Source organism: Typha angustifolia, chromosome 4, assembly GCF_048772165.1.
Source record: "Typha angustifolia cultivar Huaian chromosome 4, ASM4877216v1, whole genome shotgun sequence".
NCBI lineage: Eukaryota > Viridiplantae > Streptophyta > Magnoliopsida > Poales > Typhaceae > Typha > Typha angustifolia.
In genome coordinates this window covers 10,362,566-10,430,953 of record NC_133242.1, presented here as the reverse complement: position 1 = coordinate 10,430,953, position 68,388 = coordinate 10,362,566, and the positions used below count along the sequence as shown (strand labels likewise).

Sequence of the window (68,388 nt, the reverse complement as noted above, 5' to 3'; positions counted from 1 at the left end):
ATCGTAATTGCCAGTTCTTGAGCTCTTTCAAAAGAGAAAAAAATATCACTCCCTCGGATGAATCTAACTAATGGTAATCCCAATTTTTCCTTCGCATAAACTGTTTAAAATAGTTTAAAAGCTATATAATATTACTTCAGTAACCAATTTTCAGCTATCCTTTGAACCCATTCTTGCTTCCCTTACTCGTTCGTGTCATCTCTTAAGCTCAGAGTTACATAAAGTTGCAATTTTTTTTCAGACATTTCCATGAAAATGTGACGTTCTGTGCCAAACACCAAGAAATCCAATTTGATGGATTCTAGGGAAAAAAAACAATAGATTAGGTTCCCTTGACACTTGAAATGCTAAAGCAATTTGACGCTAAGATGATTCCAATTGTGAGTGTAGATCTGAACTATTGACCGTGTTGTTGGAATGGCCGCAGAAGGACATTGCAATTTGTCTTTCGCCTTCTTTCAAATGATTCAGGCGAATCCGATGCTATATTTTATTTCAGAGTGAGATTTATAGTTGATTTGGGATTAATTTTGAGCGATTATCTCTATCTATATTCTGTTATATTATTAGTGGATCCTTTCGTCATCTCTGCCTGTGCATATCAGCTATACGAGCGGAACCACATAAATTGTTCAAGGTTTAGGGTCGCTTGTGTTTGATTTGGTTGTAGTTATGTAATTCTTGTCGAGATCTCTATCTCACAATTGTCGATTTAAATTGCTCAACTTCCACATATTTGTAGTGCCCGTTATGTTAATTTAAATACTTTATTAGGATTAGAGACTTACATGTTGACATAGTAGATAAGATGTCGATCCATGCTGTCTCTATGTCTTGGATTTCTATGCGCTAAGAATTGCTGAGCTTCCTCTCTCACACCAATCTAGCCTTTCATGAATTATGAGCTCTCTTTATATATAAGTGAGTGAGGGAGGGGACAGATCACTTTATCATCATAACTCTATATCTTTATCATGAATATGTAGGAAATATTCCCAACAGATTAGAAAAATTATAACTAACTCAAATTGATCAAGTTCATCATCGAATTAGTTAACAATTATCTCGTATAATAAATGAGAATTATTCCCATGGCAAAAATTATATCCACTTCCAACACGTCACAAAACCAACGTTAGGTGTCAGACATGGCAATTTGTTAAGTAGTACATCATCAGCATATATTTAACTCAATATATTATAGGTGTTCATCACAATAACCCATTTATAACTCAATATTTAAGTTATAAATAAATTTTTCGTGTTATGAACAATTTTTTATATTACAATTGAAAGTAGTATCACAAGAACATGCAAATTAAGAAGTAGAATAGAAATAAAGTTATATTACAAGCCATTTCAAGAGTTCCCCTGTATGTTTCTGAAACAAATTATATATAGTTCCATAAAAATTATCTTCTACTTAACTAATGCTAAAAGAAAGATGAGGATTAAAGCAAACACTTCAGATAGTATAGCCTTAGAGATCAAAACTGCAAGGAGGCACGACATCCCACTGGGTTTAAACAATCCTTTCCATCCTCTTCTGTTCTTGGTTACGATCACAAGTCTATACAACTGCGACCTCGCAGGATCGTCAAACAATAAATAGGTAGACGCGGCCACGCAGACAACAATGCCAATGGAGTTGCTAACGGGAGCCAACACTAAATATAGACCCAATGCGAACGTTGCAACCATGCATCTGGCCGCGTATATGACTAAGCTGATAGAGGAAAGAATGTAGCGAACGCGAAAGGAAGGTTGCACCGCAAGTGTCCCACCAAAAGTGATCCAAAATGTGGCTATTATGGAGAAAATAAATGCTAAGGTGTCTGCGATAACAAACGCCCTGAAGGCGTATCTCCTTGCTAGAGTTGGTGTTCCATTATCTCTGTAACCCCCCGGCAAGGTGAAAGCTGCAGCAAATGTCACAGTAGCAATAAGTATTGTGGCGATAGCTAAGCTCTGGGACACGTTTACGTGTTTATCTGATTCCTCCTTTAACTTGTCCTTCTCGATCTTTTTTTGGGGGAGCTTGGGAAGAGGTCCTTGAGCACCAGTGCATATAAACAAGCACATTGAAATCCAGCTACTTGGAACCTTGAAAATAAAAGAGAGAGAGACCAATTTCAAGCTTAGTTATAGAAAGATCTAGAGGTGTTAGGCCGTCCTTGTTCATGATATTTAAATGCACTCTTTTGTTTCCGACCAGTAGACTAACGGTATTTTCATCTCCTTTCCTTATTGCTAGATGTAGAGGTGTATTCCGTTCATAATCCTCACCATTCATCAATTTCACAAGCTCTGGCTTTCTGCACACATACTTGACCAACTCTATCTTTTCGTGTTCGATAGCAATATGGAGCAAATTTCTTTCTTCGTTATCCAGTAACTCATCCAAATCAGGACACTTTTTGAGGAACACATCGATAACATCAACGTTGCCGCATCTAGTAGCAATTTGCACAGGAAATAAGCCATCTAAGTCTGAGATATATACCGAACGAGTGTCATAATTTAATAATAGTTTAACCATTTTATCATTTTCAGTTGACGCTGCATAGTGAAGAGGAGTGCTCCCTGATTTGTCAGCAATTTTTGCAAGTATTTGGTTCCACTTCAGAAGTTCCCTGGCGATTACTGCTAATTAAATTTACATAGTCAGTCAAAGAATTAATGAAGATCTACCTTTCATTAGTTTTTATTTTATAAGAACTAAAATAACAATATTTATGCACGGCGTAAATCCAGATTTGTGTTTGAAAAAATAAAACTAAATATTATTTAATATAAATAATAACAAAAAGTTATAAAACTTTGTCCTACGAGGTATTCCAAAGTGTAGCTGCCTTTAAAAAAAGTGGCACTCTTTGTACATTGTTATCTACCTATCTTTCATACAAGGTGTAATTTAAAAAGTTAAGGAACTTTGACCTTTGAGGCACTCCGAAACATAACTGCCCTAAAAAAAAGTGGCACTCTCTGTATAGGGTTCAAGGACTAGAATACAATATGTTACAGATTTTTCTTTTAAAACAGTAAAACTAATATAATGAGAATGAGGAAAGATTATTTTCTAATATATGATCACAAAATATTTTTTTAATGTCTTATTTATACCTCCCTTTTTATGTTCCTCAAAGCATAGAGTTTTTTATGTTAATAAAAATTCTGGTGATGTCAATATCAAACTTATGGTATTTTAAAAACTGTATAATAAGAAAGTTTTATGTTTGATATAACATTTGTATAGACTAATCATGAATAATTAAAATTCAGTGTTTGAATTGAAAGTTACTCAACAGTTTATTTGAAATATAATCTAAATATAGGATTCAAAACTGTATATATATATGATGTTTAGTTTTAAGAAATGACTTAAGGTAATTTTAATAAATACTGATTTTAAACTCAAAACATTTTAATTTCTGTGAGAATAATTTTTTTAGAATAGCAAGGTGTGAATAAAAATTCAGCATAATAAAATTACAATAAAACTACACAACTCTAAATTGAGTACATCAATTAGATTAACAAATCTCTTTATTGCAACAAGTTCACAAATATCTCTTTTAATTAAATTATTGGTTTATTCCATTTAGATTAGAATTTATTTAAATTCTAACAAGATTTAATAATCTTGCAATTATCAGATTAGATTTGAACTCAAATCTGATTTTGATCCATTAATTAAACACATAAAATAAACCACGAGAATTTATTTTAAGTATATGTGATCATTTATCCAAGCTGCATCAATAAAACATGTAACTGAAATTTTTATCAAATTATTTTATTTTAAAATGTTCCAAATAGAGATATGATAATAACAATAGAAGATTATAAATTTCTATCTAGCAGAATGACTATTTTATAATTTGCTGAATGTGTAAGAACTAAAATGCAAACTCCTCGAGTGCATTAAAAAGCAACTGAAAGCGGCATTTACGGTATTAAAACTGAAACAATTTAATTTCTTTTCTTTTCCGTTGCAAAAAGGAAAAGATCCTTCATGGATTAACATTCTATTTTGAATTTATATAATTAATTCTGAATTTTCATTGTACAAATTGAAGACTTTTAGACTTATTTTTTTATAAAATAATATCAGAAATATTTAAGAATACCTCACAAAATAGTTAGTGTTTACAAAGTGAGAGCTCGGTCATATTAAAGATAAAAAGTTGAATATCACTTTTCTTTAGATTATTAGTTTTTATTTTCTAAATACTAAAATAATAATATTTTTGCACAGAGTAAATCTAGATTTTTATATAAAAGAATAAAAACTAAATATAATTTAACATAAATAATAATAAAAAGTTAAATATCTCTAGCATGTGATCGAAGCATTATTATCGTAATCCACTTATCTTTTCTCTAAGGTACAACTCACTTTTTCTCCGATTAGATAAAAAATAATATATAAAAGAAAAATTGAGAAAAATTAGCTAAAGCTTTTGCATTTGGATTAAAATTTTTAAATATATTTTTCATAGACAAAAGGAGTATTTATAAGTGTCTTAGACTTTTGAATTTTTCCAAAACTTATAACCGCCAAATGAACTCAGCTCATTAATCATTTTAAAATAACCATTATGATCGTTATCAAACTTTTAAGGTTCTTGTAAACTTTAAATTTAATTTTTTAATTACTTATTTCAAATTTAAATAAAATTCTGAAATTAATAACACCTTTAAATATAGAGAAAATTAGCTACGGGACTAAGTAAAAGATAGGCTGCTAAAAGCCAATTAAATTTTTTTCAAAAAAAGGAAAAAGAAAAAAAAATGTTGATCACCTAAGTTTCCGAATAAGGCAGCTGCATGCATGGCAGTTCGTCCATCTGGTCCGGCATAAGATACAGTTGTTGGTGTTGTAGAAGATGATGATCCAAGTATGGCGCGGAGAAGAGCAACCGACCCTGCCATGACTGCCAAGTAGAGCGGAGATGTACCTTGTTCGTCCACCATACTCACCAGTTTGGGATCAGCTGACATTAACTCCTTTGCAACGTCTACATGGCCATTTTGGACTGCCAGATGTAACGCAGTCTCCTCATGACGATTCCTTGCTCTTATCGCCGTCCTATCTCCGACTCCGGCATCCTCACCCTCGCTAGTGAAAGAAGCGACAAAAAAGGAAACTATTTTGCCATGCCCAGCCCTTACAGCGCAGTGCAACGGCGTCTCGAGCATCACATTGCAAGCCACCAGAAGGGACATTTCTTTCTTGAAGATCAATTGGGCAAGCTCCAAGTGTCCATGGGTAGCAGCGATATGGAGGGCCGTGTTGCCCCCTATGGTTACTCCAAGGAGGCTGATGGCTCCTGTGTCTTGTGCTGAGAGAGCATCGTCCGGAGAAGCTGATATGGCTATTTCGGTTCTTGCTAGTAGGTTCTCTACGAGACTCTTATCCCCTCTCGTTGCTGCTATGAGCAACTCAGGATTAATGGTGATCCGGATAGGACCGATTGGATCTGCTCGAGTTTGAGGATTTTCCATATATGATAATTATATATTATGGGGAAGTATGCAGGACGTACGAGATGACAGGCGTTCGTTCGTCTTGGGACGAGCAGTTCTCCGCTCCATCTCTCATAAGCAGCGCGCGAATCGATGCTCCTCAGCAACCACGTGACGAATTTATTCGACGCTTAGCTGCTGAAGAAATTTGCCATCCACTTTGCTTCGCACTGGGATATAATTAATTGTTCAAGTACTATGCGTTTCCTTTTATCTCCTTCTCTCTCCTCGTCTTTAGTCCCATAAGAAACCTTTCTTGAATTCCTTCTGGCTACTTTCTCTTTTACCTTCTAAAGTAAAGATTTTCACATCGAATGTACAAGATTAACACTACGATGTAAATGTCTTGGTTAAAATAGTGCTGTCAAGCTTGACGAGCGGCTTAAAATTAGCTTGGGCTCAGCTTAACTGAAGCTTGAGTTCAACTTAGCTCTATCAAAACTAAATTGAGTCTAAGCTAGAGTCGACTTGCTCAAACTCGGCTCTATAGGCTCGATATAAAAGGGGTGAGTGAGAATTGAGAAAACCCTAATTCCCAAATTAGAAATACCCTTCTTGCCTAATCCTATTTCCAGCTTTTCACATCCTACCTCCTCCTCCGATCGGCACCTGTGCTCGTCTCCTCAAGCTGTCGGTGGTGTCGCCTCGTCCTCCTCCTCCTCCTTCAGCAACAGCAAGCTACCGCAGTGACGCCTCGTCCTCCTTCGCCAAGCTGCCACCGTGTCGTTCTCATTCACTAAGCCACCGCCGCGTCGTCCTCCTTCACTAAGCCATCGTCGTGTCGTCCTCCTTCACCAAGCTGCCTCCCCCTCCTCCTTTGGCAACGGCAAGCCGCCGTAGTGCCGCGTCGTTCTCCTTCACCAAGCCACCACCACGTCGCCCTCCTCCTTCCCTCTCCTACTGTAGCTCATATTCCAACCACCCAAATTTCTAGAATAAATGTTTTCTTCCTTGTCGACTAATTTCCATTAATTACAGAAATACAATATTATTTCTATCAAGCAATTCTATTACTCTTTGGTGAAATTTGATCTTATGAAAAGAAAACTTGCAACCTATGTGGGATTCATTCTGCTTGTGGTGACCTTGAACAAAATAAGCTTGACTGAAGGTTGAACTGTATTTCCCTTGCTTTTGCATAATTGAGACTTGCTTCTATTGCAACTTCCTTTGTAATTATGTTGTGCGATTATTTCTAAAACAAGAACCAATATCATTATTCTAACAAAATGATTTAGTTGGCTTTTATTTTATTTACAGATTAAATTTGTTATTCAATTTTAGCTTCTTTTTTTTTTCACTTTAAATAGGTTGTGGCTCGGCTTGAGCTCGAATTGGCTCAGTCTAGTTCGATCTAGCTCGGCTTAAATGAGACTTGATAATAGGCTCATTTTAGATTTGGGCTCGATCAGGCCTGACTTGGGCTTGCCTCAAGCTGAGCCAAGTCGAGCCTAAGCCTAATATTAAAGCTTAAAATTAATTTCGAGCTGAGCCTAAGTTAGAGCCGGCTCGCTCAGGCTTAGCTCGTTTACACCCCTAGGTCAAAGTATAAAATATAATTCTTTTTCGTTCTCTAAAAATCTTAGCTTTTAGTTGATGAATTAACATGCTACTAGAGTATGTTTATATATTATTTAAAATATAAAATTTTTACCTAATTAAATTCACTTTTAAATGCCCTGTAGAAAGATATTAAAATATAATTTAAATGCTCATGTAAGCAAATCAATCATAAGAGCATGGGATTTTATAAAACCAACTAGTCGGTAGATAATGAAAGAAATAACACAACACACACTGCAGAGGAATATATGATTTAATTCTGAATTATTTGTTTATGATTCAAATCTAATTAGAGTAAATTTGAATTTGTTTAAAAGTCGAGTTATCGGGTTAGATCAAATTTTGCTATCCGTACTTATCTTTCACCCAACTTCAATGTGTGTATTGCTACATGCGTCTCTAGGTGATGAACAATAACATATACTACAGATTGAAAGGAATGAGTAATATGAAGTAGGCATACCAGCTTATAGTTGAGACCAACTTCAACCCCAATTACGGAAAGGTCTAAAGGTGTTAAGCCCTCCTTGTTTATGATACTTGAATTTACTCTCTTGTTTTGCATTAATAGACTAACAATCCATTGATCTCCGATTCTTACTGCCGGATGTAGAGGTGTATTTCCTTGATAGTCTCTACATTCATCAATTTCACAAGCTCTGACCTTCTGCACACATATTGGACCATCTCTATCCTTTTGTGTTCGACAGCAATATGGAACAAAATTCTTCGTTGGTTATCGAGTAACTCATCCAAATTAGGACACTGGTTGATGAACACACCCATAACAGCAACTGCACTCCAGATGGGCTTGATTGCAGCAACCTGCACAGGAAATAAGTCAGATGAGTCTGCGATGTACGCTTGAGAAATGTCGTGTTTTAATAATGGCGCAACCATTTTAGCATTTCCATCTGAGGTTGCATAGTGTAGTGGAGTGCTTTCTAAATTATCAGCGCATTTTGCAAGCATTTGATTCCGCCTCAGAAGTTCTTCGACGATTTCTGCTGATTAAGTTTACATATACTATGAGAGAATTAATGAAGATCTACCATAAAATATAGAGGAAATTAGCCGCTGGGCTAAGTAAAAGATAGGCTGTTAAATACAAATTAATTTAAAGAAAAAATGAAGTGTTGATTACCTGAGTTTTGGAGGAAGGCAGCTGCATGCATGGCAGTTTGTCCATTTGGTCCGGCATAAGATACATTTGTTGGTGTTGTAGAAGATGATGATCCAAGTATGGCGTGGAGAAGAGCAACCGATCCTGCCATGACGGCCAAGTAGAGCGGAGATATACCTTGTTCGTCCACCATACTCGCTAGTCCAGGATCAGCCGACATCAACTCCTTTGCAATGTCTATATGGCCATTTTGGACTGCCAGATGTAACGCAGTCTCCTCATCACGATTCCTTGCTCTTATCGCCATCCTATTCCCGGCTCTGTCGTCCTCACCCTCGCTAGTGAAAGAAGTGACAATAAAGGAAACTATAGTGTCATGCCCAGCCCTTGCAGCACAGTGCAGCGGCGTCTCGAGCATCACATTGCGAGCCACCAGGAGGGACCTTTCTCTCTTGCAGATCAATTGGGCAAGCTCCAAGTGTCCATTGGTAGCAGCGATATGGAGGGCTGTGTTGCCCCCCATGGTTACTCCAAGGAGGACGCTGGCTCCTCGGTCTTGTGCTGAGAGAGCATCGTCCCGAGAAGCTGATATGGCTATTTCGGTTCTTGCTAGTAGGTCCTCTACGAGACTCTTATTCCCTCTCGTTGCTCCTTTGAGCAACTCAGGATCCATGGGGATCCGGTGAGGACCGATTGGATATGCTTGAGTTTGAGGACTTTCCATATATGATAATTATATATTATGGGGAAGTATGCAGGACGTACGAGATGACAGGCGTTCGTTCGTCCTGGAACGAGCACTTCTCCGCTCCATCTCTTATAAGCAGCACGCGAATCGATGCTCCTCAGCCGCCGCCAGACGAATTTATTCCACGCTTACCTGCTGAAGCAATTCGCCATCCACTTTGCTTCGCACTGGGATATAATTAATTCTCCAAGTACTATGCGTTTCCTTCTATCTCCTCCTCCCTCCTCCCTCCTCGTCTTTCGTCCCAATTAAGAAACCTTTCTTGAATTCCTTCTGGCTACTTCCTCTCTTACTTTCTAAAGTAAAGATTTTCATATCGAATGGACAAGATTAACACTGATAATGTAAGTGTCTTGGTCAAAGTATAAAATATAATTCTTTTTTGTTCTCTAAAAATCTAAGCTTTTAGTTGATGGATTAACATGTTACTAAAGTAGATTTATATGTTATTTAAAATATAAATCTTTTCCTAATTAAATAATCTTCTTTAGTCTCTAAAAATGCCCTGTGGAAAGATATTAAAATATAATTTAAATACTCGTTAGCAAATGAATCATAAGAGCATGAGATTTTGTAAAACTAATTGGTTGGTAGATAATAGGGAGAGAAATAACATAACACACACAATAGAGAAATATATGATAGTCTAAGATCGTTGATGGTGAATTAAAGGATCCCGGATATATCAGCACGTTTTAGAGAGAATATATTAGAAGTAGCACCTTATATATATTTTGATTATGTTATAAATAAAATATGCTCTTTTTGTTATTTTATTAATTAAGACCCCCACGTTATTATGAAGTGAGCACAGGATGGATGGATAGAGAAAGCAATCGACACGGAATTCAACTCCATTAGGTTTAGGTAATCATAATCATATTTATTATTTATTCTGTGTATTCTATTTTTAATGTCTCAAAATATATATGTTGAGGTAATCTTCTCCTTTTTTTCCCCTTTTGCCTTAACATTAGAAAACTTAATCAGGATTGTTACGGTCAATAAGACATTAAAAAGTTCGGTATTTAAAAAACTCATCTATATAATAGCTTGTAGTAGTAATACAAATTAAAAAAGAAATGTAATTAATAATATCATGCATCAAATAGAGTTAGAATATTTAAAAAGTTTTCTCAAAAAGAAAAATAAAAACTATGGGACACGGAAGAGAATTAGAACACCAAATTATTTACTAACCAAATATGAGTAACTATCATATGAGGCTAGCCAAAACTAATTTAATTAGAAACAACTTTCATAAAATATCTAAAGTAATGCTAATAGAAAGATGAAGATATAAATCGATGAATCACGTAGCGTCCTCTCCAACATAAAACTTGCGATGTTGAGATTTACTTTCCAGTTCAACCAATTCCTGGCATGCGGAATCAAACGGGATTTAAACAATCCTATCCATCCTACTCGACTCTTGATTGTGATTGCAAGCCTACATATCTGGATCTTATCAGGAGTGTCAAGCAAAATGGAGGCAGAAGTGGTCACACAAACAACAATGCCAATGGAATTACTGACCGGGGCCAGCACTAGATATATACATAGTGCAAATGCTGCAATCATGCATCTGGTTTCTAACACCAACAAAGTGTTAGAACAAACGACGTAGTAACTGCGTAACCGAGGCTGCACCAAAACTGACCCACCAAAAGTGATCCAAAATGTGGATAACATGGAGAAAATAAATGCTAAGGCGTCTGCAATAATAAACGCCTTGAAGGTGTATCTCCCTGCTAGAGTTGGTGTGCCATCAGCTTTGTAACCCCCAGGTAAGGTGAAAGCTGCAGCAAATGTCACAGTTGCAATTAGTACTGAAGAAATAGCTGAGCTTCGGTTGATGTACAAATGTTTCTTTGCTTCCTCATCTAAATCCGTCTGTTTGTAGTCGCGTCGAAAGTGATCCACCCGACGAGGACTTGCAAGAGCTCCAGTCTGTGCCAAGCACCAACAAATCCAATTCGATGGATTCTTGAAGGAAAAGAAAACAATAGATTAGGTTCTCGCGACACTTGCAATGCTAAGGAAATTTGGCATTATGACGATTCCTATTGAAGTAGGGATAAAATCAAGAAGACCATTCGAATGGGGTTGGATCCGTTCAAACAGCCTTGTTGTAGATCATCATTTAGGGCTTCATGTGCCGTGGCGTTTGAATGCCTAGGTATGACAAAATTTTGCACACTACAGGCATTCAAATGGGCTCTGAGAGCATTCAAATGCCTAGGCCCGAGAAAATTTTATACACTGTAGGTATTTGAACAAGTTCTGAGGGCATTCGAACGCTTAAGCCCGAGAAAAATTTGCACAGTAGGCGTTCAAACACCTCTACATTCCAGATTAATGTTTCATGGCATTCTCCATCAAGTCACCTCTATAAATAGATAAATTAGAGTTTTAGGGTCATTATCCAAAGAAAAAACCTGAGAGATATAACCAGTTAAGGAAAATTGAAGTGTGAAAACCCTTTGTATTTGGATTAGTGGATTGAAACTTTTGCATCGTTCATGAATATAGATACATCGTTGAACCACGTAAATTTTGTCTCTCTCTATTTTTTTCTTCTCTATGGATTACTCGCGCTACAAGTTTTGTCCGTGGTTAGATTGTTTGATTGTTATTACTCTACCATCAGCATCATATTTGTGATTTTCTCTATTTCACATTACTTTTATCCATTGCTATTATATTGGATTATTGTATGGGTGCTTGAGAATAGATTCCGTTGTCCTCACCCAATTTAGAATGCACAACAATTCTAATTATTACGAGATCTCTATCTCGTAATTGTTGATTTAGATCATTGTGCTTCCGCATATACATATTTTTTTGTCACGGAATCAACATTTTAGTGGCACCTAACTCAATATTAGATGATGTCAGACTTTGCAATTTCTTATATGATTGGCAAACCTAACTCAATATTAGGTGTCCATCACAATATCCCATTTATAACTAAATATTTAGGTTATAATTAAATTTTTTTGGGTTATAAACAAGTTTTTCATATTATAAATAAGAATTTTTTTGTATTATAAAAAAATTAGTTGGATCATAAATAGATTATCATGTCATAAATATATTAGCAAGTCAAGTCATAAAAGGGTTAAATAAACACGAACACGTCTTGTTTAATAATCATATTAAATAGGTTGACATGATTATGATCTTAAGTCCAATTAGACTAAACTCAAGTCGAGTCAAATTTTGCTACCTCTACTTCTAGTATGTTTCACCCAACTTCAATGTGTGCGTTTCTACATGTGATCTCTAGGCAATGAATTATATATTGAAAGGAATGAATAATACGAAGGCTTATCAGCTTATAGTTGAGACCATCTTCAGTCCCAATTACGGAAATGTCTAAAGGTGTTAAGCCCTCCTTGTTTATGATACTTGAGTTTACTGTCTTGTTTTGCATCAATAGACTAACAATCCCTTGATCTCCAATTTTGACTGCCAGATGTAGAGGTGTATTCCCTTGATAGTCCCTACCATTCATCAATTTCACAAGCTCTGGCCTTTTGCAGACATACCAAACTATCGGTTTGTTTTTGTGTTTGACAACAATATGAAGCAAATTCCTTTCTTCGTTATCAACTAACTCATCTGAATAAGGACAGTGTTTGATGAGTTCATCAACTATACTAACTTCACCCGTGATAGCAGCAACATGCACAGGAAATAAGCCACCTGAGTCTGCGATGTATGCCAGAGAAGTGTCGTGTTTTAATAGCAGCTTAACCATTCTACCATTTCCAGCTGACGCTGCATAGTGTAGAGGAGTGCTTCCGGAAATATCAGCATGCTTTGCAAGCTTTGGTTCCCACCTCAGAAGTTTTTCAGCTATCTCTGTAGATGAAGTTTACATAAATTACATACAGCCAGATGCTGTCAAAGAATGAAGACCATCAAATATAAATTATTTACTTTAGTCAAGATCTGCATACAGCCTCTTCTCATAACTACTATTTTCTTTTTATACAGTAGTTTCCTTTTTCTTCCAAGCTTCCAAGTATACAAAACTATAGTTTACACTCTATATTTTTACTATTTATAAATTAAACCTTATAATTTAGTGAATATATACGGATATTAAATCTATTAGTTAAATTTAATCAAACATTTTGATTAAATTAATTATACTAAGAAGATTACAAAAATATCCTCAACTAATTTATACTTACCTAACTTATACTACCTCAACCCAATCTAACTAAACCTAACCAACTAAACATAACCCAACTAAATCTAACCACTAAACCTAATTCAATCCAACTACACATAACTAACTAAATCCAACCCAACCTTCTTTCAAGGTCTGACCTAAACCCAACTCTCCTCCCTCCTCTCTCCTCCCTTCTCATCACCCAGCTAACACTCCTCCCTGCTCCCTCCTCCCTCCTCCCTCCTCATTCCCTCATCATCCCCATCTAACCCTCCTCCCTCCTCATAATCTCATCCTCTCCATCACAACGTCGGCAGCATCTCCGACCTCCACGCCAGATCAGCGAAATCGGACGGCCTGCAGGCCATGTCGGAGTAATCGAACAGCCCGTCGTCCAACTCCACCACTTCGTTGGCGGCAACAGCCGCCTCCGTCCAGATGTCGAACTCTAATCCCTCGTAACAACCAGCAATGGCGTCATCGAAACCCCATATCTGGCCGAACCCTCCTTGCTCCTCCTCCTCCTCCTCCTCTGCCTTTTCATTATTTCATGCGTTGGGTTATTTTTTCTGTTGGCATTTATCTGAATTTTGTTGTCCCATTTGGGATTTTTAGGATAATTAGAGAATTCAATACATTTTGGAGGATAAAAGAGTGCGTTTTGTCCCAATTTCTAATCCGCCGCCGGCTTGAGTATAGGGAGGGTGAAGTCCAAGGCCGGTGAAGTCGGTGAAGCCCGAGCTGATGAAGGAGAGAAAGAGAGAAAGAAAGGAGAGAAGAAGAGAGAGGGGCATTTTAGTTGTTTTAAAAATAAATATTATAATCAACAGAATATTTTTATCTTATGCCAGATGCTTAAATAAGATTAGTTTAAATTCAATTCAGATTATTTTCTGCACATAATTCTCGGATCCTCAGACTATTTATACATAACCGATGCATGTTTACAATATAAACAGCAGCAAACGTGAAGCCATAAGTGATGTCATAGATAATTAAGGAATTAATGCTGCAGAGTTTGACCCCTGAATTGAAAAATGAAATGTCCATTACCTAAATTTTGTTGGAAGACAGCAGCATGCAAAGCAGTTTGTCCATTTGGCCCGGCTAGATTTCCTCATGCAACGTTTGCTGCAGTGTTGCATCCAAAGAAATGTCACTTGGTTAGGCCAGATGACACACGGTTGTACGTGTGAAGAGGTACCTAGTGGAATCAAATGGTGAACTCTTGGTCGTCTCAAGAGACTATAGCGGTTTGGAGAAAGATATCTGCTTTCGTGTGTCCAAGCTCGTTAAAGATGCTTGGATCCCTGTGAAGAGCTTGGGTGATCGAGCTCTGTTTATCGGCGTAGTCCGGTCAGTGTCGGTTAAGGCTGTCGGTAAATCAAAGATTCAACAGAATTGCATCTATTTTACAAGGAAATTGATCGATTTAAGCGGCCCGCATGCGATAGCAGCATACTGTATGGAGGATAAGAGCATTGAGCCAATTCCTATTCGTGATCAACATTCTCTTAGGATTGAACCAGTGTGGATCTAATTCAGAAGAAGTGTCTGCTTCTGTATAAAATCTAGAGGAGACTCAGTTGAATATAGTGCATTTTGTACATCAGAAGAAATAACATCTGCGTAGAAGAAGAAAGAAATGATGTCTATGTCTACTTTGTTTCGTGGATATCACCTCACTGATGCAAGTAAAACTAATCATTCAAAAAACTCTCTTAATATTAGAGATTTAGAGATGATCTATTCTGGCAAATCAATGTGTAACAATTTTTTTTTCAGTCATATATATAACTAGAAGGTAGGGTGCTAGATATAATATTTTCAGCTATCTTTATTTCCTATTCACATTCTAGAGGATGGCTATCCACCTCTCTTCCTTGTTGGAGATATCAAGTAGGATAACAAAACACATACAAGGGTAGTATAAGTGGGCATGTGCATATCCATTTTGACTACACTTCATATTTGCCTTTGAAAATCTTCCAAAATATTATAATTTTCATTATATTCTTCAAAATATCGTAATTGCCAGTTCTTGAGCTCTTTCAAAAGAGAAAAAAATATCACTCCCTCGGATGAATCTAACTAATGGTAATCCCAATTTTTCCTTCGCATAAACTGTTTAAAATAGTTTAAAAGCTATATAATATTACTTCAGTAACCAATTTTCAGCTATCCTTTGAACCCATTCTTGCTTCCCTTACTCGTTCGTGTCATCTCTTAAGCTCAGAGTTACATAAAGTTGCAATTTTTTTTCAGACATTTCCATGAAAATGTGACGTTCTGTGCCAAACACCAAGAAATCCAATTTGATGGATTCTAGGGAAAAAAAACAATAGATTAGGTTCCCTTGACACTTGAAATGCTAAAGCAATTTGACGCTAAGATGATTCCAATTGTGAGTGTAGATCTGAACTATTGACCGTGTTGTTGGAATGGCCGCAGAAGGACATTGCAATTTGTCTTTCGCCTTCTTTCAAATGATTCAGGCGAATCCGATGCTATATTTTATTTCAGAGTGAGATTTATAGTTGATTTGGGATTAATTTTGAGCGATTATCTCTATCTATATTCTGTTATATTATTAGTGGATCCTTTCGTCATCTCTGCCTGTGCATATCAGCTATACGAGCGGAACCACATAAATTGTTCAAGGTTTAGGGTCGCTTGTGTTTGATTTGGTTGTAGTTATGTAATTCTTGTCGAGATCTCTATCTCACAATTGTCGATTTAAATTGCTCAACTTCCACATATTTGTAGTGCCCGTTATGTTAATTTAAATACTTTATTAGGATTAGAGACTTACATGTTGACATAGTAGATAAGATGTCGATCCATGCTGTCTCTATGTCTTGGATTTCTATGCGCTAAGAATTGCTGAGCTTCCTCTCTCACACCAATCTAGCCTTTCATGAATTATGAGCTCTCTTTATATATAAGTGAGTGAGGGAGGGGACAGATCACTTTATCATCATAACTCTATATCTTTATCATGAATATGTAGGAAATATTCCCAACAGATTAGAAAAATTATAACTAACTCAAATTGATCAAGTTCATCATCGAATTAGTTAACAATTATCTCGTATAATAAATGAGAATTATTCCCATGGCAAAAATTATATCCACTTCCAACACGTCACAAAACCAACGTTAGGTGTCAGACATGGCAATTTGTTAAGTAGTACATCATCAGCATATATTTAACTCAATATATTATAGGTGTTCATCACAATAACCCATTTATAACTCAATATTTAAGTTATAAATAAATTTTTCGTGTTATGAACAATTTTTTATATTACAATTGAAAGTAGTATCACAAGAACATGCAAATTAAGAAGTAGAATAGAAATAAAGTTATATTACAAGCCATTTCAAGAGTTCCCCTGTATGTTTCTGAAACAAATTATATATAGTTCCATAAAAATTATCTTCTACTTAACTAATGCTAAAAGAAAGATGAGGATTAAAGCAAACACTTCAGATAGTATAGCCTTAGAGATCAAAACTGCAAGGAGGCACGACATCCCACTGGGTTTAAACAATCCTTTCCATCCTCTTCTGTTCTTGGTTACGATCACAAGTCTATACAACTGCGACCTCGCAGGATCGTCAAACAATAAATAGGTAGACGCGGCCACGCAGACAACAATGCCAATGGAGTTGCTAACGGGAGCCAACACTAAATATAGACCCAATGCGAACGTTGCAACCATGCATCTGGCCGCGTATATGACTAAGCTGATAGAGGAAAGAATGTAGCGAACGCGAAAGGAAGGTTGCACCGCAAGTGTCCCACCAAAAGTGATCCAAAATGTGGCTATTATGGAGAAAATAAATGCTAAGGTGTCTGCGATAACAAACGCCCTGAAGGCGTATCTCCTTGCTAGAGTTGGTGTTCCATTATCTCTGTAACCCCCCGGCAAGGTGAAAGCTGCAGCAAATGTCACAGTAGCAATAAGTATTGTGGCGATAGCTAAGCTCTGGGACACGTTTACGTGTTTATCTGATTCCTCCTTTAACTTGTCCTTCTCGATCTTTTTTTGGGGGAGCTTGGGAAGAGGTCCTTGAGCACCAGTGCATATAAACAAGCACATTGAAATCCAGCTACTTGGAACCTTGAAAATAAAAGAGAGAGAGACCAATTTCAAGCTTAGTTATAGAAAGATCTAGAGGTGTTAGGCCGTCCTTGTTCATGATATTTAAATGCACTCTTTTGTTTCCGACCAGTAGACTAACGGTATTTTCATCTCCTTTCCTTATTGCTAGATGTAGAGGTGTATTCCGTTCATAATCCTCACCATTCATCAATTTCACAAGCTCTGGCTTTCTGCACACATACTTGACCAACTCTATCTTTTCGTGTTCGATAGCAATATGGAGCAAATTTCTTTCTTCGTTATCCAGTAACTCATCCAAATCAGGACACTTTTTGAGGAACACATCGATAACATCAACGTTGCCGCATCTAGTAGCAATTTGCACAGGAAATAAGCCATCTAAGTCTGAGATATATACCGAACGAGTGTCATAATTTAATAATAGTTTAACCATTTTATCATTTTCAGTTGACGCTGCATAGTGAAGAGGAGTGCTCCCTGATTTGTCAGCAATTTTTGCAAGTATTTGGTTCCACTTCAGAAGTTCCCTGGCGATTACTGCTAATTAAATTTACATAGTCAGTCAAAGAATTAATGAAGATCTACCTTTCATTAGTTTTTATTTTATAAGAACTAAAATAACAATATTTATGCACGGCGTAAATCCAGATTTGTGTTTGAAAAAATAAAACTAAATATTATTTAATATAAATAATAACAAAAAGTTATAAAACTTTGTCCTACGAGGTATTCCAAAGTGTAGCTGCCTTTAAAAAAAGTGGCACTCTTTGTACATTGTTATCTACCTATCTTTCATACAAGGTGTAATTTAAAAAGTTAAGGAACTTTGACCTTTGAGGCACTCCGAAACATAACTGCCCTAAAAAAAAGTGGCACTCTCTGTATAGGGTTCAAGGACTAGAATACAATATGTTACAGATTTTTCTTTTAAAACAGTAAAACTAATATAATGAGAATGAGGAAAGATTATTTTCTAATATATGATCACAAAATATTTTTTTAATGTCTTATTTATACCTCCCTTTTTATGTTCCTCAAAGCATAGAGTTTTTTATGTTAATAAAAATTCTGGTGATGTCAATATCAAACTTATGGTATTTTAAAAACTGTATAATAAGAAAGTTTTATGTTTGATATAACATTTGTATAGACTAATCATGAATAATTAAAATTCAGTGTTTGAATTGAAAGTTACTCAACAGTTTATTTGAAATATAATCTAAATATAGGATTCAAAACTGTATATATATATGATGTTTAGTTTTAAGAAATGACTTAAGGTAATTTTAATAAATACTGATTTTAAACTCAAAACATTTTAATTTCTGTGAGAATAATTTTTTTAGAATAGCAAGGTGTGAATAAAAATTCAGCATAATAAAATTACAATAAAACTACACAACTCTAAATTGAGTACATCAATTAGATTAACAAATCTCTTTATTGCAACAAGTTCACAAATATCTCTTTTAATTAAATTATTGGTTTATTCCATTTAGATTAGAATTTATTTAAATTCTAACAAGATTTAATAATCTTGCAATTATCAGATTAGATTTGAACTCAAATCTGATTTTGATCCATTAATTAAACACATAAAATAAACCACGAGAATTTATTTTAAGTATATGTGATCATTTATCCAAGCTGCATCAATAAAACATGTAACTGAAATTTTTATCAAATTATTTTATTTTAAAATGTTCCAAATAGAGATATGATAATAACAATAGAAGATTATAAATTTCTATCTAGCAGAATGACTATTTTATAATTTGCTGAATGTGTAAGAACTAAAATGCAAACTCCTCGAGTGCATTAAAAAGCAACTGAAAGCGGCATTTACGGTATTAAAACTGAAACAATTTAATTTCTTTTCTTTTCCGTTGCAAAAAGGAAAAGATCCTTCATGGATTAACATTCTATTTTGAATTTATATAATTAATTCTGAATTTTCATTGTACAAATTGAAGACTTTTAGACTTATTTTTTTATAAAATAATATCAGAAATATTTAAGAATACCTCACAAAATAGTTAGTGTTTACAAAGTGAGAGCTCGGTCATATTAAAGATAAAAAGTTGAATATCACTTTTCTTTAGATTATTAGTTTTTATTTTCTAAATACTAAAATAATAATATTTTTGCACAGAGTAAATCTAGATTTTTATATAAAAGAATAAAAACTAAATATAATTTAACATAAATAATAATAAAAAGTTAAATATCTCTAGCATGTGATCGAAGCATTATTATCGTAATCCACTTATCTTTTCTCTAAGGTACAACTCACTTTTTCTCCGATTAGATAAAAAATAATATATAAAAGAAAAATTGAGAAAAATTAGCTAAAGCTTTTGCATTTGGATTAAAATTTTTAAATATATTTTTCATAGACAAAAGGAGTATTTATAAGTGTCTTAGACTTTTGAATTTTTCCAAAACTTATAACCGCCAAATGAACTCAGCTCATTAATCATTTTAAAATAACCATTATGATCGTTATCAAACTTTTAAGGTTCTTGTAAACTTTAAATTTAATTTTTTAATTACTTATTTCAAATTTAAATAAAATTCTGAAATTAATAACACCTTTAAATATAGAGAAAATTAGCTACGGGACTAAGTAAAAGATAGGCTGCTAAAAGCCAATTAAATTTTTTTCAAAAAAAGGAAAAAGAAAAAAAAATGTTGATCACCTAAGTTTCCGAATAAGGCAGCTGCATGCATGGCAGTTCGTCCATCTGGTCCGGCATAAGATACAGTTGTTGGTGTTGTAGAAGATGATGATCCAAGTATGGCGCGGAGAAGAGCAACCGACCCTGCCATGACTGCCAAGTAGAGCGGAGATGTACCTTGTTCGTCCACCATACTCACCAGTTTGGGATCAGCTGACATTAACTCCTTTGCAACGTCTACATGGCCATTTTGGACTGCCAGATGTAACGCAGTCTCCTCATGACGATTCCTTGCTCTTATCGCCGTCCTATCTCCGACTCCGGCATCCTCACCCTCGCTAGTGAAAGAAGCGACAAAAAAGGAAACTATTTTGCCATGCCCAGCCCTTACAGCGCAGTGCAACGGCGTCTCGAGCATCACATTGCAAGCCACCAGAAGGGACATTTCTTTCTTGAAGATCAATTGGGCAAGCTCCAAGTGTCCATGGGTAGCAGCGATATGGAGGGCCGTGTTGCCCCCTATGGTTACTCCAAGGAGGCTGATGGCTCCTGTGTCTTGTGCTGAGAGAGCATCGTCCGGAGAAGCTGATATGGCTATTTCGGTTCTTGCTAGTAGGTTCTCTACGAGACTCTTATCCCCTCTCGTTGCTGCTATGAGCAACTCAGGATTAATGGTGATCCGGATAGGACCGATTGGATCTGCTCGAGTTTGAGGATTTTCCATATATGATAATTATATATTATGGGGAAGTATGCAGGACGTACGAGATGACAGGCGTTCGTTCGTCTTGGGACGAGCAGTTCTCCGCTCCATCTCTCATAAGCAGCGCGCGAATCGATGCTCCTCAGCAACCACGTGACGAATTTATTCGACGCTTAGCTGCTGAAGAAATTTGCCATCCACTTTGCTTCGCACTGGGATATAATTAATTGTTCAAGTACTATGCGTTTCCTTTTATCTCCTTCTCTCTCCTCGTCTTTAGTCCCATAAGAAACCTTTCTTGAATTCCTTCTGGCTACTTTCTCTTTTACCTTCTAAAGTAAAGATTTTCACATCGAATGTACAAGATTAACACTACGATGTAAATGTCTTGGTTAAAATAGTGCTGTCAAGCTTGACGAGCGGCTTAAAATTAGCTTGGGCTCAGCTTAACTGAAGCTTGAGTTCAACTTAGCTCTATCAAAACTAAATTGAGTCTAAGCTAGAGTCGACTTGCTCAAACTCGGCTCTATAGGCTCGATATAAAAGGGGTGAGTGAGAATTGAGAAAACCCTAATTCCCAAATTAGAAATACCCTTCTTGCCTAATCCTATTTCCAGCTTTTCACATCCTACCTCCTCCTCCGATCGGCACCTGTGCTCGTCTCCTCAAGCTGTCGGTGGTGTCGCCTCGTCCTCCTCCTCCTCCTTCAGCAACAGCAAGCTACCGCAGTGACGCCTCGTCCTCCTTCGCCAAGCTGCCACCGTGTCGTTCTCATTCACTAAGCCACCGCCGCGTCGTCCTCCTTCACTAAGCCATCGTCGTGTCGTCCTCCTTCACCAAGCTGCCTCCCCCTCCTCCTTTGGCAACGGCAAGCCGCCGTAGTGCCGCGTCGTTCTCCTTCACCAAGCCACCACCACGTCGCCCTCCTCCTTCCCTCTCCTACTGTAGCTCATATTCCAACCACCCAAATTTCTAGAATAAATGTTTTCTTCCTTGTCGACTAATTTCCATTAATTACAGAAATACAATATTATTTCTATCAAGCAATTCTATTACTCTTTGGTGAAATTTGATCTTATGAAAAGAAAACTTGCAACCTATGTGGGATTCATTCTGCTTGTGGTGACCTTGAACAAAATAAGCTTGACTGAAGGTTGAACTGTATTTCCCTTGCTTTTGCATAATTGAGACTTGCTTCTATTGCAACTTCCTTTGTAATTATGTTGTGCGATTATTTCTAAAACAAGAACCAATATCATTATTCTAACAAAATGATTTAGTTGGCTTTTATTTTATTTACAGATTAAATTTGTTATTCAATTTTAGCTTCTTTTTTTTTTCACTTTAAATAGGTTGTGGCTCGGCTTGAGCTCGAATTGGCTCAGTCTAGTTCGATCTAGCTCGGCTTAAATGAGACTTGATAATAGGCTCATTTTAGATTTGGGCTCGATCAGGCCTGACTTGGGCTTGCCTCAAGCTGAGCCAAGTCGAGCCTAAGCCTAATATTAAAGCTTAAAATTAATTTCGAGCTGAGCCTAAGTTAGAGCCGGCTCGCTCAGGCTTAGCTCGTTTACACCCCTAGGTCAAAGTATAAAATATAATTCTTTTTCGTTCTCTAAAAATCTTAGCTTTTAGTTGATGAATTAACATGCTACTAGAGTATGTTTATATATTATTTAAAATATAAAATTTTTACCTAATTAAATTCACTTTTAAATGCCCTGTAGAAAGATATTAAAATATAATTTAAATGCTCATGTAAGCAAATCAATCATAAGAGCATGGGATTTTATAAAACCAACTAGTCGGTAGATAATGAAAGAAATAACACAACACACACTGCAGAGGAATATATGATTTAATTCTGAATTATTTGTTTATGATTCAAATCTAATTAGAGTAAATTTGAATTTGTTTAAAAGTCGAGTTATCGGGTTAGATCAAATTTTGCTATCCGTACTTATCTTTCACCCAACTTCAATGTGTGTATTGCTACATGCGTCTCTAGGTGATGAACAATAACATATACTACAGATTGAAAGGAATGAGTAATATGAAGTAGGCATACCAGCTTATAGTTGAGACCAACTTCAACCCCAATTACGGAAAGGTCTAAAGGTGTTAAGCCCTCCTTGTTTATGATACTTGAATTTACTCTCTTGTTTTGCATTAATAGACTAACAATCCATTGATCTCCGATTCTTACTGCCGGATGTAGAGGTGTATTTCCTTGATAGTCTCTACATTCATCAATTTCACAAGCTCTGACCTTCTGCACACATATTGGACCATCTCTATCCTTTTGTGTTCGATAGCAGTATGGAACAAAATTCTTCGTTGGTTATCGAGTAACTCATCCAAATTAGGACACTGGTTGATGAACACACCCATAACAGCAACTGCACTCCAGATGGGCTTGATTGCAGCAACCTGCACAGGAAATAAGTCAGATGAGTCTGCGATGTACGCTTGAGAAATGTCGTGTTTTAATAATGGCGCAACCATTTTAGCATTTCCATCTGAGGTTGCATAGTGTAGTGGAGTGCTTTCTAAATTATCAGCGCATTTTGCAAGCATTTGATTCCGCCTCAGAAGTTCTTCGACGATTTCTGCTGATTAAGTTTACATATACTATGAGAGAATTAATGAAGATCTACCATAAAATATAGAGGACATTAGCCGCTGGGCTAAGTAAAAGATAGGCTGTTAAATACAAATTAATTTAAAGAAAAAATGAAGTGTTGATTACCTGAGTTTTGGAGGAAGGCAGCTGCATGCATGGCAGTTTGTCCATTTGGTCCGGCATAAGATACATTTGTTGGTGTTGTAGAAGATGATGATCCAAGTATGGCGTGGAGAAGAGCAACCGATCCTGCCATGACGGCCAAGTAGAGCGGAGATATACCTTGTTCGTCCACCATACTCGCTAGTCCAGGATCAGCCGACATCAACTCCTTTGCAATGTCTATATGGCCATTTTGGACTGCCAGATGTAACGCAGTCTCCTCATCACGATTCCTTGCTCTTATCGCCATCCTATTCCCGGCTCTGTCGTCCTCACCCTCGCTAGTGAAAGAAGTGACAATAAAGGAAACTATAGTGTCATGCCCAGCCCTTGCAGCACAGTGCAGCGGCGTCTCGAGCATCACATTGCGAGCCACCAGGAGGGACCTTTCTCTCTTGCAGATCAATTGGGCAAGCTCCAAGTGTCCATTGGTAGCAGCGATATGGAGGGCTGTGTTGCCCCCCATGGTTACTCCAAGGAGGACGCTGGCTCCTCGGTCTTGTGCTGAGAGAGCATCGTCCCGAGAAGCTGATATGGCTATTTCGGTTCTTGCTAGTAGGTCCTCTACGAGACTCTTATTCCCTCTCGTTGCTCCTTTGAGCAACTCAGGATCCATGGGGATCCGGTGAGGACCGATTGGATATGCTTGAGTTTGAGGACTTTCCATATATGATAATTATATATTATGGGGAAGTATGCAGGACGTACGAGATGACAGGCGTTCGTTCGTCCTGGAACGAGCACTTCTCCGCTCCATCTCTTATAAGCAGCACGCGAATCGATGCTCCTCAGCCGCCGCCAGACGAATTTATTCCACGCTTACCTGCTGAAGCAATTCGCCATCCACTTTGCTTCGCACTGGGATATAATTAATTCTCCAAGTACTATGCGTTTCCTTCTATCTCCTCCTCCCTCCTCCCTCCTCGTCTTTCGTCCCAATTAAGAAACCTTTCTTGAATTCCTTCTGGCTACTTCCTCTCTTACTTTCTAAAGTAAAGATTTTCATATCGAATGGACAAGATTAACACTGATAATGTAAGTGTCTTGGTCAAAGTATAAAATATAATTCTTTTTTGTTCTCTAAAAATCTAAGCTTTTAGTTGATGGATTAACATGTTACTAAAGTAGATTTATATGTTATTTAAAATATAAATCTTTTCCTAATTAAATAATCTTCTTTAGTCTCTAAAAATGCCCTGTGGAAAGATATTAAAATATAATTTAAATACTCGTTAGCAAATGAATCATAAGAGCATGAGATTTTGTAAAACTAATTGGTTGGTAGATAATAGGGAGAGAAATAACATAACACACACAATAGAGAAATATATGATAGTCTAAGATCGTTGATGGTGAATTAAAGGATCCCGGATATATCAGCACGTTTTAGAGAGAATATATTAGAAGTAGCACCTTATATATATTTTGATTATGTTATAAATAAAATATGCTCTTTTTGTTATTTTATTAATTAAGACCCCCACGTTATTATGAAGTGAGCACAGGATGGATGGATAGAGAAAGCAATCGACACGGAATTCAACTCCATTAGGTTTAGGTAATCATAATCATATTTATTATTTATTCTGTGTATTCTATTTTTAATGTCTCAAAATATATATGTTGAGGTAATCTTCTCCTTTTTTTCCCCTTTTGCCTTAACATTAGAAAACTTAATCAGGATTGTTACGGTCAATAAGACATTAAAAAGTTCGGTATTTAAAAAAGTCATCTATATAATAGCTTGTAGTAGTAATACAAATTAAAAAAGAAATGTAATTAATAATATCATGCATCAAATAGAGTTAGAATATTTAAAAAGTTTTCTCAAAAAGAAAAATAAAAACTATGGGACACGGAAGAGAATTAGAACACCAAATTATTTACTAACCAAATATGAGTAACTATCATATGAGGCTAGCCAAAACTAATTTAATTAGAAACAACTTTCATAAAATATCTAAAGTAATGCTAATAGAAAGATGAAGATATAAATCGATGAATCACGTAGCGTCCTCTCCAACATAAAACTTGCGATGTTGAGATTTACTTTCCAGTTCAACCAATTCCTGGCATGCGGAATCAAACGGGATTTAAACAATCCTATCCATCCTACTCGACTCTTGATTGTGATTGCAAGCCTACATATCTGGATCTTATCAGGAGTGTCAAGCAAAATGGAGGCAGAAGTGGTCACACAAACAACAATGCCAATGGAATTACTGACCGGGGCCAGCACTAGATATATACATAGTGCAAATGCTGCAATCATGCATCTGGTTTCTAACACCAACAAAGTGTTAGAACAAACGACGTAGTAACTGCGTAACCGAGGCTGCACCAAAACTGACCCACCAAAAGTGATCCAAAATGTGGATAACATGGAGAAAATAAATGCTAAGGCGTCTGCAATAATAAACGCCTTGAAGGTGTATCTCCCTGCTAGAGTTGGTGTGCCATCAGCTTTGTAACCCCCAGGTAAGGTGAAAGCTACAGCAAATGTCACAGTTGCAATTAGTACTGAAGAAATAGCTGAGCTTCGGTTGATGTACAAATGTTTCTTTGCTTCCTCATCTAAATCCGTCTGTTTGTAGTCGCGTCGAAAGTGATCCACCCGACGAGGACTTGCAAGAGCTCCAGTCTGTGCCAAGCACCAACAAATCCAATTCGATGGATTCTTGAAGGAAAAGAAAACAATAGATTAGGTTCTCGCGACACTTGCAATGCTAAGGAAATTTGGCATTATGACGATTCCTATTGAAGTAGGGATAAAATCAAGAAGACCATTCGAATGGGGTTGGATCCGTTCAAACAGCCTTGTTGTAGATCATCATTTAGGGCTTCATGTGCCGTGGCGTTTGAATGCCTAGGTATGACAAAATTTTGCACACTACAGGCATTCAAATGGGCTCTGAGAGCATTCAAATGCCTAGGCCCGAGAAAATTTTATACACTGTAGGTATTTGAACAAGTTCTGAGGGCATTCGAACGCTTAAGCCCGAGAAAAATTTGCACAGTAGGCGTTCAAACACCTCTACATTCCAGATTAATGTTTCATGGCATTCTCCATCAAGTCACCTCTATAAATAGATAAATTAGAGTTTTAGGGTCATTATCCAAAGAAAAAACCTGAGAGATATAACCAGTTAAGGAAAATTGAAGTGTGAAAACCCTTTGTATTTGGATTAGTGGATTGAAACTTTTGCATCGTTCATGAATATAGATACATCGTTGAACCACGTAAATTGTCTCTCTCTATTTTTTTCTTCTCTATGGATTACTCGCGCTACAAGTTTTGTCCGTGGTTAGATTGTTTGATTGTTATTACTCTACCATCAGCATCATATTTGTGATTTTCTCTATTTCACATTACTTTTATCCATTGCTATTATATTGGATTATTGTATGGGTGCTTGAGAATAGATTCCGTTGTCCTCACCCAATTTAGAATGCACAACAATTCTAATTATTACGAGATCTCTATCTCGTAATTGTTGATTTAGATCATTGTGCTTCCGCATATACATATTTTTTTGTCACGGAATCAACATTTTAGTGGCACCTAACTCAATATTAGATGATGTCAGACTTTGCAATTTCTTATATGATTGGCAAACCTAACTCAATATTAGGTGTCCATCACAATATCCCATTTATAACTAAATATTTAGGTTATAATTAAATTTTTTTGGGTTATAAACAAGTTTTTCATATTATAAATAAGAATTTTTTTGTATTATAAAAAAATTAGTTGGATCATAAATAGATTATCATGTCATAAATATATTAGCAAGTCAAGTCATAAAAGGGTTAAATAAACACGAACACGTCTTGTTTAATAATCATATTAAATAGGTTGACATGATTATGATCTTAAGTCCAATTAGACTAAACTCAAGTCGAGTCAAATTTTGCTACCTCTACTTCTAGTATGTTTCACCCAACTTCAATGTGTGCGTTTCTACATGTGATCTCTAGGCAATGAATTATATATTGAAAGGAATGAATAATACGAAGGCTTATCAGCTTATAGTTGAGACCATCTTCAGTCCCAATTACGGAAATGTCTAAAGGTGTTAAGCCCTCCTTGTTTATGATACTTGAGTTTACTGTCTTGTTTTGCATCAATAGACTAACAATCCCTTGATCTCCAATTTTGACTGCCAGATGTAGAGGTGTATTCCCTTGATAGTCCCTACCATTCATCAATTTCACAAGCTCTGGCCTTTTGCAGACATACCAAACTATCGGTTTGTTTTTGTGTTTGACAACAATATGAAGCAAATTCCTTTCTTCGTTATCAACTAACTCATCTGAATAAGGACAGTGTTTGATGAGTTCATCAACTATACTAACTTCACCCGTGATAGCAGCAACATGCACAGGAAATAAGCCACCTGAGTCTGCGATGTATGCCAGAGAAGTGTCGTGTTTTAATAGCAGCTTAACCATTCTACCATTTCCAGCTGACGCTGCATAGTGTAGAGGAGTGCTTCCGGAAATATCAGCATGCTTTGCAAGCTTTGGTTCCCACCTCAGAAGTTTTTCAGCTATCTCTGTAGATGAAGTTTACATAAATTACATACAGCCAGATGCTGTCAAAGAATGAAGACCATCAAATATAAATTATTTACTTTAGTCAAGATCTGCATACAGCCTCTTCTCATAACTACTATTTTCTTTTTATACAGTAGTTTCCTTTTTCTTCCAAGCTTCCAAGTATACAAAACTATAGTTTACACTCTATATTTTTACTATTTATAAATTAAACCTTATAATTTAGTGAATATATACGGATATTAAATCTATTAGTTAAATTTAATCAAACATTTTGATTAAATTAATTATACTAAGAAGATTACAAAAATATCCTCAACTAATTTATACTTACCTAACTTATACTACCTCAACCCAATCTAACTAAACCTAACCAACTAAACATAACCCAACTAAATCTAACCACTAAACCTAATTCAATCCAACTACACATAACTAACTAAATCCAACCCAACCTTCTTTCAAGGTCTGACCTAAACCCAACTCTCCTCCCTCCTCTCTCCTCCCTTCTCATCACCCAGCTAACACTCCTCCCTGCTCCCTCCTCCCTCCTCCCTCCTCATTCCCTCATCATCCCCATCTAACCCTCCTCCCTCCTCATAATCTCATCCTCTCCATCACAACGTCGGCAGCATCTCCGACCTCCACGCCAGATCAGCGAAATCGGACGGCCTGCAGGCCATGTCGGAGTAATCGAACAGCCCGTCGTCCAACTCCACCACTTCGTTGGCGGCAACAGCCGCCTCCGTCCAGATGTCGAACTCTAATCCCTCGTAACAACCAGCAATGGCGTCATCGAAACCCCATATCTGGCCGAACCCTCCTTGCTCCTCCTCCTCCTCCTCCTCTGCCTTTTCATTATTTCATGCGTTGGGTTATTTTTTCTGTTGGCATTTATCTGAATTTTGTTGTCCCATTTGGGATTTTTAGGATAATTAGAGAATTCAATACATTTTGGAGGATAAAAGAGTGCGTTTTGTCCCAATTTCTAATCCGCCGCCGGCTTGAGTATAGGGAGGGTGAAGTCCAAGGCCGGTGAAGTCGGTGAAGCCCAAGCTGATGAAGGAGAGAAAGAGAGAAAGAAAGGAGAGAAGAAGAGAGAGGGGCATTTTAGTTGTTTTAAAAATAAAAATTCTAATCAACAGAATATTTTTATCTTATGCCAGATGCTTAAATAAGATTAGTTTAAATTCAATTCAGATTATTTTCTGCACATATTTTTCGGATCCTCAGACCATTTATACATAACCGATGCATGTTTACAATATAAACAGCAGCAAACGTGAAGCCATAAATGATGCCATAGATAATTAAGGAATTAATGCTGCTGAGTTTGACCCCTGAATTGAAAAATGAAATGTCCATTACCTAAATTTTGTTGGAAGACAGCAGCATGCAAAGCAGTTTGTCCATTTGGCCCGGCATAAGATATCGGGAATGGTGGTGATTGTAGAATTCGGAGAAAAGGAATAGACTCTGCCATGGCGGCCAAATAAGATGGAGATATACCTTCGTCGTCCACCATATTCGCTAGTCCAGGATCAGCTGAAATTAACTCATTTGCTACCCTTACGTGGCCATTTTGCGCTGCCTCATGCAATGCAGTCCTCCCATCACGACTCCTTGCTCTCAGCACCGTCTCCACTCCGACTCCGTTGTTTCTACTGAAAGAAACGATTGAAGAGACTATTTTGTCATGCCCAGCCCTCGCAGCGCAGTGCAGCGGCGTCTCGAGCATCACATTGCGAGCCACCAGGAGGGACCCTTTTCTCTCACAGATCATCTTTGCCAACTCCAAGTGTCCATGGCTAGCTGCGATATGGAGGGCCGTGTTGCCCCCTGGGGTAACTCCATAGAGGATGCTAACTCCTGGGTCTTGTTCTAAGAGACTCTGATCCCCTGTTCTTGCTGCTTTGAGCAAATTAGGATCCATAAGGATCCGTTGAGGACCTTCGGTCATATCTACTTGAATTTGAGGATTCATACCAGTCCTCTCGATATGATATTAGCTGAAGCTCTAGGAGAAGAAACAATTGCTATGCAACTATACATCAAGAACACACACATATATATATATATAAACATATGACTTATGCAGCAGTAAATTATATACGATACTGCCTCCATTGGGAGATTTAAAAATGTAAATTATATAGGCTAGGCGTTGTAGCCACGTAAATTATGTGGCCAAATTTAGATTCTAACTCATGGAAGTGGTTTATATTTCCCGCGGCTCTCTGCGATTTCTATTCAGTGCTGCTGAGAGGTATGATGGATAAATATATAGCCTGGTGTTTCTAAGCAGCTGGCTTCTGCTTTCCCTTCGTGAAAAAATAACCATCAAGAACTAAGTAGGCCACGTTCAAGATTTGCAACCATTGACTTTTAATTGTGTGTCGATTTTGACAACTAGACAACTATAATCAACGCAAAAGAGGCATATATTATGGATAAACAGCACAATAATTTCATGATCTGGTTCCAAATGAGATCATACCTTAAAAAAATAAATTCAAATCAATTCTCTTCTATGCTTTCTGGAATGGTATTCTCAAGGAAATTTCTTTTTTCTCCTATATTCTCTTGTGGCATTGAGAATTCGTTGTTCATTCTTTGTACAATCATCTAAAGATTCAAACTAAAGAAGTCTTGATTCCAAATGGGTATCATGTCTAAATTCTGAATTATTTGTGTATGCTCTGATATAACCTGAATCTGTAACTCCTCTCTTCATCTAGTTTTTCAAGGCTGTAATTGAGGATATTGCCACAATAATTGGCATAACCTGTAATCCACAGTGCTTAGAAACTTATTTGGATTAATTGGCCTGGAGCTCAAGTAAACAGATGAATCAGAAGAGCATGGGATTTTGTAATCCCAATTAGTTGATGGATAATTAGGAGAGAAGCCCAACTCCATTAGGTTTAGTAACTCCAGAAGTTACTCTCAAAACACTTTCTGAACTCACTAATACTAACCAAATTTGTTAAAGCATCCTTGAGAAAAAAAATCTCTATAAAATATTTGGATTTTGTAATGACAAAAACTTTATGGCAGAGTCATTTAAACGCCAAGGAAAAGAGAAATAAAATAAAAGAAAAGAAAGAGAATGGTATTCTAAAAAATTTCACCATATAAACTTAGTATCCTTAAGGCAATATTTTTATTTAGATTCCAATTTGTTAGCTAGAGATTAGTCTTATTTTCTATGTCTAAATTATTTAAATTTTAATGGTTAACTAATTCTAAGGAATATCAATGCAGAAAATAAGAATTAAGTATACATAAAATAATCGAATGTCTTGAAAAATATACATGCAAATATGAGATTTTTAATAATTTATGTAAGGTTAAAATAGTTTTTTTTTAATCTAAGTTATGTTTTATTCACGGTTAGTTAGATTTAACTAATATAATATTTGAAAAAAATTATAATAATTTTAGTGGCAATTATGATATATATTTCAAAAGTTTTTATAAATAAATTAATTAATTAACAAATATATATATATATATATATATATATATATATTAACCTTCGTGTTTAAACTTTAAACAAGCAAAAGCCCATCCGCCGTTGTCCGCCGGCCGCCACCTCTCACTCCCTCTCTACGTGTTGCTTATATGAACCCCTTCTCCCACCTTAAAACTCTCAATCTCCAACCCAGAACACTCCACCCATCACTCCTTTTCCATCTCCAAATCCATTCCTCCACCACCCACTACTTAGAAAAGAAGTTAGTAAACCCCCTCTCCTCTCTACAATGCGGACATCTCTTGCAGTCCATAACCAATTCCAGAGCTCTAAACCACGGCCTTCAACTCCACGCCCACATGGTCTCTTCCGGAGTTCTCATCAACAACACCTACCTCGACACCAAGCTTTGCGCCATGTACGCCATCTGCGATTACATGGCATTTGCTCGAAGGATTTTCGAGCGAATCGTGTTGAAAAGCTCGTTCCTTTGGAATGTGATGATCAGGGGTTATGCTTCAAATGGGTTTTCTTTTGAATCGCTAGTCTTGTACAGGGAGATGTTTGGATTTGGGAAAAAGGCGGATAATTTCACATACCCGTATGTTCTTATGGCTTGTGGCGATCTCTTGCTCGTTGAGATTGGTCGAAGGGTGCATTCTGAGCTAATTGTCAGTGGGTATGAGTCTGATATTTATGTGGGTAATTCTCTTCTCCTAATGTATTTGAAATTTGGAGAAATGAGGGTTGCTCAGAAGTTGTTTGATATAATGCCTGAGCGAGATGTAACCACTTGGAACACATTAATTTCGGGTTATCAAAAGAGGGGTGAACCTGAAAGGGCTCTATCGGTCTTCTCTTCTCTAGCTATGGATGGGGGAAGAATGGATCGAGCAACTCTTCTTAGTGTGTTGCCAGCTTGTGCAGATTTGAAAGCACTGAAGCAAGGGAAGGAAATTCATGCTCACATCATCCGCAACTTTATTGAATTTGATACTTTCCTGACAAATTCTCTTATCAATGTATATGTAAACTCAAGCTTTGTAATTGGTGCACGACATTTGTTTGAGAAGATGAGTAGGAAAGATGTTGTCTCATGGAATTCCATTATATGTGGTTATGCACGTAGTGGTAATGCTGTAGAAAGCTTACGTTGGTTTCATCGGATGAACTCAGAAGGCATGCTTCCTGACACTGTTACCCTTATAGCAGTTCTTGGAGCCTGTGATCAGATGGCAGCCTTGCAATTTGGACGGAGTCTCCATGCTTATGCTGCTAAAAAAGGACATGATAAAGGGGTTACTGTGGGTACTTCTCTTATAGATATGTATTCTAAATGTGGAAGCCTGGAGTGTTCTCGTCAAATTTTTGACCAGATGACTACAAAAAATCTGGTTTCTTGGAGTACCATGGTCTCAGGGTATGGACTTCATGGACATGGAAGGGAAGCTGTCACTTGTTTTAATGAAATGAAGCTGAAAGGTATAAGACCGGATAAGATTACATATATATCAGTTTTATCTGCTTGTAGCCACACAGGGTTAGTCAACGAGGGGAAGCAGATTTTTTATGAAATGTCAATGGAATATTCTGTAAGCCCCACTGCTGAGCATTATGCATGCATGGTAGATCTTCTTGGACGGGCTGGGCATTTAGATGAAGCTTATGAGTTCATTAGAAATATGGATGTGAAACCAAGTGCTGATGTTTGGGCTGCACTTCTTTCTGCTTGCCGCATTCATCGAAATGTTGAGCTGGCAGAAGTTGCTGCTCAGAATGCTGTCCAACTTAATCCTAAAGGTGTTGGCCAATATGTTTGCCTCTCAAATCTATATGCTATCAAGAAAAGGTGGGGTGATGTTGAAAGGGTGCGAGCATCAGCAAGACTGAATGGACTGAGAAAACCACCTGGCTGCAGCTTTATAGAGTTGGATATGGAAATCCATAGATTTCTGGTTGGAGATAAGTCACACCCGCAATGCAATTTCATTTATGCTAAATTGAGTGAATTAAAGCAACAATTAAAGGATGCTGGCTATATTCCAGATACCAGCTCAGTCTTTTATGATGTTGAGGAGGATGTGAAGGAAAAGATGCTCTGGGATCACAGTGAAAGACTGGCCATTGCCTTTGCTCTACTAAACACATCAGCTGGAATGAGCATTAGGATCACAAAGAACCTCCGAATATGTGAGGATTGCCATGTAGTGACTAAGATGATCTCCAAGCTTTTTGGGAGAGAAATTGTTGTTAGGGATGCCCATCGGTTTCATCACTTCCGTGATGGATATTGTTCTTGTGGTGATTATTGGTGAGTGTATATATGACATAAATTCTAAAGTGCAGCATATGTTACTCATAAATGGCTACATGTATGTGTTCCCTTGGCTGCAATGCATGGTACCCAACCTTCCATCTCAAGTTGACTGCATATCAAGTGATCAAATGACCCGCTAAAGCTAGGCATGAGATTTCATTTACCTTTTCTAGAAGTAACGCTTGTTGGATTCTTCTTTCCAACTAGATATTTGTTCTGTGCTGCTTCAGTGCTTCCTAGACTGTTTCTATAAATGCTACATTATTTCTTCTCTCTTGCACTTAGTCTGCAAACCTCCATTGCACTCTTTCTGTTTTTATATGCTCAGCTTACTGTTTCTTTCGTAGCCTTGTGATCAAGATGGTGCCTTTTTTCTGCCTAAAGGTCACCAGCAAATGCAAACTTCGTACCTGACTACACCGCACACTGTCCTTCATGTAAAACTTGTTGTTACTACTTGTTATAAATGCACATCAATCTGTTTTCATGCCTACATATATCTATCTTTCTTTGGCCAACCATCAGAAGCCAGTACTTATGCTAGAATCGTTACAGTAAAAGTCTTCTGTCCTTTTAGAAGATAAATATGAGATGAAGTTCAGCAAGGCATATAATTTCAGTTCTTTCTTTCTTCATCATATATATATATATAGTATTTTTATTTACTGGTAAGATTCATGTTCACCATCAAACATCTTCTGTTTGTAGAGTAGATTTAGCCTTTTAGAAAAATAAGGCTTCAATCAGTAAAGGACTAAAGGTCATCTTAGCCTGTAAGACAAGCCAAAATTGTCCAATTTCAGATTAAGGATAAAATGTACTGATTTAATTGGATCCAGATTACAGAAAAAGACATGCTCCTCTATAATAGAGAGGAGCACAATGTCATCGTTCTCAACTCATAGTTCTAGATAATTCTCAAATTTACTATAACACCACTGAAATCTGATACATTGCAGTTGACCAATATTCAAACAGAACTCATTCAGGAGATCTCAAATGACTTGAATAATTCAAGGCAACTTCTATCCTAGAAGAATATCAACCTAGTATTGATGTAAATTTTTCGAATATTCCATCTATAAAGTCTGCAAAATAACCACCAACACTCATGTCTGTTTCCGGATCAAATGGATATGGCTTCACTGGCTCTGTTGCTTGTAGAATCTCCTCAATTGGTATTTCTGGTTTTGATCTTTCCATAGGTCCAACAGGTTTAATGTACTTCTGTGGATCGGGACAGTAATCCTGAAACAAGAAGATGATTAACAGTTAAGTCCTCTATTTTAAATCTCTGATAATGCTATGCCTATTGTTTTACTTGAGAAATAACTACCTGATCAGCATGCATTTTCCTCACAAAAGTTTTGAAAATTCTGAAATTTTTCCATTTCAATAGCTCGTCTGATAGGCGGAGATAGGTCATTGCAGAAATCCTTAGCTTTGGAGGGCCGTTTTTGTTGACACCATTTGGTCTTGAATTCTTCAATATCTGGTTATATGCCTTCCGGTCATATCGATTAAGTGCATTTTCACATGCCACTTCAATTCCCTCTCTCCAACCAGCACTTAGCACCTGATTTTCAAAGTTATCCAAGAATTTTATCACAATTTCTTGTTAAAGACATTTGGATTAGCATTATTTTGTGCCTTTCCTTTTCTTTTTTCTTCTGTTGATCATAAGGGTATGGATTTACCTGCTGAACAAGTTCTTCGGGTGCACTCTTAGCTTCTTCACTTTGCTCAGAGTTTCTCATTTCAACACAAGTGAAGTTTAAGATAGCATCATGCCTTGATAATGCTCGAGCTATAGTTTTGTAACCATCTCGATCATTTAAATTGTAATACCCTGCTGTAAGTTCAGCTGCATGGTTGGGAACTCTGTACCACCAATGTATGCCAGAGACCTGCAATATGTAGGAACCAATCATGTGAATAACACAAAGAAACATTGGAAATCTGCTGCTATTTTGTATTCGAACAACATACTTTTGCTGCCAGTTTGGTTTTGCATCCTAAGAAAGCCTTATTGGCTTCATCAAGTATCTGGTCCCCATGCTTTATCAACTTGTTTGAATACCATGTTAGGAAAAACTTCCCTTTTTCTGTAAGGTACGTTCCAGATGTTTCAAAGAATTTTGTGGAATTGGGAGTATCATTGTACTCTCCTGCATCATCTGGTAAATCCCATTCAGGGTGTCCTGCCTTTGCTGCAGCTTCTTTGAAGTCAGCTTTGAGGTACTTGTCATAACACTGCAAAATTAATTCAATAATAGCTGAGAACTTGTTCTTTTTAGTCTTTTCTCCATGACTGAATGTCCTGTATCTTATATCACTTTTGCTTCTCATGATTAAACGGAACAACTTTTAATAAGCATATTTGTTTTATTATTATTAGTTTTAGACTTACTTAGTTTTGCCTTTGAATTTGTTCTTACAGAAGACTATTTATGTGAAACACCTTCAATTTTCTATGTAATTTCTCCCCTCAATTCAAGATTCAATAATTTATTTTCTGTTTGTGCTTGACGAGACTGCATGGACTGGATAAACAAGTCTTACTTGAAATTCTCCAATGCCTGGAAAACTCCATCCTTGGTCCTGAGGATAGGAAGGGTACCTCAGCTCTCCAGCAGGGCCAAGTCCTACCTCTATATCTGTAATGAAGTCAGCATCGAGGAAATCTTCCATATTCTCTCTGAAGCTTTTCATGAAATCACTGTAAAACTGTCATAATAAAGAAACATACTGTAGCATTCACCAATAATACATGCTTGATAAATTGCAGAAGGTTCTAATCAGCATACAAGGCCTATTCTTCTGTGAAGTGTGAACTATCTTTTAGAACATAAACTTTTATTATTGCAATAGAAAGCTCAAAATTTTAAACATGATATGATTTGGTGATTTCTCAAACTTTCTGTTCTGTTTTCATTTCAGGCATGTTTGATTTGCTTGACATGTTCAACATACACATATTGATATATATCTTTATTCACTTATCTTGCCAATTTAGCAACTGAATCTCTTAGTATATTTTCAGGATTTTAAGTTTTTAACTATCCTATCCATTAAAATGTTTTATTCTTGTGACAAAAAGTCTTTTGTTTTCTACATTATTGTAGGAATATTTACAAGTAACATACTTCTTATGGTTACTGCAGACATCTGAACTTCAGCAAGTCAGTCTTGAATGTGGGTAATAATTATACTTAAAATCCTAAAGCCTGAGGCTTTACAGAAATAAGTGAATATTTAACTTCCTAAATAGTTGCCTGAAAAACCTCAGGCTGCCATGCAGTGGGAGTAAAAATGTATAGGTATGAGTTTCAATTTTAATGTGTTACAGTGTGGTGCGGGGGATCTCTTGAACAAATCTTTGGATTGAAAGGATTTGATTTGATTTGGTTTGATTAATGTATTAAATTTGTCTCACTGTTAACAGATTAAGCAAGACAGCAGTCTAAACTCCAAGCAACTGAAGATTTAGTTCAAGCAGAGGAGTTTGGTTATATGAGCAGACCTGTACAGCAGTTCGACCGATGAAAAGAGGCAGGTTGTCCACCCCAATGCTTAGGTACTCCTCATTTCTTGTACCCTTTCTGTTTGTGTAGAAGATATCTGGATTGGACCGGCCGATATCACGAACCCACTGGGGTATCGGGATGTTAACGATGTCGCCTACATTACCACCGCACTGATGGAACGACATGATGGCTTGCAGTTTCAGTCCTTCTTCCTTCACCATCTGAAACAACTGCCTATAAGCACCCCATTCATACAATTTTGGACCCTTTGCCTCAATGATTCCCCACCAGACATCCACCATTACGCCATCGACATCGGCTGCTCTCAGTTGCTTGAGCTGCTTCCTGAGTTCTTTTGGCTTCTCAAGTTTGTTCTCAAAACTGATAACACCCAACTGTTGGGAAACAGAAGAGGTCGGAATCAAACTGGAGTTTGAAACACTTGGTTATGACTTGTAAGAATGAAGGTTTACTTACCGGGAGCATCACATAGACCGGAATATAGTTGGCCAGCATCTTTTCCTTCTCCACTGGAGGGGTTGGAACCTGCATGATTTGAGTGTGGAGAAAAAACCTTATTTGCTTTACTCACTTGAGAGAGATTTCATGAGCAAATAGCAAATCAAACTCCCCATATTTCTAGGGAAAAGAAAAGGTCCCCAATCATTTCATAGAACCATGTGACGTTCTCAATTATTCACCATGGGCCATGGAGGATGCCACTGTCAACAAGGCTGTCACTATCCAAGGTGGGTAGTTGGTGCTAACCTGAATGTACTATTTTGGCCTTTGCTTACTAGAGGAAAACATGCAAACGTTTTATGAATAGTACTCCATGATATTGGTGTATTTAGCACAATGGCCATTTATTACTGCCTAGGAGACAACATTGGATCTTCCATTCTTGACAGAAGGAACTTGATGCAATGTTATATGGTCATGGCTGCACTTTATATATTTGATACTTGATGCATTGCAATTACCTAAAGACTACCTTGAAATCCGGTGACAGGGTTGGAGCCTCATCAGTCACAGCCTGAGGAATTCCAGCCTTCCAGGGAGGACATCCCAACAGCAGACCTCCGCCAAGGTCCCGCCGCTCTGCCTTCCACCACAATCTTGGGGCGAGAACGGTTTGCTCCTCTCTGCAATGAGTTGCCCGATTGAATTCTAGCCTCGGTGATAAAGCTCTCGTCTCTATTCCACCAATATTCAATTTCGAGATTGTTATCATTGCGAAGAAGCCTGTCGTCGGTTGATGCTTTCATACAACATTCTTTTCTTGTCAATTTATACTAACAGATAGGCAAACGGGTGGCTGGTATTATTCTTTCCTTGTTGCAAAAATCTACAAGCTTTTGTGGTCTCTCTTTTATTTTTTCCCTTCAGTGAATGATGTTAAACCTTCAGTTTGATCCTCTCTGGAGAGGCTATTAAGGCCACAGGTGTAGGTAGAAGAGAACAAAAAGGAACTTCCCTTTCAAAACGTGGGGGAAAGCTCCATGCATTGCAAACGTATCTATGCTTTGCGTTATAGCCTCTCATCTCCTCCAATTTTGCATGTGAGCATTCATTACAATAAACTCTTTTCTTCTTTCTTCTTCTAACTATAATAAACTTTTTCCTTTCATTCTCGTTATTCCTTTCAAAAAGATTAAGATTAAGATTAAGATTAAGATTAAGATTAAGGTGTGACCACAAATTATATTTTGGACATGATATTAGATAGATATTAGTTTTTGCTTTTAGTATCTTAAAAATGCCTTAATTAACGTTTAATCTAATTGGAGGTGACGAGAGAGACAATAACACTTAAAAATAATGTTCATTTGAACTCAACGGCAGACATTTACAACTGTCAGGCTCGACAACGACAACAAACTATAACGCCTTGTCCAAACTACCAGAATTAACCTCCTCCTCTTTCCTAAATCCCCCTCAATCGCACCTAACCATAGGTAAAGGCCATAAGGGTATTCCGGTAAAATCCTTCTCTGCTTCACGTGATCCTAACTGTTTTAGCTTTTAAGTGCGTCAACTGCAGCCCAAATAAAGCCCACAGTCCAAGAAGGGAAGCGGTCTTTTTAATTATTGATCCCATTATCTTTTTAAAATATCAAATAAGTCCTCCTGTTAAATTTTCCAACAAAAATTACGTGACTTAAATGAAAATATTCTCATCTTCGACTTATTGTTTTCTTTCTAATTCTAAATATAAATTCCACCGCCAGCTCGTAGGGTTGTTTGCTTCTGCTTAAATAAACAGTCTAATTAAAACGTGATTATTATTAATTAATAACTTCTATTAACACTGTCTGTTTCATAATTTTGAATAATTTAAGGTTGTAATTTTTAAAATAGATCCCTCATTTATTTTGAAGTTTGAATATACTAAGACAGTAGTAAAAAAAAGGGATAAAGGATATGAACATAAATAAACAACTCTGGAGGGATATGAACGCAAAATAACCCTCAATAAAAATGGAAGAAATCCTCGGACTCATCACTCCTCAGTCCTCCCCCCACTTCCTTCTTCCCAAGCGCTCTCCATTCGTCTCTTCTGGGAGGTGGAAAGAAGGAAGAAGAATCATAGTATTACGATGATGTGCTACGTGGGGAAGGCGACCAAGATCTTCTTCTTCGTGGTGGGGCTCTTGGTGGTGGCGGGCCTCATCGTGGGCTTCTCGGTCCTCCGCCGTGGGCCGGAGAGCAAGGCCCACGGATGCGAAGGAGAAGGTTGCAGGCCCATCTTGCCCTATCCGGTTCCGACCACCGACTCCGGCTCCTCTACCTCGCCGCCGCCTTTTCCAATGCCGATCCCGCCGTCGCAGCCGGTGGTGCAGGGCCCAGTCCTCTCCTAGATTCCGCTGCGATTAGATTTAGGAGTTGCTCAATTTCTCATTCTTTTTGGGCTTTTCTGCATAAGATGCAGCTACCTTTTAGTAATATTACTGGTTGGATTTATGTTTTAAATTTTCCCTAAAATGCCATTGCGGTAACTTTTCTTAATCAATGCCGTAAATTTTCTTTATCCTTCATTTTACTTTCCTGGCGCATTGATATGTTTTAGGGGCATTTTGGGAATAGGGTTGGTGTAATCTGGGAAGATCAAAATGGTGACAATTTCGAGGTTGGGGGGTTTCTTAAATGATGTATAGTTCGCTTAGTACAATGAGTCAATGACTGATGCTGGGATCTGTCAGTTTGAATCACTTCAAATAGTGCCAGATATTTTGATCTAACCAACCCCTTATTAATTATTACGAGTGTTATTATTATTATTATTATTAATTTAATTTAGAGTAAAGAAAAAAAAAAGAAATTCAAATTAATGGCATTAACTTTAGATTATAACACAAGAGTAAGAGTAAGAAACTTGGGCCTAAAATAAGGCCCAAGTCGCCACGTTCCAACTCGTAGACTCGACCAAACTGAGCCGAGAAGTCTTGGTATTTATTTTGTACGTATTTGATCCTCCGCCTCCCCGCAATCTCCCAATCCCCAAATCCCCAATCCTCGAATGGTTCCCCGTTGAAGCTAAAAGACGAGAGCCTTCGTATCGAGATATCCTGCGATTTCCCGTCCGGCGAAGGAACCAGAGATGGTTTCTCCTGAGAACTCCAATTGGGACTTCGATATCCCCCTGATCGACGATATGGCCGTAACCGGCGGTGATTTCTCCGCCCCGGGGAACGGGTTCTATTGGAACCCTGGGCCAATCAACGGGCCCCCCTCCGATGTCAGGTACGACCGGTTCTAAGATATATGGTTGGATCTTTTAGAATTATGGGATTGATTAGTTTTAGGGTTTGGTCAATGTAAAGGAGGGTCTTTTGATACCTTTCGCCCGTTCTTCTGTGGGATCTGGAATTTGTGAGCGATATTTGTTGGATTTCGTGTGAAATGGGGATTCCTCGTGCTTTAGATTTAAATTTGAAATCAAATAAGTTTTATTGAGATCTTGGAGCTTAAATTTGGGTCTTTGGAACCGGTTAAAGTTGTTTCCTTGGTTAAGTAGTGGGTAGTAAATATGTTGCGAAGAAGCTTGATTTGGAGAGGTTTTCTTGAAGTGCACTTGCCTTTGCTGTATACTTCATTGGTGTCCTAATTGAAAGAAGATTTTGACTGTTGGACAATCGAGGGATGATTTTAGAGTATGTCTATTTGTGTCTCTGGCTCCTTTTGGGTGTATTTGTCAGTTTCTCATGATCCATGCTGGTAAGAAGTGATTTGAAATGCTTAAGGTGGCTTCAAGAAGTTAACAAAGTTCGCTATTTCACAAGAATAGGGCTATCATAAATGCTTAACTTGAATGTTCTCATTAGGTTGTATTTGGATTTGAAAATTCCACAGTTTAGCTTCTTTTTGGAAGCTCTACTCCTTCCTTTTTCCATGCCATTGGATTGATCGCTTTTGGAAAGGGTTTTATCAATTTTGGAGATTGTGAGCTACCTAAGAAGATTGGTGATGCACATTCTTTGGTACATGTTGTGTATTGAAGGTCTATTAATTTTCTTGCTTTTCTTGACTCTGATTTGTTTATTGAGGGGTGAAATTTGTTTGCTAGCAATCAATCCTTGAAATGAAATCACACTTATATGCTTTTGTTAGTAGGGCATATAGCATTTCAACGTATGGTCTGACATATAGTTAATCAAAAGGCTGGTGTTTAGAAAATGTATTTGTAACTTGAATTTTTAGAAAGAGAAGTATGGCAATTTGATTGATCTTCCTCCTTAATATTATCCTAACATTTTAATACCGTTGAACCTTATGTTTAGAAACGAAGAACTAGGTGATATTACAAATTGAAGAAGGATAAATACCTTCCCAATGATTTGACACTTCCATTAACATAACGATCTTTCAGATATTTTTCTACCTTTTAACATGATTTGCTGAGTACTTTTGATTCCTGATACTAGACATTTGATTACATGGAGAACTTCAATATCATTTAATGAAGAATTATTTCTCCACATAAAGAAATTGGGTCTCCCTGGGCTACAGAAAATTGAGAAAGCTGCGTTTTATATGGAGTCTTGGTTCAAAACTCTATGAGGAGGACATATATTAACTTGTTTTAAATGATCCAACTTACTTTGAAGCCATATATATGGAAAATCCTTATAGCTTATAGCTTGGATACCAAATCTTCTGGTTATTTACATTCAATTAGTGTATTGTAGTAGAGGGAAAAAAAACCAGTATGGATAGAGAAGGAAAAAATTAGAGGAACTAGAAGAGGATAAGAGCATAGTTTGCCAAAATTTTAAATTTTTATAATATTACAATTACATCTTTCTAGCATCCTTTGTTCTGCCATTTAAGTAGGTTTATGTGAAGAGAAACTGAGAAAGTAATGAAATTCAAATTATAGCATTTGATTTTATATAAAATTAGCCATGTGCCGCAATACGGTCATACATGACAGTTGAAGCAGGTTGGTCATAGATCTAGTGACGTGCAAATTTGTTTCATTAGTCATTATTATGCAGTCATTTTCTTAGGAGTATGTGGTTGGCTAGAGCATAGTCCAACCTTGAGAAGTTCCCGGATTAGTATGCCTATCAGTTATCAACTTTAGAATCTTCCGGTGGTTTCTCTAAACACATAAGAATCCAGGTCGACTAGAAAGATGGTGTTTTCTTTAGATTATCAACCCTACTATTTCTTTTTCCTCTGTGATTAATGAATTTCTTTGCTTTGCATTAGGGCCAGCTCACTTAGGCTCGACTCGATAGGCTTATTTTAAATATAATATTTATTAATATTATATATATATATATATAATAGTTTTTGGTTCAGCTTGAATAGTTCTTGGCTTCATTTAAAGCTTGGTAACTTGGGCTTGGTCCGACTGGGCTTGAATACTAGATTTGGTTCAACCTAGCTTGAAAATAAACTAGTTTTAGGCTCATACTTAGCTTGACTTGAGTTGGGCTCAAAAATAGGCTCGAGCTCCACTTGAGCTCAGTCTGGCTCAGGCTGAGGTAAGCCGAGATTGAATTCCAAGCTAGGCTCAACTCATTTACACCCCTATGCACCTTAGCAAGAGACAATCTATAGCATATCTCTCATTGAATCAGATGCAACTATGAGCATCTCTCTCAGAGAGCCTTTCCATTTGTTCTTAGACTAAAGGGCATGCAATAGATTTGTTGATAACTGATTCATGCTTCTATTTTTGATAGCCATTTACAGACAAGTGCTTTTGCAATTTTACGCAAATAATAATGTGGTCATTTGCGTGTTGTTCTAAAAAAAATAGTACTTTTAAACTCCCTTCACTTCAAATTTATCTTTTTCACTATTCTAGATTAGAAAGGAAACATCAAATTATCCCTATTCTAGATTAGAAAGGTAACATCAAATTATTCCTATTCTAGATTAGATATACTATTCAAATTATTCCACATAAACTCAAATACTCAATTACAATTTTACCCTTGATTTAGCTAAAGTTATTTTAAAAATATTCTCCCCTCATACCATCCACCTATCTCATTTTAAAAAAATTTCCATTCAATTTTCTCACCTATCTTCTCTCATTGCATACTTACAAATATGCATTGGATACTTATAATAAATGAGAACATTTTAGTTTAAATTTATATATCATATCAAGGGTATTTTAGTCAATTTTTGCTCTTTATTTGTATTATACCTTAATTTTATGTTACATCAAAAATAATTGTTACACTATTATTCTAGATTATAAGTAAACGTTAGAATATCCTATCCTAAATCAGACGTATTATGAATAAGAATCTAAAATAGTTATTCTAAATTTTAATCTCAAAGTGAACGTGGCTTTAATGATAATGTTGATTTTATTCTAAAAATATTTGCATCAAATTAACTTAAGAGAACTAATGTGAGGAAAGGACTTTCATTCTCTGATACATGAGTCTTTTGGATGTGATGTTGTTTTTAACTTTTAGCAGTACAATTTGTCTTTTAGCAAGTCCCACTGCATTTTGGTACAATATATAGTTAGATTGAAATTTGGATACTTTGACGAACAGAATTAGAGTCTGCTTTCATTTGCATCAAACAAATGACATTGCCATACCAGCTGAAAAATTGCATCTAATTTGCAGATTACATAGTAATTTCCTTTTGTTTAACTTTACTTTGCATATTCTTGTTCATTAAACACCATTTCTTGATAGTTATTTTGGATGTTTTCGGCATTTGAAATATTTTTCCCCTTTTCAGTGCTCAAATAAATGGGTCCTTTGCAGATTCTGATTGTGCCAATGAATCCGGCTCCAATAAACGGTTTGATTTTCTTATATGTATTCTAAATATAATAGTCACATTTTCTCTAGTCTGTTTTTCTTGTTTGTTTTGACTTAGCATGTATGAGTTGTAGTGTTAGGTCGGAATCCTCCAGTCAACCAAGCTCAAAAGCTTGTAGAGAGAAATTGAGAAGGGATAAACTGAACGAGAGGTAATATTCCCCACATCTATATTTGCTACAACATGTTACATGATGTCTTATTGCACATTTTTCTTTACTAGATCATAATGATTCTGTTTATTTAACTTTTCCATAAGATTCTTGGAGTTGGGCTCCATTTTGGAACCAGGAAAGACACCAAAAATGGACAAGGTTGCTATCTTAAATGATGCTATCCGCACAGTGACTGATCTACGAAGTGAATCACAGAAGTTGAAGGATTCCAATGAGAGTCTCCAAGAGAAGATTAAAGAGTTGAAGGTAGACCTGAACTTATCTTGTATTTTGTCATCATTCTGTTATAATTGATCTGTTTGGGTAAAAATATTCTTACGGTAAAGATGGTGTAGCTTTCCTTTCTGAGTCTGTCTCACCATATATGGATGTGTAATATATTAAGCATATTATTGTGTTCTCTTGTTATACATGCTCTCTTGTATACTAAGGGATTCTGATAAAATTGTATCCACATAAAAACCTGCTTAATTATTGTGGTATCTTTTCTGTGGATTGATGTTGCATGTCGTTTTCTCATGAGTGCTTCTTTTAGGCTATTTGGCTTGTGATTCACTTCAAGAGATAACTTTAATGGATTTTGTGATGATATATGCTTCAGATAGAATGATAACTGGATTTTTTATTTTTAAGGTTTTTGCTTAAGTTGTATGGTGAATTGACATGTTGAGTAGATTGCTTGTGTGTCTGTTTGGCTACTCTGTTAATTTTCACTGTGACTCAATTTGAATTGTGTTTCTACTTCTGCACATGCTTATGAAAAATTTATTTTGTTTCGTCCAAATTTTTTGCAGGCCGAGAAGAATGAGCTTCGTGACGAGAAGCAGAGGTTGAAAGCAGAGAAAGAGAGCCTAGAACAGCAAGTAAAGATCTTAAATGCTCGAGCGAGCCTTGTAGCACACCCTCCAGTAATACCAGCTGCCTTTGCGGCCCAAGGGCAAACAGCGGGACACAAGCTGATGATGCCTGTCATTGGCTACCCTGGATTCCCTATGTGGCAGTTTATGCAGTCTACAGATGTTGATACATCTCAGGATGCTGAATCGCACCCTCCAGTTGCTTAAGATCATTGTCCATTAGCAGTCAATTGCTAATTTCTCTAGACTCATTTACTTCTGCAATGTGTAAGACAACATTGTCTAAATTTCATCTAAAGATTAGTTTGTGAGTTTCAAACTTTGAACTGAAGCTCTCTGGATGGATGACTTAATGGCTAATTGTACATTATTGTAAATAACTCAACCCTTATCATCGACCAATAATGCAGAACTTTTGAATCTCTAAAAGTGATAGCAGCTAGGTATGTTGATCTCTGAGACATTAACAGTTTTTCTTTCTAATCTTTTCTATTATCAAGTATTACAGGAAAGCAGTTCAGTCTTGGAAGAGGGGAAGGCACCATAGTTAATGTGATGATGCTGAATTAATAGGACTGTAGTTTGAGAAAAGAGGTGAGTAAAAGGCTTACATCAACTTTTGAGATCTTGGAGATTTAAACCATAGATGGCCGGTACCCGTACCGGTGGCATACCGGCACGTGATATGGGGGGTGCCATGGCACCCCTCTTAATAGTTTCGTCATTGATTTTGTCGTCGAGCTTACCGTCGTCATCGCTGTTGGCCTTCGTCGACGCTGTTTGTCGGAGCTTATGTCGGGTGCCCTAGCCGAGGGAGGGGAAGAAAGAGATTGAGAAAGAGAGGGTTTATCGATTAAAATTTAAGTTGCGGAGCGACGATGGCGACGGCCAAGTGGTACATTTTTCTCTGCTTTTTTTACGACAGGGCTGACAAGTGCGGACCGCAGGCTGGCTAGGCATTGATTTAATAAGTCACTGCAGATCATCTATATCGCATTGAGAAATTGGTTCACAAGTTGGAACCCTTTTACCTAGTACATTGACTTGTTTAAGAAGTATCCAATTAAATCATAAACTACTATGTTGCTAGGTTGGTAAAATTTATACTCTATATAATTTAGAAACACTTACATGACAGCAAAGATCTGCATGTTGGTGTTTCTGTCCGCTAAATTAAAGTTACTTGCATTTTTCTTTTATTTTCCTTCAAAGTGTATATGTAACCATTTCTTGCTTTCCTGAAAAGAAATTGCATAGGAAGTTATTATTATCAGTCTCATATAATCACAATGAACAAAGAATTGGAGATGATCTTATTATCTAGGACCTCGGGTACATAAGAGAGCAAAATTAAAATTCACAGCCTGGTGTACAAATCTCCGTCATGTCATATAACTCACAGAGCCAAGACCGTCACCACCATCACCCATATCCCCCAAGCAACCTGCCCCCACCGGCCAAGTCCGGCAGCCGCCGAAGCTTCCGGCGGTGATGCCGGTGCAGCTTCCACCGGAAACTCTGATGCTGGTGTCGCCGCTATCGAATCCGACGCCGGAGAAGGCGATGGTGAAGGAGGCAAGCTCTTCTCATGATGCTTTGAAGGGGGAAGAGGAGGAGAGGCTGCCGGCGGGGTTGCGACGGCCGTGGAGACGACGTCGACTTCCAGCTTCATCCCGGCGGCGCAGTGCCCCGGCACGCCGCAGATGAAGTATCTCTTCCCCGGGGCGGCGAGCTTGACGGTGGTGCTTCCTCCTGTGTATGAAGCTAATGGGCTGACGGCTGTGCATGCATCGTAGCTTGCTTTTGATACCTCAAGCACGTCATGGGATGCTTGGTATTTGAAAACTGTAGGAAAAAAATAATTAATTTAGACAATGTGGCTCATTTTGGATAAGTTCATCTAATTCAAGAAAAAACAAGAAGAAAGAATGCCAATTTAATTATGCGTGAATCTTTTACCATTGCAGATGTAGAAAGAGAAAAGTGCAGGCATATTCAATAGGTAATCCCAAAAAGTAACATAAACCATTTATATGATCAATGTATGAGATCTACAAGCACTCACTCAGGCTATCGCCGGCCGTGAACTTCTGGTTCGTCGCCCACGTCTTCAGGTCGGTGGCCGCGTCCCAGCTGCCGGTCGGCCCGCCGACCGTATAGTCTATGCTCATTGTTACCTGAACGAGAGCAAACACTGATGCAATGCAGATGAATGCTTTCAATGCTGCCATCTTTGCCAACACTTTTAAGACTATGAAAATAGTATTCTAGATAAGTTTGAGGTTATCACAAGGCTAATGGTGGTGGTATAAATAGAGGAGTTTGGAGAGCAATCTGGAGAGCACTTCTCAGAGCATAGACTGTCTAATAATATGACAGCCAGAGTCAGCTAAGAGTTGGTGGATTCCTAAGTTGGCCCAGAAAAGTTGGCAGATTAATGAGTTTAAATTTGAACACACCCATATTCCAGGTAAATGCCTTTGTTGACTTATAATATATACTAGTGCTACATATAAAGCCGTGTGAAGATTTGTATTAATTAAGATAGAAGGAAAGAGAGAGCTACATGACTATGAATAGTTCTTAAAGACTAACATCTGGTGTGAATATAAAAAAGTTAACCATTTCTCATGTGGAGTAGTTGTATTCATATGAAAAAGTTTCTATTATTTTATGTAGGCTAGCATGTGGAGTAGTTACTATGCATGTGCTTGCACAGCAGTATAGCTAATTGGTAGAAGACAAATTAATTAAGGAGAACTATTAATAATCTTAGGGCTAATTTGGATCTTAAGTAGGTTTCCTTGGGGATTTGGGATAAAAAAGAAATGGTGGAAGGCTTAAATTTGCATGTTTAAATTATAATGCTTCCACATGAGTGCATCTATTTTTATTTCTATTATGAGAATGAAATGTATATTCCGAAAAAGGAAAAAAAAAAAGAGTTAAAAACACTTTTTTTTTTTATCATTCATTAGCCTGAAAACTATATATGGGTTGGACAAAAGGTCAATTATCTTTAGATATAGAGGCACTTAGGCCCCACCGATAGTATTGTTGAGCTAGCAATTGAATCGAATTAAGTCACCAAACCACCAATTACGAAACAATTTCTTCACAATATTGTTTGGGGTTGAAGTTGAACCCATGACCTTCTCGGTCATGGGGTTGCTTCAAACCAAACGTTGCCGAGACTTACTTCTAAGTCACTAAATCATCAACCACGAAATAATTTCTCCACAATATTATTTGGGATTAGAGTTGAACCCATGACCTCCTTGGTTATAGGAAAGGTACCTACCAACTCTACTAGAGTGGTTAGTTGGTTCGAAAACACTATTTAGATGGAGTGATCAAGAAAGAGAGAGAAAAAAAAGGAGAAAAATAACTAAAAATAAGATAATAATAAATTTTAAATCGAGAAAAAGAGAAAGAAAGTGAAAAATATTCTCTGACTTCCATTTTTGCTTTTCTATTCTCGCAATAGAAAGAAAAGCAAAAAACAAATCTATTCCTCCTCTAATTTTCTCTTTATCTCCTCTTCTATCTTCTCCATCTAAACCCTGAGCAAATCTCCACTCAAAATTTGAGCCCATGATATTCAAACTAGTATATACCCAACTTTCTAAAATACAAAGAGAAAGAAACCTAAGAACAGCTCTCAAGATCACTCTCTGAGAACTGGGAAGCACATCCGCGTGCGCTTCAATCCTTTGATTCCGAAGCTAATCTCTCCAGATGCTTTGCAAGCCTTTATATACATGATTACAAGTACTTGGGCAGAGTCCAAAAATTAGTAGTACAAGATGTTAGTACAATGGTTCTAGTAAAGATGAAAGATTAGTAGAGTAAGAGGCTAGAGGTTTTGACTAAACTATCCCTCTTCAAAATTAAAAGATAGCGAAACAATAATTATGTGGAAACCGTTGATCCAATCAGCGACTTTTAAATATAAATTGCTTCACTGATGAAATCAATCGACTTTATAGAGAAACTTCTTTATTAGTCATTTTTCGCTTTCAAGGAACTTTCAAATAGAAGTCGCTAACTGAATCAACGACTTCTATTTAAAAACATTTAATATTTTTATAGAAATTACTGATTAAGTTAGGAATTTATTCCATCATATCTAGTCTCATACTTTCTTAGCTAAACTTCACTTTATAATACACTATGATAAATAAATAAATAATAGCTCCTCATCTAATAAATTGCAAATTTTCTTTTGACAGGTGAAAGAATGAAACACTCCTCGATATTTAAGTTTAAAATAATGATAAATTACTCTTATTTTCTTATCTCTCAGGCCAATCACTAGCATTATCATGTAGGGATCTTTTGCTTTTCTGATGACTTGCTGAGACACCTTCTCTTCCTCTTTCAGCATCATGACTCGCTTTACAAGCATGCAGGTGGTGATGGACCCTCTTCAGTGCTTCCTGACAGTGCCAAAGTGAGGTAATGCAGGAATATTAATTGGATCATGAAGGTGGTCATCTTGTTGCTATCATCAAGGCATGACTCTATGGCCATATGGGGCATGAGCACTTTTAAGCTTTTGACGACGACCACAGACCACTGAAGAGAGGAGGTAATGATTCCAATGTGGTGAATTACTTACTGTATGCCTACTGTGCTTCCAATGGTCTGATTGCTTCAAGGAGGTGGGACTCTGAAATTGAACCAATGCAACAATTATTGTGTATCTAATTAGGGTTTATATCGGCTTAGCTTCGGGTCGGGTTTAGGCCGAGCCAAGCCATACTTCAAAAGATATTATGTTATTGTAAGTCAGCCAAATAAACGCTTTATATGTTTATGAGTATTTTAATCTTTCGGATACTAGGTAGCACAGTTAATAACTATCCCTCATTGTTCAAAAAATTATACAAAGATCTCACAGTATAAGTTATGTTTTCTGAATCTCTACATTATCGTTTTTGTCTGAATCTAATTTCCGTTCTTCAATGACCTTTAGAACCATTTCGCTAAGAAGGCTACATTCATCTCTTTTCAAATCTTTCAAACTTGTATACCCCCATGTTCTTTTTACCCTTACACTCTTTGCCAGCGAGTTAAATGATATCCTCTCTTCTTCTCACAAACTCGTGAACTCTCTTCCTCACTTTTCTAGACAGTAAAAAGAATAAGAGAGGGATGACACTTAACACAAAATTAACTAAAGTTATCTTATTACCTAAAAACAATAATTTACTCTTCCAATTAGATAATTTTTTCTCTACTTTCTCAATTACTATCACGAGAGGGTCAAAAATTGAGCATCTTAGCAAAGTATTCTCTCCTCAGTGTTACTATCTAAATAAATCAAAGAGCTCTTCTCAAAGTTAATTTTAAGACTCGACACTACCTCCAAATAATATAGTATTTCTAACAAACAACATTTTGCATGAACATGGAATTTCATACAAAGTTTCTAACAAAAAAATGGCCTTATTCAAGGGTATTTGGGTCTACAATTGTAATTAACCGACAAGCCTAATGATCCTTAGCAAGCCGTTCGACATCGATAAAAGTTGAGAGAAATTATGTAGAATACCTGAGCTTAAAACACTTTCCTTTGCTATGGTTAATGCGATGCACACTTCAAAGGCTACAGATAGATAAATATATCTTCCCATGAACAACTCAGGCAAACTTACCATTTATTCTATTCACTTATGAGATGGATAGAAGCAACCGGAGACAGGATAGATGTAGATCCTATGTTCTTTAAGATCCTACCAATGAAACAAGTGTTACACACTCACGAAACATTACTACAGGGCCTTTTATAGCAGTACAGGGAAAGTACTTATTCATCTATCTATAAAGGTTTAAAACTTGATGATATTTTCTCATATCTGTTGCACCTATCTGGGTTCAAGTTCAGTAATTGAAACCTCATTTGGTGACATTGGTGCAGACCTGCTTGAGTTCTTGTTGCTTGTAATGCCATTCGTATCAGATGAACTTGTATACATATCTGATGGGATGCTGCTCTTTCTGATGCAAAATGCAGGTCTCGCTGGAGCTTCGAGTGACACGGTCTCGCTGCTAAGCATCACGACGACCGTGGACATGCTAGGTCTATCTACTGGGTCTTCCTGAACACACAGTAGTCCAATATGGATGCATCTGAACACCTCACTTCTTGGATAGTGGTTGCCCAAGAATGGATCCATTACCTCTGTAATTGTCCCTGATGTCCAATGCTCCCATGTCTGTATCATGTTTCAATAACTTTATATAAGTTATCACTTCAAAGAAGCATAAATGTTATTTCTACAAACTCTGAAAGTACTCACAAAGCTCAAGAGGTCTTCAGCCTGCTCAGAGTCAAAGTAACCACTATTTCTCCTTCCAGTCAAAATCTCTAGAACTAAAACACCAAAGCTGAATACATCTGATTTTATCGAGATATGCCCAAGCATCGCGTATTCTGGTGCCATATATCCGCTGCAATGACATCAACTTGTTAACATATAAATTTTAGTGATTAGATTGAGGATTAGCATTGAAGGTTGATACTTACAATGTTCCAACTACACGGCTTGTGATGCCTTGAGTTTGATCCCCTCCAAAAAGCCTGGCTAGACCAAAATCTGAAATCTTTGGACTCATGTCTGCATCTAACAGAATGTTGCTTGCCTTGAGATCACGATGAACAATTTTTACCTGCGAATCTTCATGTAGATAAAGTAGGCCTCGAGCAACTCCATTGATGATCTTAAACCGCTTTCCCCAATCTAATTCATGTCGTCTATCATAATCTATCATTTAAACATAACACATTTGGTTAGGCAACATATGTTTTTCAAAGGCATAGCAGATTAAATGGTCTATTGAATACACAATAATGTCAGAAAAGTAATACCAAAAAGAATGGTATCTAGGCTTCTGTTAGGAACAAATTCATAGACAAGCAACTTCTCTTGCGCCTCTAAGCAAACACCTAAAAGCCTTACAAGATTCTTGTGCTGAAGCTTGGCAACCAATATTAGCTCATTTTTCAGCTCTCCTACTCCTTGCCCTGAATGCCTTGATAGCCTCTTCACTGCTATCTCCTGCCCGTCAGGGAGCATTCCCTAAACAAATTAGAAGGTCAGCAGAAATTATATGTATATATGTATGTCACCAGTCTAAATCAAGGAAGAATGAAGATCAGCACTAATAATCTAAAATTGAAGTACAACTGTGCATTAAATTAACTATTTTGATACCTTATAAACTGCACCAAATCCCCCTTCTCCAAGTTTATTAACTTCAGCAAAGTCATCTGTTGCAACTCTTAATGTTGACAGATCAAGAAGCAGTGACTCAACATTTTCGATCTCCTCCCCATGAGTTCCATCTATTGAGAAGAGAGCAAACATCATCTCAATAGAATAAATAATACATATATTATAGTCCCAAGTATATTTATCGATGGGCTGTGTAGTTATAGTCAAAAACTGCAGATTTTATTGCTTGATTTATACTTGTTATCTTCCTCCCAAGCCATAGTCATGGAAATTTGATGCCATGATTTCAACTTTGTTACTAGTTGAAATTCTAAAATAAATGTCTTAATTTGATGCATCATACATATAACTTACATGGTAGTGCTATTTTTCTTGATGATCTTCTCTTCCTCCAGAAACATAAGCCAATCAGGGAGATCAGAGATAATGCAGTCCCTATAGGTATTGCAATTGCAAGAACTGTACCAGTGGAATTCTTCTTCCTCCCTGCATTTCAGTTAATCAATTACATTAATCATCCATCTGAATAAAAAATAATCTTATAACCAAAGGAAAATATGTGACCAACATTGAAAGCAACTATGCTCTGCCAGTGCATCTTTTCATTTATTTAGTCCTTTTCCTTTCAATTTTTGATGGAAATGCAGTAGTCAAAGAACAATCCATGAAACTTTATTCATCTCATGACTTTGGTAGTCAAAGAAGGATGTTCTTAGGAATTATTTACTGCAGATGTGACACCTTTTCAAAATGCAGCATTTATCATATATTAATAAGCTGCCTGGAAGTTGCCTCAACTATACTCTAAGAGAAAAAAATAATCTTCCTTTGGATGGTGGGTGGAATACATACATCAATTGACCATCATATGAAATAAATGAATAGGATTTCTGAATCATGTTGTTCATATTCTATCCAAGAATATTTTTCCTTCCAAAACATGCTGTAACAATTAGTAGTAGTAATTATAAAAGTAGCAATAATTGCACAAGCAATAATAATCATAAGAACAAAATATTATAATTGCCACTGCATTCTTCAAATTATTATAATGGCATTTTGTCAGTAAATTTAATTAATTACTGTTAAACATAACTTAGATTAAGGATTCCTTTGTATAAATTGTTTGAAATAATTCTAAAGCTATCTATTGAAAGATAAATGTTTTACACCCTAAACTTTAACAACCATGAATACTATAAATATTACTGTAGAAACTAATCATAATGGCAATTGTAAAAGAATGGAGAAAATTTCAGTGACAATTCCAGCATACTCTTCCTATATATGTCATGGTCAAGCTGACACTGCGAATATCTAAAATTGGAGGGGGTAATTGCAAAAATGCAAACAGAAAAATGAGAAATTAGTACTTCCGTTACCTTCTCCTGGAGAAGCCGGAGTCACTGGCCGAGGCACCGCCGGCGCCGGCGCCGGAGCATTATCCGCCGTAGGCGGCGTAAGCATCAACTTCGACACCCCATCGTAGAACGTATACACCTCGTACCTCACATTACATCTCACTCCAAGAATCCTCGCCCCTTGCCTCCCACTAAAATATTGCGGTACCAGTTGAATTAAATTCGCCAAGCATTGCCTACACTCCTGATCGGTCAAATCCGGCGTGCACTGCTCCAATCCATAGATCGTAGGAAACTGCTGATCGAACGCAACCTGCGCCGTCGAGTACTTTAACTTATCCGAGGAGTTATACGCGGCGGAGTCTGCGGTCTTGTTCATGAGATAGCCGACGAGCTCGTCGAATCTGGTCGGGTCTGAAACATTGTTGACGTTATAGAGCAAGAGTTGATCAGAATTGTCGGTGGACGAGAGGAAGATTTGATTGGAGTAGCGGAGGAGGCAACGGTCGTAGTAGATGGCGACGGACTTGTAGTAGGGGCAGAGCTGAGGGGCTTCTTGGATGGCGAGTTCCAGGCAGGAGAGGCAGGAGGAAGAGTTGGTGTCGCCGCGGCAGAGGGCGAGGGCGGACACTAGGTTCGGGGTGGAGCCGAAGGAGGACTTGGCGAAGCCGGAGGAGCGCGAGGCGTTGGCAGGGAGGGAGGAGAGGATCTGGTTGAGATTGGTGGCGTAGGTGCTGTTGGCTGTGTAGTTGCCGGTGCTATCGCAGATGTGGTAGGAGGTGTCGGCGGCGGAGGGAGATGAGTGGAGGAAGAAGAAGAAGAAGAAGAGGAGGAGAGGGACGGACATGGTGATGGTGTTTTGTTTGAGGTTGGACGTGGGAGTAGGAGGAGGAAGAAGAGAGGTGAAGACTTGTTTTACTGACGCAATTATGCTCGACGGAGTGGAGGTGTGAAACGCAAGCAAGCAATACTTCGAGGAAGGCAGACATTGATGGTTGACTTAGTCAACCAAATTTATTTACAGATTGAACCACACATTCACACAATTTACGAATACCACCAGTATTTGTAGCTCTTTCGACACGTGGTTTAATCTATAAAAAATAATTCACCCAGCTGACCAAAGTCTACCATCATCAAAAGACTCTCCGGCGTAAATATTTATAAGGAGTTTTCTATATAAACTTATTTATCACTATACCCCACCCTTTAAACTTAATATTAAATTAACTCTCTTTCGGCCACGTCACATTTTAAGTCATAAGCTACCCATAGAATCGCTAAACTATTCAACAATTTATTTCTACTCTCCATCATCTAAGAAAAACCACTTTGTATCCCAAAAGATATATCTGTTTAGTATTTTAGTTCTATTACAACAAATAAACTGTTGGAAAATTCTATCTTTTTTTTTTAATTTGAAAGAAATTCAATGGTTTTGTAATATATAACTCCTTGTTTGGTTAACAACCAAATATAATTTTTTTTTATATCTTACCAAGTTAACTCTTTAAAAAATTAAAACTAAAAAATAAGACCAACTAATCAAGTTTACTAAGCAATTTATGATATGATGATATGATGTATAACATGATAATACAAACCTATTTGGTATTAAGTTTGAAAACGGACCAGATACAGAAATAAGTTTATAAGGATTATTTTAGTTAAACTTGATTAGTTGGTCTTATTTTTTAGTCTTGATCTTTTAAAAAGTTAACTTGGTAAGATATAAAAAAATTAAGTCTAAGTTCTAAACCTATTCTGAACTATATGCCCCTCTCTGTTTTTTGCTTGGAATCCTCTTACGCTGAATCCTTTTACCACCGCCCTTACTGTAACATTCCAATACCGCCACGTGACACTCACGTGAGGATCACATGGGGATTTAGAAACTTGATAACACGTCATCAGAACAGGGATTCCAAATAAATTAAACAAAAACAGGGAGCCTATGTCACAACGATCTATCCAAAATACAATAGAAACGAGTGAACATCCCTGACAAAGGGGTACACGCTCGAAGTCGCTACAAAATGGGGACATAGATCCCTGAATATAGGTTCAGAAATAAACATGAAATTAAAAAGCCTATCACCCTACTAGCTAGTTACTACCAGGCCTCCCACTAGGGTATAAGTCAATTGGCATCCAATGTCAACACGAAATAAGCCTAACGCTCAGCAAGTAGTAGTATCCCTTATTATTTATTAGTGATAATATCATAGACTCAAAATAAGATACAAGAAAGTGTGTTATATAAATCAATATGCATCATAACATGGAGTATGCATGTCCATAACCAGCAAACATGGTCCAACAAGATTACAATTAATTATCCATTCTTTATGCATGATACAGCTCCTAACACAGGCCCTCAAGGGAGGGTAGATCGTAGCGGTAAGATCACCTGCCCATAACTCAGTGAACAGCATGATCGGTCGTCCGCTTCTGTAGACTAAGAACCACAATCGTAAGCTCACACCGAGGTTGATATCGTACATTAATACGACCTTGTGAGCTTGCGGCTCCACATCATCGTACCATAGTGAGAAAATCGCGTGAGCTGTCACTCATGGACACCTTTACCTTACGTCATTGGGTATCACTAGGTCTACGTCATCCTACCCTTACTTTCTAGTTTAAACACCCTTAAGGAGGTTGATTCTCATCGATCGACAGTAAATTGCCCGTCGCTTAGTGAAACGGTTGTCTAATTGTTTGTGATCCACAGATTGAGACATCAGGCGTAGGCCCTACTATATATATACTAGAACATATTCTCCACCCCTAACCCTGGCTAGGAGGTGTCGGATACTACCGAGACATAGAATCATCCCTTTTCGGGTCGTGAACATGTGTACGTTTCATAACAAGGTAACTAAATTTAGCATAACAGGATAGTAAATAACGTTACCTAAGCATGCAGCACATCACATTAGATTAATAATAAATTATGTCAAACAACATATTAATTAGACATGTTTTGCTAAAATACCAGGATTAGCAAGTTATGTATGCTCATGCTATTACATCAAATAATAAATCAAGAGTAAATAGATCACTTGCCTAGATTCGCTAAAAAGTCCCTAGGGAGTCCTCACCTAATCATGGCCGGCCCCGGGCTGAGCACTGATACCAGGATTAGCAAGTTATGTTTGCTCATGCTATTACATCAAATAATAAATCAAGAGTAAATTGATCACTTGCCTATATTCGCTAAAAAGTCCCTAGGGAGTCCCCACCAAATCATGGCCGGCCCCGGGCTGAGTGCTGGTCAGTACCAAAATCTTAGAAAGATTTACTAGGGACAGATAAATATTATTAAATGATAAAGAGGAAAGAAAACCCGGTTCGATCCTTACCTTGCCACACAAAATGTGAGGCGAAGCCCAAGAAAGAAAATGGCTCGAGGAAGCATGTCGGGCTAGGCCAAGCCCAGCCTGTAGCCAAGGCTCGAGCTCAGGCTAGCCAATCCTAGCCCGCAGCCTAGCGCTTGGGTTGGCTAGGCTCAGCCTAACACTTGGGCTAGCCGAGTCTAGCCCGAGGCATGAGTGACGTGCTCGGGCTGGCCGACGTGCTTGGGCTGATCGAGCCTAGCTCGAGGCGAGCACGCCTAGGCTGGTCGATCCTAGCTTGAGGTGAGCGCACCAAAGCTGGTCGAGCCCAACCCAAGGCAAGCACGCTCGAGCGTGCCTACCATGCTTGGGTTTGACTTAACCCAACTTGAGGCTGGCACGCTCGAGCTAGTGGGAGCCAACCCGAGGCAGGCACGCCTGCAACACTCGGGCTGGGTTATACCTAGCTCGAGCTAAGAGGGGAGGTACCACCTCCCCTTCCCCCTCCATGCTACCACCCCCACTAAGGGGAAAAAGAGAGGATGAGGACTTTGAGCCGGCTGCCAATTGCTACCGCCTACAAGGGGAGGAGCGGCGGTGACAACGTGCAGCCCAAAGCTCCCCCCCACCCCCCCCTTATGCACACCGATAGTGGCATGTATAGGGGGGGTGGGGGGAGAAGGGCTAGCCTGCCGTCCCTTCACCTTGGCCTAACAAGGTAAGGAGGAGAAGGGGGCATGTGCATGGCGTGCGTGGCACATTCCCCACCTCTTTCTCTCTCTCTCTTTTTCTTTTCTGATGTTACACTTACTCTTTCGCAAGTCATAATAAGTTCAAAATAAGGAGTGTAAATGAGCCGAGCTAGAGTGATTCGAGCTCGACTCAGCTCCAAGTAGTTTAGAGTCTCTAGTCGAGCTAGCTAAGACATGGCTTGAGTTTAGCTTAGCGTGTTAATGAATTGGGTTGAGCTTCACTGAGCACTGAGTGCATATTAGAAAATTAGGAGATTTTTATATAATGCCAGTGAAAACATTCAAAATATTATAATTGCCATCAAAATTATTGTACTAATTATGTAAAAAATACCATTCCGTTATTAGTTAAATTTAACTAGCTATAATTAAAATAAAATTTAAATTTAAAAAAAAACTATTTTATCTTTGTATAAATTATTTTAAATAGTTCAAAATCTATCTAACTAACTAAAAAAGTATCTTCATGTAGACCACACAATATTATTAGTAAATATTCTACATTCTAAACTTTAAGAAAAGAAATCCAATTTTAATTATATATATATATATTTGTTAACTTTAGTCATGTAACTATAATGATAATTGTAAAGGAAACCGATTATTATAACATATAAGAAAATGCAATGATAGTTATAATATTTTGGAAGTCTTCATCGGTAAGTATATAAAAACTCAAAATTATCGTACTATGATGACAATTCTAAAGAAAGTAAACGATGAGCTATCTAACAAGACTTGCTTTCGGATGTAAATAGAGGATCTATGTACATATATAATATTATCTATGCATAATTAAATATGAAGTTTTCATTGACTAAGTGGGCGAGTCGATTTGACACGATAACACGGCAATGGAAGATTAACGCTTCATTGAATTACGTATAAAGAGTGTTACATGACGACACAAAAGTTTAATTATAGTTATCAAAATCGTTACGGATGTTGACTCGGATTAAAGGTTAGGTTATGAAACTTTGACAAGTTGATACTTCGACATTCTATGAAACTTAGGATACATTATTGGTTATTGTCAATATTCTTGATCGATGATTATAGGATTAAAATGATTATAATTTTAATCCTAGTTAACGAAGCTCTACTCAAGTTACTAAAATCCACCTATTATATTTGTTAGACAGCTGATTAGAGAGAAGAATAATTTGGTACTTCACAATGCCCAAGTTTCTCCTTCTAAAATGGTGGCGGAAGCTCAGAAAGTTGTTGATAGCGGCATCTCCTCTCACGGGTGGGTTTTAAAGAACTCATTGCATGGCGGACACACGGAGGATGATCTTGCATCGAAGCGTCACCATGCATACATAAATCTTGATCTAAATAATCTGGTTGTATTGGGGGAGTGGGTATTTCTCCCCATCTAGGCTCCACCAACGAAAGAAATGGTCTCTCTATCCTCCTAAACTTCTACGTTAGCACGCTCTACGGGGGAATCTTTGGCTATTTTACTTGGTTTAAAGGAAGCCATCAAGTTGGGTGGGTAGAATTTGGTTTGGATTTTTCAGTGATTCTTAATCACAGTTAAGACAGTGCTTCTCCCTCTGCACCATCGTATCCATGTTGGATACAATGGAAGAGGGAACAACGGGCATGTGCACATCTGCGGAAAACTTAGTCAGGCCAATAGCTAGATCTTCTTTGTATTTTGTAATTGTTAGGTTTTTAGTGTTGATAATTATGTACAAAATATTCTAAGTGTTTTTATATATATACATGTGCATTTATACAAAGTTTTGAAAGTATTTGGATTGAAGAATTTCAAGATCAAAGGAGAAAATTTTTTGCGTGCACCACGTTTCGAACGTGCACTCATGAGTTCACATATACAAAGAATGCGTTCGAGTCGTTCGAACCCGTACACAAGCGTTCACATATATGAGAATACGTTAAGACCGTTTGAACGCATGCACAAGCGTTCACAGATACAGAGAATGTATTTGGGCCATTTGAACTTGTGAATAAGCGTTCGCAAATATAGAGAACGTTTTATTACGGTTCAAATATAGTTAAGGGTTGTTCGAACACACTCTACATACGTTCACAGTATGTTCACACATACAGAGGAGTGTATTTGCGTATTCGAATTCAATCAGTGAAAATCAAGTCATCGTGTTCGAACGTACTTGGGCCCATTTGAACGCACCTGAGAATAAGTTATCTCATTCAAACGCACTCGAGCCGTGTTTGAATGTGCCTACGTAATATGTAAATTATGAACTTACGTGAGTTTTAATATAACTTAGAATTGGCTTTATCTTGGTAATATATATGTAAGCATTATGATGTTCTAACTTTACGGTGGTTGATGAATGCAATTGCAAGAGAGTTCTTCAGGCTACATTATTTCTTCTACCAACAAGGTTTATCTCTTCTACATCGTATCAAGCTTTCGTCTTAAGGGTCATCTAGACGAAGGATCAATCTCGAGGGCTACTAAAATTGGAGTTAAATCACGGGAAGCGGTGAATCGTGGGTTCTAGCGAGCGAGACTGAGAGAAATAAAATCGTGGGTATTAACGGATTGTTTTATGAGTCAGTCTTGTAACTGCTACAATTTTAGTGATTGGTTTTGATCCAAGTTTGGATCCGTGGTTTTTTTTCTGTTTGAATTTTTTCAATATAAAAATTTTAGTATTCATCTTTGCTTTTATTTTTTAATATTTATTTCTTATTTATTTAAGCAAAATAGTGATATCATTGCCTAAGGTTTAGATACATACATATGTCAGATTTTTTCAGTAATCTTTAATGGAGTGCAGTCTACCGACTTTCAATAAAAAAAAACAAATAAATACAGGTCCTTGGAAGTTTGCAATAACAAATATGCTTCAAATTTGCTTTAAGATTTTCTGCAAACATATGGATGCGAAGCTTCATCCACCACTCAGTTCTTCAGTTGTAAATTCCTTCCTCAACTCAAATAGTATACCATTGACTTGCAACTAGTGATTAGCACTGAAAGCTTGACTTTTTCGATCAAATAGGGAGAGAGATAGAGGCTGCTTTGTTTACACTTAGGTTTTCGTGGGTAAGATATTTATATATAAGCAGGTAAACTAATACTTGATATTCGGATCGGACCAACTAATGTACATATTATCATGTTTCGAATTTAAGGGTTTTTTTTTTTTAAAAGCAAAATGCTTCTCGTACGATTCATATCTGTATTTGATTCAGATAAAGTTTTTGCACCCATATCTAATCCGATCCGAATCAGGTAACGGGTCAGTTCGAACTTCATATAACCCATTTTTATCTCTATATATAAAGCTTGCAACTTATGTCAAAGTAATACATGTATCAAAGATTCTTTATGAATGACTGACCAATAACAAGGCAAACTCATTCAACCAAACTCTCTCCCTTTCTTGACATAAATTGATAAAGTACCAAAACAATGAGGAAATCACAAGATATTTTATAATTAGCCCATGCTCCCCTCAGCAATCATGGCAAAAGTTTGAATCTTCAATATCACAAATCTACCATAGATTTTAAAAAAATGATTTCATATTTTAATTTTAAATTAATTTATGAAAAATGTTAGCCTTCATTATAAGGTTAAGAGAAAAATTATGTGGGTGTTCAAGACATATTTCTAGGGATAAGTTTTTATTCACTTATTTGGAAGATTACAAGGGGGATGTTGTAGTTTTTGATGATGCGAGCGAGCTCTACTAAAGTTGTTAGCAGGGGGAGAATTAGCACGTTGAGTATCCCTAGATTAGAGACTGTTATATATGTTAGAAGGATTAAAAAGTTAATCTCTTGAATATTAGCTTTTAATCTCTTGTATACTAGCTATTAATAATAAATTAGGAAAAATAAACCATTAAAAGACAATCATAAACATAAAGGTTTTCAGGTAAAAAAATCTTAAACCTAGATAAAACACTATAGATCTGAATTCTAATTGAAACTAATCATTAATAATCATAATAGTAGGGGTGTAAATGAGCTAAGCTTGAGCTCAGCTTGAAATTAATTTAGGCTCAGCTTAACTCAACTCGAACTAAGCCAGGTTGAGATCAAACTGAGTCCGAGTCCGAGCCTAATTGGAGGAAGAGGAGGCAGCAACGACACCTTGCCGATGGAGGAGGCTGAAGGAGGAGGTGGTGGCAGCTTGTTGAATGAGGAGAATGAGAAGGAGGCCAATGGAGGAGGAGACAATGGTGGCTTGCCGAAGGAGGAGAAGGAGAAGGAAGACGATCGAGGAGGCTGAAGGAGTAAGGGGAGGAGACGTGTTACGATCCAACCACATGGGTTAAGTCGAGTCGAGTTGAGTCAAGTCGAGTCAAATTAGTTACTTTATTTTATTATTTTAAATTTTAAATATATCGAATAATCTGCATGTGGATTCGGTCCGCTAGAAAATTTACACCTATAAATAGGGGTAGACATGTGTTGATAATAATCATAGAAATAATTGGAAGAAATATGAGTTTAGCCAGTTATTATTTTCGTCCTTATCTTTTATCTAGCCGTTAAATCGTTTTATCTTTCTAGGAGTAGATCATAACCATAAAACATCCCAATCTTGGCCATCATTTACCACTCTTGACTGTCCGTCACCCTCCAACGATTGCCGTAATATTGGATAATTACCGTTATATTCTCTCTGACCTATCTCCACTATTTTATTTTTAATTTTTTATCCCAACTTTTGATTTAGGTGAAACTAGAGTTATATGTCTGCTCGTTAAAAAAAAAAAAAAGGAAAAGGGAAGGGATCAAGTGTTTCTAGTTGCGGATGGTATTATGTCACCTTGGTAAAACTTATATTTATAAATAAGGACTGCTTTTTGGATGGGTAAGTAAATCAGGCCACTTTCTCTTCTCATACTTTTTTTTTGTCCTTTATAAATTAGGCCCCTAGCTGACGTGATACCGCACTAAGGTTCTAAATTATTCAGAGGGACGGGGGTAGATTGGAAAATTCTATTAATGCTATAGTCCACTTAACCCTTTCCATTGAATGCGACCCTTTGGATGAATGTAAAACAAGACTATTAGCCCACTTAACCCTCTGCATTTATATGTAATCTAACAAATCGAGTGGAGCCCGAGCGAGCTGGCTTTGACTCATGCTTTGTTCGCATTAATTTTGAGCCTCAAATTTAGGCTCAAGCTCAGCTTAAGCCGAGTCCAAGCTTTAAGCTATCCGAGCCTAAATTGAGCTTGATCCGCTTGTTTATTTTGACACCTGTACATAATAGTTATAAGATGGACTTGCAGAACACGCCCTGATGCTCATTCCAACACACATTAAATTAATTTTCGTGATTGATTTCTAATCTCAGTGACTTTTGAAATTAATGCAATTCTTCAAGATCCGATGAAGATACAATGAGTAGAAAATTGATTTAATATATTCCGTCTAAACTTGTCGGCCATTCTTAAAAAATTTCTCTAAAGATAATCAAAATGACTGCTTAGGGTTTAGTTAAAGTACTCATAAGTTGCTTTTCCTAATAAAGTCTTTAATGCCCTAAAAAAAGTAATTTACGAAGCCAATTACAAAACACATTCATATGGGCACTCAAATTAAATCGATGCACAATTGTTGTGCATCTAAGATTGTTCACTACTAATAAAGAGGATTGTGAGTTGTGACATATGATGTCATTTTGTTTCTTCTAGATTATAGTCTAGATAAAGTGGTTAACTCTCTGAGATATATACGTTGAACAACTAATCTAATTCCTTAAAGAAATAGGTCACAAAGAGCCTAAGTCAAAGCCAGCTCAATAAATATCTATCCAAATATCTATGGAGAAAATTCAATAAATATCATCTCAATGTCTACGGAGAAAATTTAACATATGACTTTCGTTATGAGCTAAGCTAGAGTTTAAATTAATCTGTCATTCCTCAAAAGCAAAAAGATTATAAATAAATAAAAAATAGAAAGCCTACTTTTTGTCGTCGTATAATTCTTTAAAAACTTGTATGATAAAAAAAATGGTAGATTTGAAGGGTGAGCGGGCAAACTGAGTTGGACAACATAGGCAGCCTATTGGCTAGATTTTTTTTTTTTTTGATCATTAATGAGCCCAAAGACTATATATAGGCTGGACAAAAAGTCGACTGAATTTATGATCGAATTTTTCAACTGGTTTACCAAATGGGTTGTTGAGTTAGGTCCTCACAAAGAGATACAATGGCATTTGGGTTAGTAGTCCATTCAGACTATATTAGTAGGTACTTGGCCCATATCGCTTAGCTTCAAGTTGGATTCAAATCAAAACAGTGTAGAGTTGAGCTTAAGTAAGTCATTTTTATGTTAAGATTTATAGAGTGTTTCGTTGCTAGAAAGTGTGGAAAAAAAATGCTCACTTCTAAAACTTTTTTTTATCTTTGATGTTTAATTACAAAAAAAATAATCAAAGAAATTGCTTCCTTATCTATTAAAAATAACTTTATTTTTTGTTTTTATTTTTATTTTCTTAAAAGAAGATAATCACTTTAATAAAGTCATTTTCAAAGTCTCGATGTTTTTTATTAGGTCTACGTGAGGTCTTATGCTTGAATTCCAGCTTATGGATGCCAATTCAGGCTAATATGTTTAGATCCTCGGCATGCAATCCATTGGACAAAGATAATCCAAACAAATTATGTAAAATAACTGAGCTTAACATACTTTCCTTTGCTCTAGTTAATCTGATGCACCATTCAAGGGCTATAGCTTTCCATGCAAACTTATCATTTATTCTGCTACACTTGCGAAATAGACAGAAGCAACAGCGGACAGGATAGACGTAGATCCTATGTTCTTTAGGATCTTACCAGTAATACAAGAGTTACACACATAAGAAACAATATTACTAGGCTTTTTACAGCATTACGGAGTTAGTCTTATTCATCGATCTATAAAGGTTTTAAACTTGATGATATTTTCTCATATCTGCTGCACCTATCTGGGTTCAAGTTCAGTAATTGACACCTCATTTGGTGACATTGGTATAGACCTGCTCGACCTCTGGTTGTGTGTATTGCCATTCGTATCGGATGAACTTGTATAAATATCTGATAGGATGCTGCTCTTTCTAACACAAAATGCAGGTTTCACTGGAGCTTCGAGTGACACTGTCTCACTACTGAGCATCACGACGACCGTCGACATGCTAGGTCTATCTGCTGGGTCTTCCTGAACACACAGTAGTCCAATATGGATGCATCTCAACATCTCACTTCTTGGGTAGTGGTTGCCCAAAGATGGATCCATTACCTCTGTAATTGTCCCTGATGTCCAATGCTCCCATGTCTGCATGATGTTTCATTAACTTAGTATAAGTTATCATATGGAAGAAGCATTAATGTTATTTCTACAAACTTTGAAAGTACTCACAAAGCTCAAGAGGTCTTCAGCCTGCTCAGAGTCAAAGTAACCACTATTTCTCCTTCCAGTCAAAATCTCTAGAACTAAAACACCAAAGCTGAATACATCTGATTTTATCGAGATATGCCCAAGCATCGCGTATTCTGGTGCCATATATCCGCTGCAATGACATCAACTTGTTAACATATAACTTTTTGTTATCAGATTGAGGATAGCATTGAAGGTTGATACTTACAATGTTCCAACTACACGGCTTGTGATGCCTTGGGTTTGATCCCCTCCAAAAAGCCTGGCTAGACCAAAATCTGAAATCTTTGGACTCATGTCTGCGTCTAACAGAATGTTGCTTGCCTTGAGATCACGATGAACAATTTTTACCTGCGAATCTTCGTGTAGATAAAGTAGGCCTCGAGCAACTCCATTGATGATCTTATACCGCTTTCCCCAATCTAATTCATGTCGTCTATCATCATCTATGATTCAAACATAACACATTGGTTAGGCTATATATATATATATATATATATATATTGATAGCTTATGGCAGAAATGTTTCTCAAAGGCATATCAGATTAAATGACATATTGAATACACAATAGTGTCGAAAAAGTAGTACCAAAAAGAATGGTATCTAGGCTTCTGTTAGGAACAAATTCATAGACAAGCAACTTCTCTTGCTCCTCTAAGCAAACACCTAAAAGCCTTACAAGATTCTTGTGCTGAAGCTTGGCAACCAACATTAGCTCATTTTTCAGCTCTCCTACTCCTTGCCCTGAACTCTTTGATAGCCTCTTCACTGCTATCTCCTGCCCATCCTGGAGCATTCCCTAAGCAAATTAGAAGGTCAGCAGAAATGATATGTATATATGTAGAATTGTAGATAACCAGTCTAACTCAACTAAGAATGGAGATTAGTACAATTGCGCATTAAATTAGCTATTTTGATACCTTATAAACTGCACCAAACCCCCCTTCTCCAAGTTTGTTAACTTCAGCAAAGTCATCTGTTGCAGCTCTTAATGTTGACAGATCCAGAAGCAGTGACTCAACATTTTCGATCTCCTCCCCATGAGTTCCATCTATTGAGAAGAGAGCAAACATCATCTCAATAGAATAAATAATACAGATATTATAGTCACAAGTAAGTCTATTGATGTTCTGTGCAGTCATACTATAAAACTGCAGAATTTATTACTTGATTTATACTTGTTATCTCCTCCCAAGGCACAGCCATGGAAATTTGATGCCATGATTTCCAATTTTGTTACTAGTTGAAGCTCGACAATAAATGTTTAAATTGGATAGTAGAATATTCCACGAAGCATCATACGTATGACTTACATGGTAGTGCTATTTTTCTTGATGATCTTCTCTTCCTCCAGAAACATAAGCAAATCAGGGAGATCAGAGATAATGCAATCCCTATAGGTATTACAATTGCAAGAACTGTACCAGTGGAATTCTTCTTCTTCCCTGCATTTCAGTTAATCAATTACATTAATCATCCATCTGAATAAAAAATAATCTTATAACTAAAGGAAAATATGTGACCAACATTGAAAGCAACTATGCTCTGCCAGGGCATCTTTTCATTTATTTAATTCTTTTCCTTTCAATTTTTGATGAAAATGCAGTAGTCAAAGAACAATCCATGAAATTTTATTCATCTCATGACTTTGGTAGTCAAAGAAGAGGTTCTTAGGAATTATTTACTGCACATGTGACCATCATATGAAACAAATGAAAAGGATTTCTGAATCATGTTGTTCATATTCTATCCAAGATTGTTTTCCTTCCAAAATTTGCTGTAACAATTAGTAGTAGTAATAGTAAAAGTAGCAATAATAATCATAAGAACAACATATTATAATTGCCACTGCATTCTTCAAAATATTATAATTGCTTTCAAAATCAGTGAGATATTTCAAAAAACGTCACCTTGTCAGTAAGTCTAACTAATTACTGTTAAAATAACTTAGATTAAGAAAAAAAAACTAATTTTCCCTTGTATAAATTGCTTAAAATAATTCTAAAGCTATCTATTGTTACTTGATATCATAGTATAAGAAAAGAAAATCTTATTTCTTGCAAAAAAAAGAATAAAAACAAGGTTTGACAAATATTTTACACCCAAAACTTTAAGAAAGAAGAGTATTTTAGTCATTAATAGCTTAGACATACTTTAACAACCATCTATAAGGAATATAATAATAATTATTTTAAAAACTAACCATAACGGCAGTTATTCTTTTAGTTATAACAAGTCAAACGTAATAGGAGTTGGATATCTGGCTGGCTGTTATCATATTAAATAAGGTGTTATACTTTTCTACTACTTTGTTTCTCCTATGAATTCCACCTCTGTTTTGCAAAACAAGACCTGGGAACAGTGGGAAGAGACCAATATCTTGACTTCAGATTTCGAAGTATAACTCATTTGTTATAAAAGGAGAAAGCTTCTTGGCATTATCTAAATGCTATTAGACTACATGGGATCAAAGAAAAACTACAAATAGGACGAGGACATAGCAGTAGCAATCAGTTATGGAAAATGCTTTACAAACAACCAATTGGGTCCATAGGCCTGAGGACTAATGGAGACTTTAGAAGAAAATGACGACAACGATTAACGTGGCGGTGAATTTTCAAAGGAATTTATGTGGTGGGAGAATTTCCAGCGTACT

The 68,388-nt window shown here is 37.0% G+C and overlaps 11 protein-coding genes across 13 annotated transcripts in view; 2 read left to right on the top strand and 9 right to left on the bottom strand.

The window, feature by feature from the left end:
* Positions 1-7,578: 7,578 nt before the first annotated feature.
* LOC140759556 (uncharacterized) lies at positions 7,579-8,904 on the bottom strand. Its single transcript, XM_073096144.1, has 3 exons — positions 8,237-8,904; positions 7,990-8,099; positions 7,579-7,917 (listed from the first exon to the last, which is right to left on the bottom strand). The coding sequence occupies exons 1-3, from the start codon at positions 8,886-8,888 to the stop codon at positions 7,690-7,692; spliced, it is 990 nt and encodes a 329-aa protein (XP_072952245.1). The 5' UTR covers positions 8,889-8,904; the 3' UTR covers positions 7,579-7,689.
* Positions 8,905-10,275: 1,371 nt separating this feature from the next.
* Positions 10,276-15,115, bottom strand: LOC140758665 (uncharacterized). The gene is made up of 5 exons (XM_073094907.1): positions 15,067-15,115; positions 14,200-14,253; positions 12,334-12,824; positions 10,389-10,913; positions 10,276-10,341 (listed from the first exon to the last, which is right to left on the bottom strand). Exons 1-5 carry the CDS (start codon positions 15,113-15,115, stop codon positions 10,276-10,278), a joined length of 1,185 nt encoding a protein of 394 aa, XP_072951008.1.
* Positions 15,116-16,589: 1,474 nt separating this feature from the next.
* Positions 16,590-20,678, bottom strand: LOC140758664 (protein ACCELERATED CELL DEATH 6-like). The gene is made up of 3 exons (XM_073094906.1): positions 19,976-20,678; positions 17,395-17,816; positions 16,590-17,273 (listed from the first exon to the last, which is right to left on the bottom strand). Exons 1-3 carry the CDS (start codon positions 20,676-20,678, stop codon positions 16,590-16,592), a joined length of 1,809 nt encoding a protein of 602 aa, XP_072951007.1.
* A 2,070-nt stretch (positions 20,679-22,748) lies between these two features.
* LOC140758663 (uncharacterized) lies at positions 22,749-24,058 on the bottom strand. The gene is made up of 3 exons (XM_073094904.1): positions 23,407-24,058; positions 23,160-23,269; positions 22,749-23,087 (listed from the first exon to the last, which is right to left on the bottom strand). The coding sequence occupies exons 1-3, from the start codon at positions 24,056-24,058 to the stop codon at positions 22,860-22,862; spliced, it is 990 nt and encodes a 329-aa protein (XP_072951005.1). The 3' UTR covers positions 22,749-22,859.
* A 1,387-nt stretch (positions 24,059-25,445) lies between these two features.
* On the bottom strand, positions 25,446-29,959 carry LOC140758662 (protein ACCELERATED CELL DEATH 6-like). The gene is made up of 4 exons (XM_073094903.1): positions 29,368-29,959; positions 27,502-27,998; positions 25,559-26,083; positions 25,446-25,511 (listed from the first exon to the last, which is right to left on the bottom strand). Exons 1-4 carry the CDS (start codon positions 29,957-29,959, stop codon positions 25,446-25,448), a joined length of 1,680 nt encoding a protein of 559 aa, XP_072951004.1.
* Positions 29,960-31,570: 1,611 nt separating this feature from the next.
* On the top strand, positions 31,571-34,129 carry LOC140759279 (pentatricopeptide repeat-containing protein At3g26782, mitochondrial-like). The gene has a single exon (XM_073095791.1). It carries the CDS (start codon positions 31,624-31,626, stop codon positions 33,787-33,789), a length of 2,166 nt encoding a protein of 721 aa, XP_072951892.1. The 5' UTR covers positions 31,571-31,623; the 3' UTR covers positions 33,790-34,129.
* Positions 34,130-34,584: 455 nt separating this feature from the next.
* LOC140758857 (beta-amylase-like) lies at positions 34,585-38,593 on the bottom strand. 2 transcript variants are annotated; one of them, XM_073095223.1, is made up of 8 exons: positions 38,313-38,593; positions 37,796-37,864; positions 37,315-37,713; positions 36,354-36,518; positions 35,781-36,044; positions 35,489-35,698; positions 35,128-35,367; positions 34,585-35,039 (listed from the first exon to the last, which is right to left on the bottom strand). In XM_073095223.1, the coding sequence occupies exons 1-8, from the start codon at positions 38,550-38,552 to the stop codon at positions 34,833-34,835; spliced, it is 1,794 nt and encodes a 597-aa protein (XP_072951324.1). In that variant the 5' UTR covers positions 38,553-38,593; the 3' UTR covers positions 34,585-34,832. The 2 variants fall into 2 exon arrangements, with proteins under 2 accessions (XP_072951324.1, XP_072951326.1); XM_073095225.1 differs by having other exon boundaries at positions 38,302-38,441.
* Positions 38,594-40,779: 2,186 nt separating this feature from the next.
* LOC140758858 (transcription factor ILR3) lies at positions 40,780-46,084 on the top strand. The gene is made up of 5 exons (XM_073095226.1): positions 40,780-41,062; positions 44,540-44,602; positions 44,697-44,774; positions 44,882-45,044; positions 45,593-46,084. Exons 1-5 carry the CDS (start codon positions 40,920-40,922, stop codon positions 45,860-45,862), a joined length of 717 nt encoding a protein of 238 aa, XP_072951327.1. The 5' UTR covers positions 40,780-40,919; the 3' UTR covers positions 45,863-46,084.
* Positions 46,085-46,936: 852 nt separating this feature from the next.
* On the bottom strand, positions 46,937-48,001 carry LOC140759343 (uclacyanin 1-like). Its single transcript, XM_073095877.1, has 2 exons — positions 47,721-48,001; positions 46,937-47,500 (listed from the first exon to the last, which is right to left on the bottom strand). The coding sequence occupies exons 1-2, from the start codon at positions 47,884-47,886 to the stop codon at positions 47,052-47,054; spliced, it is 615 nt and encodes a 204-aa protein (XP_072951978.1). The 5' UTR covers positions 47,887-48,001; the 3' UTR covers positions 46,937-47,051.
* A 3,288-nt stretch (positions 48,002-51,289) lies between these two features.
* On the bottom strand, positions 51,290-55,235 carry LOC140759519 (cysteine-rich receptor-like protein kinase 6). Its single transcript, XM_073096100.1, has 7 exons — positions 54,279-55,235; positions 53,251-53,382; positions 52,876-53,006; positions 52,530-52,740; positions 52,188-52,425; positions 51,961-52,111; positions 51,290-51,876 (listed from the first exon to the last, which is right to left on the bottom strand). Exons 1-7 carry the CDS (start codon positions 55,102-55,104, stop codon positions 51,526-51,528), a joined length of 2,040 nt encoding a protein of 679 aa, XP_072952201.1. The 5' UTR covers positions 55,105-55,235; the 3' UTR covers positions 51,290-51,525.
* A 9,791-nt stretch (positions 55,236-65,026) lies between these two features.
* Positions 65,027-68,388, bottom strand: part of LOC140758898 (cysteine-rich receptor-like protein kinase 6) — a 4,702-nt gene continuing 1,340 nt past the window's right edge. Inside the window, exons 2-7 of one of the 2 annotated variants that reach the window (XM_073095289.1) lie at positions 67,046-67,177; positions 66,653-66,783; positions 66,321-66,519; positions 65,940-66,177; positions 65,714-65,864; positions 65,027-65,629 (exon numbers count right to left, since the gene is read on the bottom strand). In XM_073095289.1, the coding sequence (XP_072951390.1) occupies positions 65,279-65,629; positions 65,714-65,864; positions 65,940-66,177; positions 66,321-66,519; positions 66,653-66,783; positions 67,046-67,177 (1,202 nt within the window). In that variant the 3' untranslated portion in view covers positions 65,027-65,278. Of the gene's footprint in view, positions 65,630-65,713; positions 65,865-65,939; positions 66,178-66,320; positions 66,532-66,652; positions 66,784-67,045; positions 67,178-68,388 lie in introns of both variants that reach the window. The other variant, XM_073095288.1, reaches the window with a different exon arrangement.

What these genes read in the sequence shown, in the direction of transcription:
- LOC140759556 (XM_073096144.1), bottom strand. Translation starts at nt 8,888, where the DNA reads ATGGATCCTGAGTTGCTCAAAGGAGCAACGAGAGGGAATAAGAGTCTC. An exon ending in TGCCTTCCTCCAAAACTCAG is followed by an intron (nt 8,100 to 8,236) that starts GTAATCAACACT and finishes AAACTTAATCAG; the next exon opens with CAGAAATCGTCGAAGAACTT. An exon ending in CAGATGGAAATGCTAAAATG is followed by an intron (nt 7,918 to 7,989) that starts GTTGCGCCATTA and finishes TTTCCTGTGCAG; the next exon opens with GTTGCTGCAATCAAGCCCAT.
- LOC140758665 (XM_073094907.1), bottom strand. Translation starts at nt 15,115, where the DNA reads ATGAAGTGTAGTCAAAATGGATATGCACATGCCCACTTATACTACCCT. An exon ending in TAACACCTTTAGACATTTCC is followed by an intron (nt 10,914 to 12,333) that starts GTAATTGGGACT and finishes TGCTTGGCACAG; the next exon opens with ACTGGAGCTCTTGCAAGTCC. An exon ending in CAATCACAATCAAGAGTCGA is followed by an intron (nt 10,342 to 10,388) that starts GTAGGATGGATA and finishes TCCGCATGCCAG; the next exon opens with GAATTGGTTGAACTGGAAAG.
- LOC140758664 (XM_073094906.1), bottom strand. Translation starts at nt 20,678, where the DNA reads ATGGAAAATCCTCAAACTCGAGCAGATCCAATCGGTCCTATCCGGATC. An exon ending in TGCCTTATTCGGAAACTTAG is followed by an intron (nt 17,817 to 19,975) that starts GTGATCAACATT and finishes AAATTTAATTAG; the next exon opens with CAGTAATCGCCAGGGAACTT. An exon ending in GGAAAGGAGATGAAAATACC is followed by an intron (nt 17,274 to 17,394) that starts GTTAGTCTACTG and finishes TTTATTTTCAAG; the next exon opens with GTTCCAAGTAGCTGGATTTC.
- LOC140758663 (XM_073094904.1), bottom strand. Translation starts at nt 24,058, where the DNA reads ATGGATCCTGAGTTGCTCAAAGGAGCAACGAGAGGGAATAAGAGTCTC. An exon ending in TGCCTTCCTCCAAAACTCAG is followed by an intron (nt 23,270 to 23,406) that starts GTAATCAACACT and finishes AAACTTAATCAG; the next exon opens with CAGAAATCGTCGAAGAACTT. An exon ending in CAGATGGAAATGCTAAAATG is followed by an intron (nt 23,088 to 23,159) that starts GTTGCGCCATTA and finishes TTTCCTGTGCAG; the next exon opens with GTTGCTGCAATCAAGCCCAT.
- LOC140758662 (XM_073094903.1), bottom strand. Translation starts at nt 29,959, where the DNA reads ATGACCGAAGGTCCTCAACGGATCCTTATGGATCCTAATTTGCTCAAA. An exon ending in TGTCTTCCAACAAAATTTAG is followed by an intron (nt 27,999 to 29,367) that starts GTAATGGACATT and finishes CTTCATCTACAG; the next exon opens with AGATAGCTGAAAAACTTCTG. An exon ending in CAATCACAATCAAGAGTCGA is followed by an intron (nt 25,512 to 25,558) that starts GTAGGATGGATA and finishes TCCGCATGCCAG; the next exon opens with GAATTGGTTGAACTGGAAAG.
- LOC140759279 (XM_073095791.1), top strand. Translation starts at nt 31,624, where the DNA reads ATGAACCCCTTCTCCCACCTTAAAACTCTCAATCTCCAACCCAGAACA.
- LOC140758857 (XM_073095223.1), bottom strand. Translation starts at nt 38,552, where the DNA reads ATGATAACAATCTCGAAATTGAATATTGGTGGAATAGAGACGAGAGCT. An exon ending in TCGGTCGAACTGCTGTACAG is followed by an intron (nt 36,519 to 37,314) that starts GTCTGCTCATAT and finishes TTATTATGACAG; the next exon opens with TTTTACAGTGATTTCATGAA. An exon ending in GGAAAATGCATGCTGATCAG is followed by an intron (nt 35,040 to 35,127) that starts GTAGTTATTTCT and finishes TTCTTGTTTCAG; the next exon opens with GATTACTGTCCCGATCCACA.
- LOC140758858 (XM_073095226.1), top strand. Translation starts at nt 40,920, where the DNA reads ATGGTTTCTCCTGAGAACTCCAATTGGGACTTCGATATCCCCCTGATC. An exon ending in AGGGATAAACTGAACGAGAG is followed by an intron (nt 44,775 to 44,881) that starts GTAATATTCCCC and finishes CTTTTCCATAAG; the next exon opens with ATTCTTGGAGTTGGGCTCCA. An exon ending in AGAAGATTAAAGAGTTGAAG is followed by an intron (nt 45,045 to 45,592) that starts GTAGACCTGAAC and finishes AATTTTTTGCAG; the next exon opens with GCCGAGAAGAATGAGCTTCG.
- LOC140759343 (XM_073095877.1), bottom strand. Translation starts at nt 47,886, where the DNA reads ATGGCAGCATTGAAAGCATTCATCTGCATTGCATCAGTGTTTGCTCTC. An exon ending in CACGGCCGGCGATAGCCTGA is followed by an intron (nt 47,501 to 47,720) that starts GTGAGTGCTTGT and finishes TTTTTCCTACAG; the next exon opens with TTTTCAAATACCAAGCATCC.
- LOC140759519 (XM_073096100.1), bottom strand. Translation starts at nt 55,104, where the DNA reads ATGTCCGTCCCTCTCCTCCTCTTCTTCTTCTTCTTCTTCCTCCACTCA. An exon ending in CCTAGATACCATTCTTTTTG is followed by an intron (nt 52,426 to 52,529) that starts GTATTACTTTTC and finishes TTTAAATGATAG; the next exon opens with ATTATGATAGACGACATGAA. An exon ending in AGCCGTGTAGTTGGAACATT is followed by an intron (nt 52,112 to 52,187) that starts GTAAGTATCAAC and finishes ATGTCATTGCAG; the next exon opens with CGGATATATGGCACCAGAAT.